This window comes from Gordionus sp. m RMFG-2023, chromosome 2, assembly GCF_954871325.1.
Source record: "Gordionus sp. m RMFG-2023 chromosome 2, tfGorSpeb1-WG-v2, whole genome shotgun sequence".
In the NCBI taxonomy this organism is placed as follows: domain Eukaryota; kingdom Metazoa; phylum Nematomorpha; class Gordioida; order Chordodea; family Parachordodidae; genus Gordionus; species Gordionus sp. m RMFG-2023.
Window position 1 is genome coordinate 63,528,887 of NC_088776.1, and position 60,158 is coordinate 63,589,044.

General features: G+C 27.4%; 3 protein-coding genes across 6 annotated transcripts; all 3 read left to right on the forward strand.

Annotated features, from left to right (window-relative positions):
* The first annotated feature begins 9,283 nt into the window (after nucleotides 1-9,283).
* LOC135924559 (anamorsin homolog) lies at nucleotides 9,284-21,721 on the forward strand. The gene is made up of 7 exons (XM_065459626.1): nucleotides 9,284-9,410; nucleotides 9,461-9,595; nucleotides 9,638-9,711; nucleotides 9,755-9,872; nucleotides 13,022-13,153; nucleotides 20,909-21,060; nucleotides 21,328-21,721. The coding sequence occupies exons 1-7, from the start codon at nucleotides 9,299-9,301 to the stop codon at nucleotides 21,433-21,435; spliced, it is 831 nt and encodes a 276-aa protein (XP_065315698.1). The 5' UTR covers nucleotides 9,284-9,298; the 3' UTR covers nucleotides 21,436-21,721.
* A 6,461-nt stretch (nucleotides 21,722-28,182) lies between these two features.
* On the forward strand, nucleotides 28,183-43,794 carry LOC135924591 (uncharacterized). Of its 4 annotated transcripts, none has more exons than XM_065459667.1 (4): nucleotides 28,183-28,315; nucleotides 29,759-29,829; nucleotides 43,168-43,410; nucleotides 43,513-43,794. In XM_065459667.1, the coding sequence occupies exons 2-4, from the start codon at nucleotides 29,820-29,822 to the stop codon at nucleotides 43,659-43,661; spliced, it is 402 nt and encodes a 133-aa protein (XP_065315739.1). In that variant the 5' UTR covers nucleotides 28,183-28,315; nucleotides 29,759-29,819; the 3' UTR covers nucleotides 43,662-43,794. The 4 variants fall into 4 exon arrangements, with proteins under 4 accessions (XP_065315739.1, XP_065315740.1, XP_065315742.1 ...); XM_065459668.1 differs by lacking the exon at nucleotides 28,183-28,315 and adding an exon at nucleotides 28,691-28,756; XM_065459670.1 differs by lacking the exons at nucleotides 28,183-28,315; nucleotides 29,759-29,829 and adding an exon at nucleotides 42,685-42,794.
* An 8,171-nt stretch (nucleotides 43,795-51,965) lies between these two features.
* Nucleotides 51,966-53,423, forward strand: LOC135924542 (uncharacterized). The gene is made up of 3 exons (XM_065459604.1): nucleotides 51,966-52,015; nucleotides 52,149-53,326; nucleotides 53,406-53,423. Exons 2-3 carry the CDS (start codon nucleotides 52,154-52,156, stop codon nucleotides 53,421-53,423), a joined length of 1,191 nt encoding a protein of 396 aa, XP_065315676.1. The 5' UTR covers nucleotides 51,966-52,015; nucleotides 52,149-52,153.
* Nucleotides 53,424-60,158: the final 6,735 nt, after the last annotated feature.

Consider the following 60,158-nt stretch of genomic DNA (forward strand, 5'->3'; position numbering starts at 1 on the left):
TGAATGAGCATATAATCCGTTGTCTCTTCCTTTATCGAATGCACGTCTGGGGTGCCAGTAAAATAATTGGAGCTCTAAGAACGTTGGATGTTCCATCACCAGATAGGGGGGGATCGACGGTGTTCGATGGTCCGGGATGCTCGAAGAGTGGGACTGGTGGACCGGGCTGAGTGGGCATTTAGTCATCGTTTCCAATTCCCTTCGCGGGTAGCAACAACATTTTATTAAAAGCACGTTGGTTATAGATAAAATGCGAATTTTATTTAGGTTAAAGAAAAAGTGGTCAGGCGTAAACGAAAAAGAAAAACAAACAAAAGATTTATTCCATATAATAATTAAATTCGAATTTTCACGAAATTAAATATCAAAATAATAAATTTAAAAAAAAAAAAAAAAATAATTGCTTAATGATCCCGACTATATATTTTCTTTGGTTCTTGAAATGCTAAAAACCCTAACCCTACTTTAACCCTAACAACCCTAACCCTAAGCTAACCATAACCCTAAGCTAACCCTAACCCTAAGCTAACCCTAACCCTAAGCTAACCCTAACCCTAAGCTAACCCTAACCCTAAGCTAACCCTAACCCTAAGCTAACCCTAACCCTAATTTTGTTTACAAAAATAAAACCATCGGCGTCTTTTTTATCAAGATTTAATCATTTATTGGCCATCCTTAGAATTGGCTAGAACCAGTGTGAATAAAATATAAAAAAACAGGCTTTGTCTATAATTTTACTAATCTGAGTGGGAAAAAAAAACAATTATATATAATAACAATCTTCCTATATTTTTTTTTAATTAACGAAATAAAGATTTATAATGGATAAAAAGGGAGAACAAAAATGTGGGGAAAGAGGCCTTGTGGAAAGTAAGTATTATAAAGAGATTTATAAGTGACGAATACTTTTCATAAACAAGATTGTGTCATTGAACACAACACTCCTTTCCCGCTTAAATACTGCCAATACCGCCGCGCGGCACCGACTGATCAGGGCGGATTTAATTCATTAAACAACCAATAAGAAAGAAGGTCATATACCGCACCGCCGAATTAGGGTGGATTTAATTCCTACCTTAACTGTCAAAAAAAATAATAATAGGCGAAGGGCCTTCGCAGTACAGCTGGGTTAGAGCGGAGTTTAGTCCTAAAGTTAATTTATTTATACGCACGGAACATCGAACAAAAATTTTTTTTAAAAAAAACTGCATACGCCGCACCCAGGGTTCAGTACGGACAGCTGGAGCACGCCATTAAAATCGAAGTTTTCAAATTATAATATAAAATAAATTTATAGGAGAAACCCAATGACATATATAATACCTAGACTGACGATTCATTCATTGAAATGCATCTTTAAGCGTCGGTTAGAAGCAAATCAGCTGGACTCGCCATTTTTATAACTTGCTTCCTTGTTATCTCGATGATCAGGCAATTTTTTAATAAAGTTTGCATCGGATTTAGGAAATAAAATGGCCTTCTTCGTTTAAAATTTTGATCATGATTAGTGTAACCAAGATGGCGTCTCCAGCTGATTCGCATTGATGTAACACACTTTTAATGAATGAACAGTCAGTCTAGGTATTATTCTATGTCATTAGGTCAACCAAACTCATCGATATATCATTCACGTTTTAACAAAACTATCTATAATTTTAATTTAAAAAAACTACAAAATAATACAAATATTATAAAAGAATGATGAATATATATGTCGTATTTGCTATATGGAATCTCTCAATTATATGTTATTTATTTTAAGGAAGATTATCAAATACGGAATATTTGATTTGGCCGTATATATATTTCCAAGCCTACCTTATAAGTTTCAGATAATTTTCGCCATCAAATTTTTGTGTATTATCAATTTTTTTTATATAAAAAAAATCTATATAAAAATGAATACGAGTTAAGTTCATTCACAGTTCATTCTTTCTTTCTTTCTTTCTTTCTTTCTTTCTTTCTTTCTTTCTTTCTTTCTTTCTTTCTTTCTTTTCTTTTCTTTCTTTCTGGGTTACTCCATGCGTGATGGAATTAGATCTCCGGTCAAACCAGATTTTTTTTTAAAAAAATCACCTTTAGTTTCTGAATAAAAATGTCATAAGAATTATAAGGACTTAAAATAGAAAACAAAAAAAGATAAAACAATTGACTTTGTGACGATATTTCTATTTGATTTTTTAATAATAAATTCTGGGCATTAATTTTAAGAAATTGCTTTTATGTCGCACATATATATATATGTCCTGTAGTCGACTCAATTATATAATTCTTATTCGCGACTCAAATTAGAAGTTTCTAAAGTAAATAAAAAAAAAATTTTTAAGTACAGAACAAACATCTTAATAATAAATCTGACATATTCATCCTCTAGTCGACTCAAATTCATATAAATATTCGTCCTCTAGGACTAGACTCTGTCGATTAACAACGCTAGATATTCTATTTGAGGAAAAAAATTTTATTTAAATTAATTCATTAGTAATTTCCGAATTTATCTTTTCGATGTATATTAATGTAAGCAATCAAAATTTTATTATATAAATTTTTTTTATTTATCAAGCAATTTGTAATTCTATTTTTACTTAAGGCTGTGTCCTAAATATCAAAAAATTGCATAAAAATTGCACCATGCAATTCGCGTTCACGAATCTAGCGTGAAAAAAAAATATAAGCCATTTTTAATGGAAAATTAAATTGTTGGCCTAAATGATTTTTTCGATTTTGCGCAAATTCGTAAAACTTTGTTTCTTTTTTATCATTCTACTTTTGCAAGCGTGAACAACGAACGAATTTCAATTGATGGAAAATATAAGACCTTATAGATATTTGTGGAGTGACCTCGAATATAGAGATACAGCTGCAAGTAATGTCAAAAAGAAAAAATTTGTTTCAATTGAAGCTAAATTCTACAAATATTATGCTATGTCTAAGAAATCAGGTTTTATATTAATAGTATATTTTAATGCTATTTTATATTTTAGGTACAGGTGCTGCTATGATGAACATCGAGCACTTAAATTTGTTGAAGATTTTTACTGGCTAAAAGAAAATGTGGAGGATAGTAAGCATTCTGAAGCAAGTTTCAGTTTGAAACAATCTAAGGATGCTATTGATATACAAGTATCTCCACATGTATTATAACATGAAATTAGAACTATATAATAATCTATATTTTAGGATTATGAGCCAGAGCCAAATACCCAAGATATGTTAAATGTACAAATATCATCACAAGTATTATAACATTAAATTAGAACTATATTAGAGCCAAACACACAAGATATGTTAAATGATATAGTCAATCCTGTTCATTCTATAGAAATAGATATTTCTGAGAATGAAATTTTAGATGGTAAATATTTTATTTATTATATAAATATTATATTATTAATTTTATAATTATTAGAAAATTCTATAAAAAAACAATTTTTATCTTCATATTAATAATTTTGTATATTATCTTCATATTTATAATTTTTATATATTTTTATAATAAAATTTTTTATGTTTGATTTTTTTATAAAATTTGAATTAAGTCATTTTAGCAGTCTTTTTAAATTAAATACAAATCTCCTTATAAAATATAATCAAAACAACACTTTTTATTGAATATTTATAAATAAATGCTATAACTTTGACAAATTTAAATATTCATAAGAAATATAAGGAATGGTAATTAAAAAATAAATGTATATAAAAAATTTTGGAATAAGGGAATTCTTCATAATTAATTTGTGTACATTGATTACCCTCAATATCAATAATAATATTGTGTAATAAGCAGTCAGTCTTAATTATATGTATATTATTAGTTATATTAGTCTCTGAAGATTTATATAAGTGTTTAAATTTGGCACTCATGATTATCTACAAATAATATAAATTATAGAATTAATAAATCATTCACATAAATTTAGCTATTGCAATTATATTGTCTGCCAAAAACATTAAATATAATTTTAAAAAATAATTATCAAAAATGAGAAGAAAAAATAGATAAATGCTCAAAAAAATAAAGATTAAAAATGACGAGATTGAAAAGGTTAAAAATGTATGTAAAAGATTAAAATGAATAAATCATAAAAAGAATATTGTATCTCTATGTATGATGAAAAAAAACGTAAATTGTTAAAAGACCTAAATTTATTAGTGTGGTTAAACGGCTTGTTTTGAGCCGATTTTTAAAAACGGCTAATTCTATATTTCATGCAGAAAAATATTACGCAAGTCTGAAGATTTTGCTCATAGAAGGAACATAGGTCTTGGCATATTTTATCGAAATCTTGAGGCTTAGACAATAATTTTCTAGCTAAAATATTGAGTTAGCCGTTTTAAAAAAATCAATTCAAAATGAGCCGTTTATCAACATTAAAATTTATAAATTGAAGAAAAATAAATTGAAAGAAGATAAAGTAAGAAAAATAAAAGTAAAGAAAATCGCAAAAAGTTAGAAATAAATTAAAAAGGAATAACTAAAATAAATAAAAGTTTAAGAAAAATTGATAAAAAATTACGATTTTCTTTTTTTGAACGGGAAACCCTGTATCTAGAGTACATCTTCACTAAAATTTTATTTAAACATGTTAGCTATGCTTATTTTAGACCATTTAGGTCAAAAAAATTCGAAAAACTTTAAAAACAACGATTATGACAATTGTCACTTATCTGTGGTACATCTTCACTAAAATTTTATTTAAACATGTTAGCTATGCTTATTTTAGACCATTTAGGTCAAAAAAATTCGAAAAACTTTAAAAACAACGATTATGACAATTGTCACTTATCTGTGGTACATCTTCACTAAAATTTTATTTAAACATGTTAGCTATGCTTATTTTAGACCATTTAGGTCAAAAAAATTCGAAAAACTTTAAAAACAACGATTATGACAATTGTCACTTATCTGTGGTACATCTTCACTAAAATTTTATTTAAACATGTTAGCAATGCTTATTTTAGCCCATTTACGTCAAAAAAATTCGAAAAACTTTAAAATCAACGATTATGACAATTGTTACTTTTCTAGGGTACATCTTCAGTGAAGTTTTATTTAAACATGTGTTAGCAGTACTTATTTTAGCCTATTTACGTCAAAAAAATTTAAAAAACTTTAAAAATAACTATTATGACAATTGTCATTTATCTAGGGTACATCTACATTAAATTTTACCTGTTAAAGAAACATATTTTTGCCCATTAGCGTCACAAAAAAATCTCATATGTTCAAAAATATCTACCTATTATGATAATTATCATTTTTCCAGGGAACATCTTCATAGAATTTATAATATAATATCTTTACAATATAAATTATATTATAACCCTTTTGTGTCCAAAAATTTCAAAAATCTTAAAAAATAACGCATATGACAATTGTCGCATTAAAAAAAAGTTTGACATAAATATTAATAAAAAAATAATTTAGAAAAACCACTTCTTTTAATATACTTAAAATATAGATATATTTAGAAAAAAAATGATTTTACAAAAAGAAAAACCAGCTCTTTTATATATTCTTAAAATATAGATATATTTATAAAAAAATTATTTAGAAAAACCACCTCTTATAATAAAATAAACTTAAAATATAGATATATTTATAAAAATAATATAAAAAAAACTATAGAAGATTTCACCTAAAAGATTATTTATTTATGATAAAATTAACAAAAGTATTTCTTAAAAAAGATTTAAAAATTTATAAAAAAAAACAATCAACAAAATGTGTTTCAAAAATATTTTTGTATTTCAAAAATTATTTTTTGCTTAAAATTTTTTGCTCGAAAATATGAATTTTTTTTTATTTAAAAAAAATCAAATAAATAAATCCATTTTTATTATAAGATCAAAACATATTTGAAATAAAATTAAAAAAAATTTTTTGTTTGATAATAATAAAATATTAACATTAAATATAAATAAAATAAATTATTTCACTAAAAATAAATAAATAAAATTCTACATTATTATTAAAAATATCTCAATAACATAAAAATAAATTTTGGCTCTAAATTTAAATTAAACTCAAGCTAACCTCTGAGTCGACTAAGTGAGTCGACTAAGCGAGCCGACTAAGCGAGCCGACTAAGCAAGTCGACTCGAGTCTGAGCCGTTTTATCGACTAGAAACTAGGCTCGAGTCGTAGCTAAGTCGGCTTAGCCGTTTAACAACACTAATTACAACTCAAATTTTATATTTAGAATATAAAATTTAGCAATTATATATCCATAAGATGGCGTATGGACTAGTAGTCAGCTGTTGAATCGCGATCGCAATCCCGCCACTATGAATTCAAGGTAATATTACATCGACAAACATATTTTCATTATGTTTTTCAAGATAACACAACAATGGTGGTCATTTCAGAAAAGAAAATATTATCATTTCAAATTTTATTTTATGAGGCAAAATTATGTTGTAAGGAAAAAAAAAATTAACATATTTCAGTATTCTTTTCTATAAAAAAAAATCCTAACTTTCTTTCTTATTCAAAAGTATAAAATTTATCAATTTTCTTTTTATATATCAAAATTAAAAATTGGAAAATTATTTCGATTATTTTTATAATATATTTTTTACGCGAACAAAATTATTTTTAAGAAAAATACATTATTTAAAAAATTTTAAAAATAATTAAATAGATATTCTGCTGATTTTACAGGATGTTCGAATTGAAACAGGGATGTCACTAGCCTTTAAAATCTTGAGGGGTTCAAAATATATTTTTTTAATTATTTTCAAAATTACCCCTTTTTTGTGGCTGACATTATTCAAAATTACCTCTTTTTTTAGTTAATTTTCATAATTACTATAAAAAAAATTTAAAAATTTTAAGAGGGTCATTTAAATTTTTCATAGGGCTCGAAATCCTGCTCACCCCCTCACCCCATTTGAGTGACGCTACTAAATTGAATGGAAAAAAATATATAAAATACATTTTTTACGTATTTTGTGATCTCATAATGTGAGCTTCTGCTAAAAAAACGGCAAACTTGTAATATTTATATTTTTTTAAATGCAATTTTATTTATGAATTTTATCACTATGATTTTATCTGAATAATAATAATCAAAAATATGATTTGAAAAATGATAATCAAGGGAGCTTTATCATCGTCCCTCATTCGAGAAATTTTGGATGCAAGAAGTCTATATTAGATATACTTCTTTTTCCTAAATTTTATTTCCTATCCACTTAAGAGCTTACCCCTTAAAAGATATATGGAAATAAATGTTTTCTACCTTTCCCTCACATTTATCTAGACACAAATAATGTACCCGAGCAACCTTTTTTAAATATAAAATTTGGAGCGGAAGAGCAAAAGCTAGTTTTGTTTGAAGAAGAGATCTAAACTTATGCTATTATGCAGGTATTTCACTTCTTTAATTATTTTTAATAAATATCTAGTTATTAGTTACAGAAATCTTTAATATAGGAGAATATGATATAGTTGCTTTAATACAATTTAATTTGTTGCACATTATAAGTGACAGCTGTCATTATTTATTTTTATTTGCAGTATGACGAATAACTGCTAAGTGTGGTTAAAAATAAAATAAAATGAATAAATAATTTTCATTATTAAGAAATGATTTTAAATTCCTAAACGAAAGTTCCCCTACACTCTACTCTACATGGAAAGATTTTTTTTTACTCTTAGACTGTTGTTAACTAACCAGTAATATCAGTTTTACGAACGTTCCCTTACACTTTTATAGTTATTTATCTCTAATTGTTGATAATTTCTTGTTTTAGTGTTTTATTTTAATAGTTCAAATTCTAGTTCCACTTGTAAGAAATTAAGGTATTATAGATCGTTTAGATAACTATTAATGATTAAAATATTGAAAAACATAAAATAGAGGAAACAAATGGATTATGGAATATTATCTCATTACAATGCAAAATTAAATATAAGTATGATATCCTATTTTATGTCATTGTAGTCTTTTCCTAATAAAATCAAATCAAATTTTTCACACCATACAATTAAACAAGAAATAAATTATAACTCCTTATTAATAAATCATTTAATACTTGTACCTAATAGAATTTCAGCATCATAAATTTGAATGAGATAAATAATAATACAAAAACCCCTAATAATTAAAAGTTTTTCTTAAAGCTTACAAAATTAAATAAATAAAATTAATTAAAGACATTTGTATTTGGAATAAAGAGTATTTTCTAACATTTTACCTTCTTGCTTCTCTCTATTTACCCTTTACTAAATCAAACTATTTACAAAATCAGAATTGTTAAGTTCCACTCATTTTGTTAAATTTCAACTGGGTATATGGTTTGCTAGTATCATGAGAAAAAAATCGGCATTATTTTATGAAGGGTAGGCCTACATATAAATCAAAATAGTTTGGGAGATAGGTGCTTATTTTGGATATTCTGCTGTGATATTATCAAGCCCCGGAGCTTTTTTTTTCTTTAGTTTTTGACTGCATTTGATACTTCATTCATGGAAAATCCAGACGAAAGAACGAGGTTTGTATTTATGTTTGTTGGTATTGCTTTCCGTGAGTCGAATACCGACTTTTAACAATCAAGCCTTAATGCTATTTGTTCATCCCGGTCAATATTTACATTTCCATTTCCTAAAACTATAGAGGGCAGTTTCCTAAATCTACAAAGTTTACAGAAATATTCCATTTTTATGTAGGCCTCATAGATCCTGTTCTCTTTCATATCCTTATCAATTGCAAAGACTTTTTTGCTATAACCTTAAAAAAATTCTTGTGCTACAGGATAAGTGGGATTGCGGCTGGGTAGTCCATAATTTATCGCGGACTAGATTTTATCCATTCACTAAAATTTTTACGCTCTACTTCAAAATTTGCAGTAAACTGAATAGGTTATTTATTTTATGAGTATAATACGAAATTCAATTGATATGAACATATTCTCAATTATTGATAGTAACCATTTAGGCTTACTTACAATAAAGATGTTAAACTTAAAATCAGCCACCACCCACCTTTTAAGTAATTAAATTATTTTTGCAGTTCTCGGGTTTAGGCTTTTGTTTTGCCCAACTCCTTTTGCTATTAGCCTTTAAACATTTAAACAACAGTTCTCGGAGTGCATACAAGTAAGTGCAGCTTGCCCACAAACGTGTGCTCCTCCCTTTTCTTCCCCTAATTAAGTAACCAGATTGATGGATTTTTTTGAGGAAAACTGTTGTACCTACTATCAGAGGGCGAAAACGCTTTTATCACGTATCACATTCGCTCACCTCGGGAAGGTCTATGACCAACGTGCTAGATAAGATAAGAAATAAATAGAGATGGAAAATCAAACTTCTTTAACTGTTATTGATGATCAATTAACTTATCCTGACAAATTATTAGAAAAAATTGGTATACTTAATTCAAATATAATTAAACTTCAATCATCAGGTTAATTAACTTTCTAATTTACATATATTTTTATTTTTTTTATAAAATAGATTTACAAATAGAAATTCCAAAATTTGCTTCTATCAATTTTATATTTTGTCAAAATGATTTTGTAACTGAGATAAATAAATTTTACAATTTATTAAATCCAGGAGCTCTAATAAAATTTTACATAATCATACAAAGTTATATATATATTTGATGCCAAATTAATATAAATGCATTAGATATTCCATCTGAAGAAAGTTATAATAAATATATATCTTTAATAAAATCTCTTGGTTTTATTAATATATCAAAGGTATTTACAAACAATGTCTTTTAGAAATAATGTTTTAACATAGCTCAGAAGTTATCAAAATGCTGATGACCATTTTATTGGATTAGCTTGTGAAAAAACTTCCTTTGCTCTAGGTTCTGGAATGAAATTAAATATGAAAAAGAAAGAGCCAGCTAAAATAGGTAATATTTTAGTATATTTTAAATGAATGAAGATAAGAACAAAATATATAGTATGAATTATTTTATATTGGACACAATTTTTAGAATATTAACTTAAAATGATTTTAAAATAATCAAACCCAGTGAATGTCTATATATCAGTTTTTGGGACTTAACCATGGTTTTGATTTTTATAATTAATTTTATGAGATGTTTTTAACTTTACAATGTCTTTGGTTTGGTCTTACATCACTTCCTTGTGAATACTGTTTGCAACGGTCCAGTCCTATTTTTTTAAGATGAAACCTAGACCAATGGACTGTTAAGTCAAGTGAGACCAAACCTTCAGATCATCAGTCCAGTCTGGTCAGTCCGGTCCCATCTAAAAAATGTTTTTTTTAATTAAGCTATAAGAGTTTTATTCTGCATTAAATTATTAAATATGAAAAGTGCTAAATTACCAATATTTTAATTATATCATTAAATAGTGCTGTAAACATTTCTAAAAAAATCGAACGCGTTCAACGTTCATTGACAAAAATCGAACACGTTCAAGTTCATGTTCAAAAAAAAGACCTTCATAAAACCGTTCAAAATTTTTAATTTTAATTTATAAAAACTTATATTTTTTAATACAATATATTTTAGCCATGTTAAAAAATAATATAGTTTTATTTTGATAATATAATATAGCGAATAAAAAGATAATTTTATTTATAAAAAATTTTTCTTATTAAATTTTAATGACAATTGTTTTCCAAATATTTATCTGATAGACAGGAACACTTGGCAGTTAATACGACATTAGCTAAACTAAAAACACGCTCTACAGGGGCAGATGAGAGGATTGTGGTATTATACTTAATAAACAGCTCTTTTAACGTGGAGAATTAATTAAAAACATTGTTTTATTATTTGCAAAAAATTGAGAAAAGTTATCCTCCTCCAATCCATTCTCTACTCACGACAAAAAAAGAATATCTCGAAATTAACAGTTCTCTAAGGTTTTCATGGCATTTTTTTCAATAACGCTAAAGTTTATTTTTAATAGGTTCGTTCTGTGGAAGTTTTATCCATGGCCATTGAAGTTTGAATGATGGATGTATAATTGCAGAAAGAACATATTGATCCTTATATATATGTTCAAATCTTTAAAAAAAATAAAAATATGTAATTAATTGAGAGTGATAGGTTTAATACCTTTTATTAATCCCATTTAATACAGCGTCTATCAATGGTTGACCATATTTGAGGCCACTAATTTTTTTAATTTTAAAATAACTATCATGTAGGGGTCAAATATCCCAAATGCATTATTTCTTCAAATTTAATGATTTAACTTAGTTATATCATATCATATAAAATCAAATAATTAATATTAAAATCAAATGTCATTTTGAATTGGAACCTGAAGATTTTGACAATATAATACTTTTTAGCCACTTGGTAAGCATTGGATTAGTTCCTTCAATATAGGATGTTATTATCATATTTGGCCATAGTAATGATAATTCATCTGATTTTGGATTTTCAGAATCAGATGATGAGGATTAAATAATAATATCCATGCTCATGCTAATCTATTAAGTTAAAATATAAACAATAATATTCAAATTAATAAACTATGTTTTAAAAAAAATTGAAATGTGAAAAGGAAATACACAGCTGATTAAAAAACTATAAATAATACTTTTTTTAAAAAAAAATTGGGAAATATTAAATTTTTCAAATAAATAAAAATAAAAATATTTTTAAAATTGAACGAACGTTAAATTCGAACGCGTTCGTCATAAAAAAGGAACGCGTTCACCTTCAAAGTTCGTCAAAAATAAAAGGAACGCCGTTCATCATTTTTTTCAATAAAACGAACTTCGTAAGTCCAGCCTCCTATATATCACCCGCCCCCCCCCGCAAGGACGGAACCACCCAGTTGGGTAAGAAAAAATAGTAAGTGTTGGGCATTAAATAATCACGTTTTATGTGTACATGTACATTAACAAAAAGCAAATCATAGTAAACTTTTATCTTCTTTAATCAGTCTTCAGTTGGACAGGACTGAACCTGACCATCAAACCATGTTGTTCAAATGGACTGTCCCATCAGATCCCAAGAGTCAGATGAGACAATAATGGACTGGTCAGTTGGTTCAACCAGATCACTGCAAACACTACTTGTGAACAATCTTTCAAGCAGATGTGTATAGAAATTAAAGCATTTTACTTGTGCATTAAAACAACATAAAATATGTGTCTTTATTTTTTTTTAATATTATTTTTAAAACTTAAAAAACTTCAATTTAAACAACAAAGTCTTATATGGAAAGACATAGGGCCACATCATTTTTTTGCCTATATTAAAATAACCTGGTTATAAATCTGTATATTTTCGAAATTGGCAAAAGATTGACAGATATTTTTTTAATATATAATCATCTTGGAATATTAAAATTACATTTAAAATGTATTGCCAAACAAAAATATTTCAAGGAGTGGTTTCTAGGAACAAATAAAATCATCCCACGAACAAATTTTAAAATAATCCAATTTTATATGCTTTTTTAAATAAATTTGGTTATATCAATATTTCAAGATGTTTATATACATGAAAAATTAGCTGCCAATTCATTCATTTATAATGGGATCGTTTCGATGTCGGAAGAGGAATTAAAGCATGATGCAAATCTATATCATGAATATTGGGTTTAGGTTATGAAAAATGCATCGTGAAGATAATATTTGACCTAATTGAAACTTATCTCATTTCAATATAAATATGCTTATTAGTACTAGAGGAGGCATCACAACCTTTTTTTTTACTTAGAGGTGCTTAGCGCCCATAAATGTGTTCCTTTTAGCAACTTTGTATTCACCTAAATCTTTAAAATAATTTTGAGATGGAGGTAGGGGGGGGGGGTACACATTTTACTACAGGGATTTTAAGTGCTCCATTTGCCCCTCATGCCAGTGTTAGGATTACTTTTATATTATATTTTATTTTTTCTAATATTTGTGAAGATATTGTGGTCCATTGTTTGGTTTGATCTTAAAAATCAGTTCAAGACGAGACCCTAACCTTGATATTCATTAAAACTAAACTATGTTAATTTAAAGATTCTAATCTATCTATATTTTAAATTTTTTCTAAAAAAAAATAAATAAATAATTCGGTAGATGATAAAGTATTTCAGGAAATTACTAAAATATGGTCCTTGTCCGCCAACGATACATATGATGACCTGATAGATCCCGACGATTTATTGAATCCGGATGATTTAATCAAACCACTAGAATTACCACCCAAAGGTTTTTACAATCTTAATTTATTTTCCTGGAAAAACTACATATTTATTATTGAAGTAAGGGGTCGATTAGCAGGGGAATCTATCTATTAACTCTTTCATTTTTTGATCATGAAGCAGGTTAGGGTAAATGTTATGGGCGGTAAACATAAAAGCCCATAATTTTACAAAAGTTTATATAATATCATAACTGTGTTTTGATTGTTAAATATTTGCCATGTGGTTTGTTTCAAAAAATACTGGTACACCATTTTAGACCTTAAAAAACAAAAGTTATCATCTTTATAAATTTGCGCCATTTTTAAATTAACCAATTAAAAAGAAAGAAAGAAAACTCCTACCGATTAGTAATATTATTTTTTTTTTATCACAGACCTGACAGGTGTCAAATTTTTTTAGACCTGTACAAAAATACGAATTGAGCCTAATATTTGTACTATTCGAATTTTCGAATCGAATACTTGTACTATTCGCATGTTCGAATCGAATATTTGTAATATTCATATTGATACGGATCGAATAATTCCTTAGTTGTACTCGGTAACGAATATGGATTTTACATGTTTAGTATGCATTTGCCGTTTATCATTGTCCTTAAAATTGCCTATTTTTATCTGCGAGCGAAATTATCGTTTATACGTGGAGTTGATTTAATCAAAATATAACTCACCCCTCCCCCCTATCTTGATAATAAATGTACTCCTTATCTTCCTGTCGAGCAAATCCCGTCAACAGTAATAGACACGTGTCCGTTATTCGTCGAATATTCTCGAAAGATTTCTTGCGCACGAAAGTTATAAAAGATTTTCCTTCACTTAAACAAGGTAGGAATTTTAGGTGAAAGTTGATCGGAAAACTTTCTTTCTCACTTTTTTTTGCTCAAAAGATTACTCTGGAAAAATTAGATTATTAAAATTTAAAAAAAAAAGGTGATTTATTGAAAGATGTAGAAATAAAGTGTAAAAAAATAAAAAATTCCTCGAGGAACGTGTTGAATATAATATAAATATTTGGAATAATGTGAAAATTGTTGTCAAAACTGCTTAACGACATTTTATCACGCGACAGTTGAACACGCGACACGCATGATAAAGTGACTTCAACTCTTCTTAAACAGCTCCATTTTTTTTTCTCTTGATTTTTTTAAAATGGCACCTAAATCAAAAATTTTAGCCTATCGAAATTTCATCGATATAAATCCGAAAAACCTTTTCTGCCATCTCGTGGCTCAAAGTTCAACGAGCTGGAATGATTTATTTTTGGCGCCAAAAATTTTAAAATTGAACGTTTTTTTTAAAAATTTTTTGGCGGGAATATGTCTTAAATCTTTTACTCGTTGCAGGTAATATAACATAAAATAATAGCGTACAATTTTTATCAATTATTTTGTTTTAAACATTACATTTCTACAAATAAATTGTTATCTTAGTTTTCCTTTCAATTTTCATTTAATTGAAATTATTTATAAAATAAATTAAAATGAAAAATTATGCAATTATGATATATACAATCATAAAATAACCGTATAACAAATTTAAAAAAACGGCCAACTCGATATTCCATCCGGAATAATATTAAGCAAGCCTGAAGATTTTGTCTGTAGAATAGGCCTATTCAAAAACGTATTCGAATCGAATAGTGCATTATTCGTATTCGATTCGTTTGAATTCGTACGAATAATAAAATCTACTATTTGTATTCGATTCGAATTATTCGAATAATTGAAATGAATTTTCTTGATAAAATAAATCATACTCAAATATATTGACAAATTTTTTTATAGCAAATTTGATTTCATACATAAAAAATTATAATAATCCGATGACAAATAAATATAATCAAGTTATAAACAAAATTAAAATATTACATTATTCATTTAATTTATAATTTTAAGCCAATTTTTAAGGCAAAGGGTTTTTCTTATATTTTCTTCTTTATACGACATGCGGTTTTTTGACAACAAATTAGTGCCAACTGAGAAAAGTCTTTCACACGCAGTTGATGTTCCTTGTGTAGATAAATAATCTCTTGCCATTTTTAAGAGTATGGGGATCCTATGTGCATTTGTCTTCCACCACATTAATGGATCAGTATCACTCTTTGATCTTGGTTCACTCAGGTAAAAATCGATTTCACATAGTTTAACATAATTTTGTTTAAAAACAATGTCAAGCCTGTTTTGTTGACTTTCATCCTTATTTTGGCAGTTGTAATTATCAGTAGCTTATAAAATAAAATGATATGTATTTAAATGGGGGTAAATTAATTACCTGTATATCTGCTGTAAATCTCTTTAAACTTGTCTGTTAACCTGGATATATCCATAATCAAGAGATGTTGATTTAAAATATTCTATTTTGAGCCTGGGATCCAATATTGTAGCTATTATTGCATCATCTGCAGTTAAATTGTAATAGCCCAACAATTTATCACATGCCACTTTGAAATCATTGTTAGAGGTTTTATGGAAACAAGGTTTCTCATTTTTTAAGTGTTCAAGAATTATAATATAATAGGGTATAACCACATTATAAGTAGGATAATTTTCCCCACAAACCATATTTGTAGTCTCATACAAAGGCAATAGGATAGATTTAATTTTTACAAGATCGTCCCATTCTTCCTGTATGTTATGTTAATAAGGTATTATTTACCTATTTATAAATTTTAGTCTACCTCTGATAATTGTTTTTCTTGAAGAATTATAATATTAGTTATAACTTCATTAACTAATTTTTTTTATAGCAGGCTTTAACAATAAGCCCCTTTCAATCATTTGATAGGTGCTATTCCACCTTATTTCACAATCCAATTTTGGTTTTAAAAAATTTAGGGGAGGATGTAGGGAACTACATATATTTTTTAATAAATTTAATTTTTGAGGGGAATTATGAATCATTCTAATAATGTTTCTTAGTTTTAGAATTGAAGGGTCTAAAATTTTTAAAATTTCTTTGGATATTAAATTAATTACATGGGCAAAGCATCAGATGTGCCCTATTTTTATTAAGGGATATTTTAAAGAAAATGTATCAATAAATGTTTTATTATTAGTTGCATTATCTAAAATTATATAAAAATTTTTATTCTCCAAATTATAATTTTTAATTATTTTAATAAAGGCTTAAAATATGTTTTAACCTGAATGTTTTTCATTTATTGGAGCGACATCCAAAATTATGTTATTTATCTTAAAATTATCATCAATAAAATGGGCTGTTAACCCTAAAAAAGGAACCTGAGTTGGGCTAGTCCAAATATCAGATGAAAAATTAATCTGACTTTTATTTTTGGATATTATATCCTTTACCAACTCCTCTTTTTCTGCAAATTTATTATACATATGCAATTTAAGAGTATTGGAGCATATTGATTTTATAGAAGAATCAAGATCATTTATAAAATTTTTCAAATCGGGTGAATTAACAATTTTAAAAGATAAATTATTATTAATTAATAATTTTTAGTAAGTTTTCTTTATAATTAATTTTTTTTAGATAAAGAAAAAGGTGATATAGGCTTTAAATGAGTGTCACTTTTATTACTGTTTTTAGAGAGATGTGAATGAAACCTATTAGAATGATTAATAAGAGGCGATGCTGTTTTGCCTTTGGATTTAATAATGCTCTTGCAATGATTGCAAGCAGCCTTTTCACCATTGAGTTGATATTGATCCCATATAATCGCTCTTTTTTGTGAAGAAATTTTGTCAACATCAACCATAACTATTTCATCAGAATCATTCTCCTCTAACATAATTAGGCTAGCTAACAATATTTTATTATAAAGTAACATACAGGAGGAATGGGACGATCTTGTAAAAATTAAATCTATCCGCCTTTGTATGAGACTACAAATATGGTTTGTGGGGAAAATTATCCTACTTATAATTTGGTTATACCCTATTATATTCTAATTCTTGAACACTTAAAAAAATGAGAAACCTTGTTTCCATAAAACCTCTAACAATGATTTCAAAGTGGCATGTGATAAATTGTTGGGCTATTACAATTTAACTGCAGATGATGCAATAATAGCTACAATATTGGATCCCAGGCTCAAAATAGAATATTATAGATCAATATCTCTTGATTATGATATTGATATATCCAGGTTAACAGACAAGTTTAAAGAGATTTACAGCAGATATACAGGTATTTAATTTACCCCCATTTAAATACATATCATTTTATTTTATAAGCTGCTGATAATTACAACTGCCAAAATAAGAATGAAAGTCAACAAAACAGGCTTGACATTGTTTTTAAACAAAATTATGTTCAACTATGTGAGATCGATTTTTACCTGAGTGAGCCAAGATCAAAGAGTGATAATGATCCATTAATGTGGTGGAAGACAAATGCACATAGGATCCCCATACTCTCAAAAATGGCAAGAGATTATTTATCTACACAAGGAACATCAACTGCGTGTGAAAGACTTTCATCAGTTGGCACTAATTTGTTGTCAAAAAACCGCATGTCGTATAAGGAAGAAATTATAAGAAAAACTTTTTGCCTTAAAAATTGGCCTAAAATTATAAATTGAATGAATAATATAATATCTTAATTTTGTTTATAACTTGAGATTATATTTATTTGTCATCGGGTTATTATAATTTTTTTCTGTTTGAAATCAAATTCGCAATAAAAAAATTTGTCAATATATTTGAGTACGATTTATTTTATCAAGAAAATTCATTTCAATTATTCGAAAATTATTCGAATCGAATACAAATAGTAGATTTTATTATTCGTACGAATTCAAACGAATCGAATACGAATAATGCACTATTCGATAGCGCGGATTTTATTTTTCAAAAAATTTTTCCGCCAGACCCGTCCACGTGATGTATTTTTTAAAAAAATTATATTTTATAAAATTCGTGATTTTTATAGCTAATAATGACGATTTCAAATATTCGGTTTTAAAATATACGGCCCGGCCCGGATATTTTTCGGAAAATTTCGGACCCGGTCCGGGTTCATTTAAGAAAATTAAAATGCCGGTCGGGTTAGGGCCGGGCCTGCCGGTCTTTGATATATATTGAGATAAAAGTGGGTCTTATTGCGATTTGATAAAAATATGCTCATTATTTAGTAAATCACGGCGATCGTTTTCCTTTCTTTCCGCTAGGGAATTCAAATCTCCCGGGGAACTCTCATTGGGTGGAAAAATTTATCCGGATTTTTGTGGGAAAAAAACGGGAAATTTTTTTTTTTTAAAAAAATAAATTATTTCTACAGTTCGATATCGATTTTATTTACATAAACCATATTTAAACAAGTAGGAATTATAATTCCAATTATACGATTTGTTACCTTCGTTTCTACGATGAAAACGATTTTATATCCCTTAAATCTTAGCGATTTGTCAATTCGTCTCGCGACACATCTAAATCTACGTTTTATTATCCAGAAAATGGGTTTGCAGCATCGAATCCTTTATTCAACTTCCGTTTTCTTTTATTAAAAAATTAGATCCGGCCAAAGTATCCCAGCACTACATAATGTAAGATTCCCGGAAATAGCAACGTTCGATCCCCATTGATCTGGTTCCTATAAGGGATCCATTTCCCGGCACCGCCTCCATTTTGTGTAGAAATTGACTATAAAATCGTATAGCCTTGCAAGATCGTTTTAAAAAAGAGAACTTCATTAATTAGCAAGAATATTAGGTCGCTTATCTCTATATAAAAATATCTAGTTATCAGAACTATACTGCCCAACACGTTGGCTGGACTTGGTAACTTCGTGAAAACAATCCTATTTTTTTTAACTTTAAGTAGTTGGTAACATGTATAAAAGAATGAAGATCTCTCTCTCTCTCTCTCTCTCTCTCTCTTAATATATAATTTTTAAATTTATTAGTTTTTGAATTAACAATTAAGTAAGAGTTGGTTTAACCTTTTATCCTTTGTTTAGTTATTAATTAAAGATTTTAAATATGTATTTCAGTCAATAGAAGAAAAAAATTTCCATACCTTTTAAACATATTACTAGGGCGGAATTCTCATTTTATTATCTAATAATGAACGTAACATGAACCTTGAGAAAAAAAAAGAAAAAAAATTTTTTTCTAGAAGTACGATATAAATGCTGATTAGATATAAAATAATTATCTAAGTTTTCCAGGGAAAATTTCCCAAATTTTTCTTCTATGTTAGATCCCATTAAATATTTTTCAGAAAATGTATCTTCTGATGTACATTGCTAGAGTTGAACTATCATTATATTATCTAATGATGAACTTACATACAAAAAGCAAACAAAATTGATGATATTTATGAACCTTGAGAAATTAAATAAATATTTTTCTAGAAGTATGATAAAAAATGCTGATTAGCAAAATTTCTAAGTTTCCCAGTAATTATATCCCTACTACACTATCCTTATCTCAAGTTATTATTGAAAAAATTTTTAAAATATATTTCTGTCAATAAAAAAAAAATTTGCCTCCGATAAACATGACTGGAGTTGAACTATTATTATATATTATCTGAGATGAACTTACATACACAAACAAAACAAAATTATGATATTATGAACTGAGAGAAAATTAAACAAATATTTTTCCTAAAGTGGGGAAACTATAGGGAAAATTTTCTTAGTTTTCAAGGGAAATTTCCCTTATGTTAGATCCCGACTCCCAGAAAATAAATTTCCTTCTGAAGGAACATCTCTAGAGCTGAGCATACTTAGAATAAAAACAAAACACAATTATAATGATATTAACCCGAAAGATAAAAAAAAAAATATTTTTCTTGGAAACTAGATGTTTGCACCTATAACCGTTATCCACTAAAATCAAAAAGAAACTATTTTATATCGAAATAGGTGAAATAATGGATCTTCTGAAATTTTTTTTATAACTTGATCATTAGAAACTTTTGAAACAGGGTTTTTAGGGGCACAATTTAGAAAAAATAATAGAACGATAATCGGTGTTCAAATATCATATTATAACTAGTGCTGTAAACGTTACTACAAAAAAGAAACGCGTTACCGTTACTCGTTACATCTGAAAAAAGAAACGATAGAAGGTAACGAATTACGTTCCTTTTCCTCAAAAAAAGTAACGACGTTACTTTTTTGACGTTACATTCACAGCACTAATTATAACTAAATGGAATATGCTTGATATATAATGAAGCAGAGGCGTACTTGCTACTCTACTGGCTTTTATTTTTATTGTCCCCCAACCTCTCAACCTCAAATTTATCATCATCGTGATCGGAATTAAAGAATATCTCAAAAAGAATTTTTAAAAAAATTCCCTAAAATTTTATTGACTAACGAGATCTTTTTTATATTTTCTTATTTGATTTTGAACAAAAATTAGCGATAAAATTATATTTTTTTTAAAAAAAAATTGTGGATAAATAAGATTTCAAAATTAAAATTTTTTTTTTTAAAATTTCCCTGGAACAAGCCCGTTTTTTCATCTTAAACATCTAATTCCTACCATATTCTTCCATTTTAGTAGTGTTGTTAAATGGCGCCTTTCGAGCCGATTTTTAGGAACGGCTTACTCAATTACGCTATCCAGAAAAACAATTACGTAAGCCCGAAGATTTTGTTCATATATGGGAACAAGGGTGGTCTAGACATAATATTAATCGAAATCTCGAGGCTTAGACAATATTTTTCCGGCTAAAATATCGAGTTTGCCGTTTTTAAAAAAACCGGCTCAAAACGTGCTGTTTAACAACACTACATGTCAGCTTGAAAATGTATTTTAACCAATTTTACTTTGTTAGATTGTAACCCGGACACTTTACAAACCGCCAAGAAAAAGAGGGCCTGCAAAAACTGTACCTGCGGTTTGGCCGAAGAGATTATCAAGGAAAAGAACGCGCAAACCGGGAAAATCGAGATCAAAAGTCAATCCAACTCCTCCAGTTGTGGCAGTGTAAGGGGGATAAAAATAAAAATAAAAACAATAAAATGATGGGGTCAGAAAACGAGAATTGGATGGAAAGAGAAGGAATATGTAGTGTTGCTTATTTGCTTGTGTGCTCAGGCCTGCTCTGCGGTTCGTGCTCGGGGTTGGTTTGGTCCTTTTTAGACCCAAATCCTGGGTCTGGGTTTTACACGACCAACCAATTAACGACACTAGGAATATGATGAGAACGGAACACTAATTATTTTTATACGAATTATTTATTTATTGTTAAAGTGCTATCTCGGAGACGCTTTCAGATGCTCAACGTGTCCCTATGCCGGCTTACCACCTTTCAAACCTGGCGAAAAGATTGTCATCTCGGAAAGCTACCTTCAAAATTGAATCTCGAAAAAAGAAAAATGTCGATTTTCAAAAAAATATATATTCTACCAATTACAACAACGCGTTTACTTTTTTTCCCTATTAAAATCAAATCCTAAATTTTTTTCCTTGGAAATATTGCCCCCCCCCCCTCCCTTCCTCTGGTCGATAAACCCTTAATTTTAAATTAATATATGATCACTAATGAAAATGTATTTACATTTAATAATTGTAAATTTTTTTGTATATGTATTATCAAAATTTTAACGATGATTATTATTTATCATTAATTATATATTTTATATAGAGAATCAAAAAAAAAATTTAAGTTTTATTATTAGAATACTGAGTTAGGCATTAAGCACAATTTGCATTTTTTTTCTTTCGTAATAGAAATGTATCTTTCAGAAAATTGTATCTGTACTTAGATCTATTATTTTTTGGCAGTGTGTAAGGTCTAGATCCATTAAAAAAAATATTCCTTACCCCTGGAAATATATATTTTAATTTAGACGAAGCGAATTTTTCAGTTTAATTTTTATTCAAGCCCTTTTAGCTATTTTTTTTTTCTTATACATTTTGATGAGGGGGAGCTAGATGGAATTTCGGTTTATAATTTAATAAGTTATACCATTTGTTTCCGTTAGAAGTTCTAAGTAACTTTTCAACCTTTTCACATATGGAAAAATGACCTCTGCAGTGAACGTCACTAGTTTTTGCAATATCAAGGGACTCCGCTTCAAATTTTTAAGGGGGGTGGAACCACCCCCTCACCCGTGGCGCAACTGACTGCACATTTGTACATGTGACGATTGGTACGGTCTCCAAAATCATAATTTTAAGGCTTAAAGGGCTATTCAGTTCAACGCCTCTGTAGGATTTTGAGGACAATTTGAAAGCTAAATTGAACTCTAATTATTGTACCATATCGGTTATCGATTACTTTTGATAGTTCATAACCAACTCTAATATTGTAAACATAGGGGGGAAAGCCAATCTCTTTTCTTTTACTGATTATGATAATATATCAGTTTTATTTTATCTGGTAATAAAAAAAAACATGAAAAATATTTTAATTTTATGAATGGCCAGTAAATTTTATGTCAATAATATACTACCTAAGGTATATATAATAGTGTGGTTTATTAGTTGGTTTTACACGACCCTGGTTATTTAGTTGAATAAAATGAACCAACCTAACCAAATGAGTCGACCTAATCCACAGACCCGAGCATATTTTTTTAATAATATTAAAACGTTGATTCTTGGGTTTAGGAATCAAAATATATATTTGTGTTTCAATTAATTACTATAACACATTCAAAAAATTATTAAAAAATTTTTTGCCTCGTTTTAAACGCTTTGAATTATGTCAAGATATAACGTATATTTTATAATGATAAAATTTGACCAGCTTTTAATCTATATATTTTTTAAAAAATATGTTTATATACATTAAATACGCATAGTGGAAATATTTCTAAATTAGGGGTGTCCTCAGACTCTACTTGACAGAATGTTCACTGGAAGCAAACCACTCAAAAACAATCTTTTCGCTCCCCTTGGCACGTTTTAAATTGTAATGGTAATTTCTTCATATATTTTAAAAAGAATTCACTTTAGTTATCAATAAACTATGACCCAACTAACAAAAAATTGTGAGTGTAAGAATTATTATTTAGGTCCGTGAAGTTGGCAGAACGACTAGGTGCAATTGACAAAATTTATGCCATTATTTAGAGTCTTAATTGCACTTCTATCCGGACATCAGCAAAATGAACCGTTCATGAGTTATGAGCAAAATAAGAAAGTGTTGGCACTTTGCCAAAACACGAAAATAAGAGAGATTCTTTTCTGAAACTTGTCATAAATGCAATATTTGATTTACTCTTTAATATTCTCAAACCCGGATATCCGTATCACTAACCGTAACCGAGCTATAGTCATTTAAAAAACGTGAAGTTAGCAGAACGACTTGAGGTGCAATTAACCATTATTTAGAGCCTTAATTGCACTTCTATCCGGACATCACAAAATCAACCGCTCATGAGTTATGAGCAAAATAAGAAAATGTTGGCACTTTGCCAAAACCGAAAATAAATAAACTTACTTTCCCACTCAAAACGGGATATCCGGTATCATTAACCGCAAGCGAGTAATATTTATTTATTTGTAAAGTAGGCAAAATTATTTATAAAAATTGAGGTACAGTTAGCGATACTTATGCCAATGTGTAGCTCTTTAATTGAACATCAAGAATCTTTAAACGGCATATCAGCAGAATTAACGGCTAGTGAGTTATGAGCAAAATAAGAAAGTATTGGCACTTTGCCAAAACCGAAAATAAATAAGAATAATTTTCGAAACTTGGCAATTATTTAGTATTCAATTTGTGCTTTAATATTCTCAAAACGGGATATCCGTATCATTAACCGCAAGCGAGTTATATTCATTTATTTGAGAAGCGTAAATAAGCGGAATTCTTTGTAAATGTGAGGCGCAATTAGCGATACATATGCCAATGTGTAGCCCTTTAATTGAACATCAAGTTATGTATTATATAGATTTGGTCGATATTTACTAATATTTGTATATTAAACAAGCCTATAATGAAAGCATTTGAAAAAAATTTACAGCGAAAGATTAGTCACTATACCCCCCCCCCCCACTCTGTCCCAAATGCTTACCCCATACTCCTCAAAAAAATTAATAGCAAACTGCACCGTCCGCGCCAACCACCGCCCACCGTTTATATGGACGTTGACCTGAATAGCACTTCGTCGAAACTTTAACCTATTTGTTATATTTTTAACACGAATAACTTTTATTTTCGATTTCCAAATAAGGAAAAGTATAATGAAAAAACACTAACAAACGTCTATTAAACTGTGACTGCCAATTTTAATCAAGCTGTCATTCGAATTAATATTGACGTTTATGAATGATGAATAAATTTTTAGAAAATAAACGATACTTAACAACATTTCCACCCCACCGAGTACCAAGCTACTCAGGTAGGCGAAACTGTCTCCAGAATTATTCTCTGAAAAGTTGATCGAACTTCAGGGGATCCACCCCACAAGTTCAAATATTCGCCTCTTCCCACTCCTCGTCTTACTCGCGTATCGGCCATCTCCCCACCCTGGATACGGGAAACGTAGACTGGCTTACCATGTTCCTGCCTTCCCAAGGCACCCTTGTTCTTGGCTACGATGATCAACTACACAGCCAGAAGTCTCTATTCAAAAAATCTATTTAGAACGACTTTTCCCTCACCCCCGTGGCAAAGAAATGCAATTTCTGCAACCAAAAAAAAATGGCGAAAATATAAGCCAAGGGCCTTCCCCGGCACACCAAAACTTTTCAATTTTTGAATTCTAAAAATTATCAAATCCTATACACATGCTCGAATATTTTAAAGATGATTCCTTGATAAAACTCCTCAACACGGGTCAGAGTAGTAAACTTGGCTACTTCAAAAGGTCCTCGGCAACTTTCCAACCTCAGAACCGGACGAGCTGCTCGCGTGGACGAAGACGTACTCACGCTATAAATTCGAATTCCACTAAAATGGCTCCGCTTAAAGAGAGATTTTCCCTTCCACTTAAGAGAGAAGAAATGAATCATTTTTTTTTTCAAAAAACAAAAATTCGTATTTTATCTTTTTTTTTGAAATATTTTATTGACTTTGCTAATGTAAGTTGATTGACGTTTGATGTTGGATAGGAATCGCGATGCGCATTGTGGACCTGTGCGTCGATAAAACTATCGGCTACCATTTTTAAAAAAAATCGAATGGCGGCAGCCGATTCGCGCCGAAAAAAAAATTGGCGCGTAGATAAAAACAATTTTATAACAATGGTGGTATGTATAAACAATGTAAATTTGTTTGTAAAATTTATTTACAAACAAAATTCTTTCTTTCTTTCTTTCTTTAAATCAAAAATGTAAAATACATCTTTTTATTACACGATAAACACAAAAAACATGAAATTAAATTTTTATAAAATAAACAAAAAAAAAGTAAACAAATTTTTAAAGCAATACGTGGCAAAGTAATTCAAAAAAAATTTTCACATTATTTTATAAAAAGGGAAATAATATAATGTATACTTAAATGCTATTTTTACAACGAATATAAATTTTAATACATATATATTATTGAATTTATAAATTTATAATTAGAAGGATATAATATTATTGTAGTTACCTTGTATAATAAAAATATAACCGTTATCAAAGTAATCTGGAGATAAGGAAAATCTTTTTTGAATTCAATATCAGGCCAAAGGAAATAAACTCGAAGCTGGGTCGGAGAAGTAATTGCTAAATTGGGTAGTTCTAACTGCGTTTCCAGCACGTCAATTCCAAATTGGACTTGCTGTCCTAAATAGGTCACTATAGATAACGCAAGAAATATAAATGAAACGATACTAAATCTATGTTTTAATATATTTATAAATAAATTTTAGAACAAATAGCTGTCCGATTTTTAAAAAAATGGCGTCTACCGCGCGCTAACTAAAATTGGCCCCGACGTGAAATGTCTAGGGCAGCGTACAGGCCTACGCATATGTGTAGCATAGTGTCCGCCATCATTTTATCCTTAACCCCGTTGTCGGAAGATCATATCGATTAACTACCTAATGTGTAATGCATAGAAGAGAATAAAAAATCATAAACTTCTTTTACAATTCTTTCCCTTTTTTTTTTCATTTGTTTTTTATTCTTTCCATTTCATTTATTTATTTTTTTAATTTCTTTTTCCATTTTTATTTTCTTTTTCTTTGGAAGATTTTTTTTAAAGATAAATAAATATTTTATTATTTTTCCAATATTTTGGCAAGTCACTTGAAACTCGGGGAAATTTTTAATATTATTTTTTTAAATATCTTTTTTTTAATGCGATCGCACCAGAGTTGTTAAAGGATCTAGATACAAGTATCTAGATCCTGTATCTAGATATAAAAATGTGGTATCTGTATCTAGATATTATTTTAGGCGATGTATCTGTATCTAGATTCATTTAAAAGGTATCTTTTAACAACTCTGGATCGCACTAATTCTTAAAATTTAATAATTTTTCCAAGTTATAACCCATCTTAATGGAAATGGATACGATCATTACTCTGTAAATCACAGCAGAAAATTTGTGGACCCTAATAATGATATATCGACCTATACTCAATGTACCATCATTATTTGTCGTAACATTTATAGTATTGTTAAACGGCACGTTTTTTAGGCGATTTTTTAAAAAAAAAGGCTAACTCAATATTTTAGCTAGAAAAAATATTGCCTAATAAGCCTCGATATTTCTACAATATATGTTTTAGACCTTCGTTCCTTCTATGAACAAAATTTTCAGGTTCGCGTAATATTTCTGGATGAACGAGTCGTTTAACAACAACCAATAAATAATATCAGAGTTGTTAAAAGAGACTTTTTTTAAAATGGATCTAGATACAGATACATCGTCTAAAATAATATCTAGATACAGCTATTTTAATCAAAAATCTATCTAGATACAGGTACAGATACAACATTTTTATATCTAGATACGGGATCTAGACACTTGTATCTAGATCCTTTAACAACTCTGAATAATGTACTCTATATTTTTTTCTTAATTTGTAAAAAATTTAAAAATGGTGAACAAAAAAAAAAATATAGATTAAATTTTTCTAAGAATACTTTCTTAGTAACTAAACTTTATTAATTATTATTGCATCGAAAAATTTCCAACCCCAAAAAACGCTCAAGGAGGGCTCATTTATTATTTTTAAAAATAAAATTTCCTAGAATTTCAGTGATTTACCCCTATACATTTTTATACTTAGTTTTTAAATTTTTTAAATCTAAATCTATACTAACTTCTTACAAAAAATTTACGAAATTTATTATTCATTTTTCTTTAAAACATGTACACAAAATATAAAAATTAAAAAATGAAAGTATATTTTAAAAATATCGATGGCTCTAAAAAGAGCTTATAGTAAAAATGTTCTGTTCCTAAAAAACAGGTGAAATTATGTTTAAAAATTTCTAATTGGAGTTTTTGTTTAAGAAAAATTGATTTCGCGTTTTTCGTTTGTAATGTTAAAAATTTTAGGTGCTAAAATTTTTTTAAAAAAAAAAAATATGTTGATTGTGAGAAATCGCCATTAGCTGAAATGACTATGGGTTGAAAAATAAAGTTATTTAGTATTGATTGAGTATTTATTAATTTTTTTATTTTCCCCGCTAGTAAGAGGGTTCGAATTAATTGATGAGGGAAAGGAAGAGACGCAGGTTGCATCCCAAATTAGGGATTTCCCATTGGACCATGGGGTGCAGGTTAAACCGTCAGGTCTGAGACCATCTTGTAAAGAGAGGTTTGTTAGGAATTTTAGCCTTATTAAGAGCGTCGTGGATGATTTTATTTATAGTTTTATGCCGGAGGTGGCGACCTTGGCTGCGGCAGCAGTTTAGGCCGTGTCTTGCGTTTGGTTGAACGGGTAGGTTGCATAGTATATACGTGTTTTGTTACCAAAAATTATATATATTTTTTTTTCCCAAAAATTTGCCGATCTGGTTTAAAAAAAAAAACAAAAAAATTTGTTTTTTATTTATATTTTAAATAATTTTTATTGTTTTTTTTTTAATTTAAAAATATCTTCTAATGTGAATTTGCCACGTGTAAATTAGTACATCACAATTGTAATCTATCATTTAATTTAATATCGAGATATCCTCATTTTTATCATTTCACAGAAAATAATTTCTATTCTAATTCTACTATTCTATTATTTTATTTTTATTATTTTTTGTTCATAACTTTACCAAAAAAAAAAAATCTTTACGCCTGAAAAAGGAATGATGAAGATAATCTTATCGATCTTAATTGCTCTTCAGATGATTGGTAAGCGCCATTTTTTTTTATCTTTTCAATATGATGCATTATATTATAACGGATACGAGGTGCGGATCGATCAGGGCCGATTCGGACCTCCCCACCTCCATAAACTTTAATAATAATAAAAAACGTAAGCGGTCCTCTGCTATCGATTTTCTTAGACCCTAGGTCTTCTATACAATAATTCTGAACCAGAAATCTGGCTTAGCTTCATTGTATACGTGTAGTGTCAAGAAAGGATGGGAAGGAAATGGGACTTTAATATTATTATAACATACTCTTTGTGCAAAGTTGGCATTTCGAATTGGATATTGTAGCATTTTTTTTCTACAAAAAAAATTTATTTTTCTTATATTTTAAAAATTCGAAAAATGAATTTTCACCGAATTTTTGTCAATGATAATTAAACGACTTTTTAATCATTTTCAAGTTGTCGCCCAGAACCAAGTAAAAAAAAAAATATGTTAATTTTTAAAAATCTTTTACATAATCATAAAAAAAACTTTATATTACCGGCCGTATTTTTATTCCATTATACATTGCTACCAAACTAATTTGTCTCGTCTTAAGTATATCTTTATAGGAGTTTTGAATGCTTAATTTGACTCTTGTCCATTTACGATTTTATGCAAGGAAATATTAAAAAATTGAGGTTTTTATATTGCAATACATCATTTTTTTAAAAAAAATGGTTTAACATTCTAAAACTATAAGGCGAAGACAAAATTAGTCTTGTAAAATTAACTAACTATGACCAATCTCTATTGTAGACTAGTCGAGCTTTTAGCCTAAAAAAAATGAATTAAGCCTCTAAGCAGAGTCTCAGCTTGAAGAGATTGATTGGAATATTTTTGGTTAATTGTCACTGTTTGCCATTGCTAATGTTTAAGGTGGTAAGTAGGACGAGGTATATTATGATAGTTCTAGACACCGTGTGGCGGAAAATTAAAAAATTGTCGCATTTCATTAAAATCCGCCATTTTAAAATGACTTTCTATAGGGGGGGGGCGTCTATCGCGGCCTATGAAATTGATTACAGCTGATTACGTAAATAGATTCCATGTTAAAAAAATATATTTCCTTAATTTAGCTTTTTAATCCAACAGAGACCTGCCGGTACAAAAAATTTATATTATTTGTTTTTATTTATATTTTACCTTTCTGATACAAAAAAAATATGGATTCAAATTGATTCACGTGATAATACATGCTGGATATTACTCATTCTCTCTCGAAAATAAATTGAGGGACAAACGTCTTATAAAATCAATCAATCATAAAAACTTTTATATCATTATTTCCTTCATTTCATTTTATTTTATTTACTTTCTTTTTTATTTTTATCCTTCCTTTCCTTTTTTTTAATTTTAATTTGTTTGCATTTCTTTAATTTTCATTTTTATATATCTGTCGTAATTTATTAATAATGTAAAATAATGTTTTTTTTAGAATATCAGAAAGCCAAGTAACGAATAAGGAATTGCCAACTATCTATCTTAATCAGGGTGTCATGGCACAAGGTAATAAACAATAAATTAAGCAATGATTATTAATATTTCCTTGTTGAGATGTTATTTTATATTTATATTAAAATTGTTTAAAGTTTTTATAAATTAGAAAAATCTAAAAAAAACGGAAATAGATGTATTGTAAAATTAGGAAAATGAGGGATTGATGGAAGGGGGGGGAGGGGGGGTGTTTTAAAAATATATATTAAACACTGGAAAATTTTATGTGTAATATCTTAAATATATAAATACTATTTTAACCTTATTTAGATCAGACTACCGATAGTAATATATATATATTTTTTATTCTTATCTATAATTACCCATACTAATTTCCCTGCAAAAAAATTGATTATTTCATTCATATTTAATTTTTTTTTTGAACATCAATTTTACAACCACATTTAAGGGATGTTTATCTTGATCTAAATGTTATAAAAAAAATTACATCAGTATACTATACATGTTTTTGGTTCCTTATAAAATTAAGATAGTTATTATATTAGGGCTTTAATAAAATGGGAACTTGATTTTGAACGGAATTTACCCTCAATGTATTAAAAAATTAACAGGAAGATTGTACCTACCTTTTGAATTTCAGTTTTCTTTCTTTCTTTCTTTCTTTCTTTCTTTCTTTCTTTCTTTCTTTCTTTCTTTCTTTCTTTCTTTTATCATTAATTTTTTACAAACTATTCCCCAAATTTATATTTTGCCTCTATTCTTCATGCGATAAATGATAGCTTTAAGCTTTTTTAAAGAAATTTTATACATGTCTAAATTAGCAATACGAGTAGTATGAAAAATAATAAAAGTTCAGATAATATTTTATTTTGAAGGTTATTAACAAAAATTAATGTTGTAGAGAGGTTTAGAAAAAAAATCAGGGATAAGTTTCATAGAGACCAGTTTTTAGCAAATTTATAAGAACTTCACTTATTTTATAGCTAGCATTTTTTATTAATTTAATAAGGACACCTAATTTTGCGAAAATCATATTTCACTGCATAGAGCAAGCACATACTCTGCAAATTTCAGAAAAATTTGTCATGAATTTTGCCGTAATTTTTAATTTATATGAAGAATAGGCAATATATATATATAAATTATCTAATGTAGTCCAAGTAATATTCTAGGGTTGCTTTCTTCTTTGCGAAATTCTTTTATAGATACCTTTGTAATGTCATTCATTATTTCTAAAATCAATAGATTTTTTTTTTAAATAAAATTTTCTCCAATAATTGACCCATTTCTTAACTGCGCCAATATTCTATATCAGTTCTATGTGGTCTATGATCTATGTATTCCAAGATTCTACAACCTAACAACATAATAAGATCCCTTTATAAATAATTATATTTTTATTCAATTTACAATGACCTTTATAATGAATTTACAATATATAAAATTAAACGCTTTAGCTCTATTTAACTAATATTATATCTATAACTTCAATATAATACTATAACCTTTAATATATGATTTCATCTATATATAACAATCATGTGTAATCATTTTTATTTAAATGCATTTCCTCAAGAGTTTTTGTCGTATATTTGTGCCTATAGAATGAATTGTATTTAATATGACATACCAAATTAAAGTTTTTAGTATTTACATTAGCATTATTTTTGAAAACTATGATAATCTGAATTCACATCTTACTTGATAAACATATTAGTTTAATGCAAAATATAGTTCACCTTAGTTAGTATTGAATATCGTATATGTACAATGTCTACCACAAGAAAGTCAGAAAAGAGGCGCCACCGTCATTATTTTCTCAGTTGAAGATGATAATCATTCAAAAATCTATCTAATAAATCAATTTCTCCCATATGTTAGGATGTAATCATATTTGGTTCATTACATCAATAAATACCTAATGTTTATAACTCCATCGCTTAACTTTATCTAGAGGATTTTCTTGCTACTTGCTCGCCACTGCTATTAGACTACCAAACTTTTTATCACTGAAGGTTACATAGATTCCTATTGGACTTTTTTTCATTAGTTTTTGATCTAACAGACATTTTCCGGTTTCAATTTTATGCAGATTGTTCCTATGCAAACCTTTCTCCTATCATTACTTTTAAGCTTGTGGAAGTAAAATAATCATATAAGAATAGTGTCATGTTTTTTGAACATTAGAAATAACACCTGTTAATTTTTTTCAGGACTCATTCACCAAGAGGACATTGCAATCCTTTTCGGTATAAATATCAAAAGTAAAAGGATATACATATGATGAATATAATGCCTAAACTTCTACACCAAATTACATTGACTTTTCTCACATAAAGATGCACATGATTCGGTTTCCATAATAATAGGGGATCAGTTGTTCATGCAGACTTAAATTTTTTTGAGTATCACTAATTATTTCAGATTTTGTCCAATAATATCTAATGGTATAACCATCGCTAATTGGTCAGTTTTATCGAAAATATTGGCCAAATGAAGATATCGTTTAAATTTTATTTAGACATTTTTTGGGGGGAAATAAAATATGAACCTAAATCTTTATCTTTGTTCTAATAATGCGTCTAAATGTTGTTTTTAAATGAAATAATTTCATTGATTGGCTATAAAAAAATTTTTATAAATAATTTTAAAAATTTTAAATTTTGATATCGTTAAAAAAAAATGGAACATTTAAATATTTTACCTTATATCCTTAGGGAAATGTATATCTCTGAGGTTAATATTTTAAAGAATTATTAGTTTAACAAATGAGTTATTGGAAATATACAATTTTTTTATGCTCTAAAAAAATCCCACCATTTACAAATTTTAAAAGCGTATATTTTTAACAAAAAACATGTTCAAAAAATTTTTGTTTGAATTCTTAGAAAGAATAGGATATGGCAAGACAGGCCACACTCTTTGCTAATTCATAAATCACTAATCTGATGCCAAAGTGGATGTTCCAAAAATCTAACATTTGTGATTAATGGGTTATAACGGTCTTAATTTTTTTTTTTTTTAATTAAGATTTTTTTAAAATAAAAACGAGTTTATTTCTTATTTTTAATTCTTCTATATTAATATAAAAAAATAAAATCATGTCCAAAACATAATTCTAGAAAATTCAAGAAATTTAGCAAACAACGAATCCATACCAGATATAATAATAGATATAATGGAAATATAATTAATGCGCAAATGATTATATGAGGAAGAAGAGGGGGGGGGGATTTTAAATAATTTAGGGAAGAAGAAGAAAATCTAGATTAATCGTTTTCCTCGGGGAATGAACCTATGAAGAATGTGAAATTAGATTTTGTAATCTGAATTCCTTACGCGTTGACGTAAGTAGACGCCTTCTTTCGGGTATCCTGATTTAGTTCTTAAGGCTCTGCCAATCTTTCTAATTGGGCTAAGAGCCTGACATCCAAAGGGTGTTAAGGTTGTCGTGACAGCTGGTACGAATTTATACTCATCTGGATTATCCACATATTTATATTTTTTTAAGTCTTCTGTGTATTTTAAAATGTCCTTATTGAGGATGGAGGGTGAGAGGGGGTCAAGAGAGGAGTAATCCCACGCTAGAAATCGGTCATTCTCCCAAGGAATTTGTGTAATTCCATCGGGTCGTCTCGCATTCGTAAATAGACCTGGGGGGTTCTATAGTTGCAGGAAAGCCTGCGAACTGTAAAGCTAGTTTTATGAGAGCATTGCATCTGGTATGCCGTTCAGTGTCCACTGCTAAAGATGCATTGGAGGCAATGACGACCAGTTTGACTTACTGGCTTTACTTGGCGCACTTATAAGAAACTGAGGCTGTTACATTTAATCGAATGGCTTCAGCAAAACTGAATTCTTGATATTGATTTGAATATTTTTTTTTATATTATCCAATAGAACATATATGTAAGTTTAATCTTTTATTGACTTTTTATATTTATAGTGAAGTATATAATAGGAAATTTTTTAAAAAATCAAATACCAAAATTATTTAACCCTAATTTGAAATAAAAGATCACTTTTCAGAAATCATATGGGCATAATATTAACTTAATATTACAAATTGTTATTTAATAGAGAATTTATGTAAGTTAGAGTGGATATTTATTGTGTATCAAATATCTTTGAATCATAATCATATATTTTTTTTCTATAAATTTATTTCGTATCAAAGTAGCTATCATAATATATCATAATTATCATTAATCACATTTCAAAAATATATATAACTATCTCTCAAAATTCAAAAACATATCTTTTCTATTATATATTTCAATCATTGAAGTTATACAATAATAAAATAAAATAAAATTTAAAAGATAATACAAATTGAATTTAAGTTAAGAGATAAAATAATTCAAAAAAATGCTAAATATAATTATAAATCGTATAATATTTTGGTTATTGCCTTAAGATATTAAAAATTTAAAAACAAATATCATTAAATATATAACTAAAGCTTATAAATAAATATATATATTAACAGTAAATCAAAATTGTTAATTTGTATCTTGTTTCTAATATTATTTTTATAACAATAAATATATAACATTATATTAATAAAAAAATTAAACTAATATTTTCTTTTAAATATTATATACATATATCAGATGGAATGGGTAAATCAATTTTATTTATTCAATTATAAATTTTCGAATTTAAGTTAGGGGGAATTTATATTCATTCCTTTCTCCTCTAATATTAACGTTCTCCACTACAATTCAAATAAATAATATCAGGCTTCTCTTTAAGGTTCTAATAGAATTAGTATTTTTATAAATGATTCTCTGTACTTTCTTGAATATTCTCAAGAAGGAAATTTTATATCAAAATAAAAAAAAAATTAATTTATAATATTCCAACTTAAAAAATAAAATAAAATAGGTGTCCAACAATGCGAAACTTTTTACGATTATAACAAATCTGTTGAAGTGGTATGTCCATTTCTGCCTTTCGCGAATGTAATTTAAATTCTGAAAAAAAAAAAATTTAAAAATTATCCATTAATATAATTCCCTTATTGACACAATTTATATATATATATATATATATATATATATTAATCTACCATTTCAAGAAACGAACAAATATTTAATACGATTTCTTAATGAAAAAAATAATAGATTAATGGTAGCCTGATTATGTTTAAGGTGGGCAATAATGATACATGCATTCTAAACAATCTTAAAAATTACGAGAGTTTCATGAACCCATACCCATATTTAATTCATCTCAGGATTCCCTTAACTATTACACCAACCGCTTAGAGAAAAAAAAGTTACTTAAGATAAATTATGGATTATTTTCAAAAAAAATTTGTGTTTATATCTATTATGACTTCTTCTTACATTTTTATACAAATGGTGGAATCAGGTGTTTTTATATTTTACCAAGGGGGTTTATCGTAATTTTTTTGTTAATCTTTTTATCAGAAATTTGTTTTTATATATAACTGATTGATTTCTAATATACTATATTTATAAATCATTGGATACAAAAGGGGGGGGGGAATAAAAATACCTTTCAAAAATAAATAAATACTAAGTTCGTAAACAAAATTTATTTTCTTTAAATTTTTTTTTGGGAAGATTACTAATAAATCTATGAAAATAATATTTAATTTTCGATAGTTTTTGTCCTTATCATCTACTTGGGAAATACTCCAAATTAGATCTTGAACCTCGAGAATTAAACAATTAGTCTATCTTATATCGATTTCCTAGTTATTTTTAAATCTCATTTCGAAATTTACAATTATACTTTACAAGTGGCCAATTTACTTGTTATTTCAGATTTTTATTTTTTTTGGAAATTTCAACGTGAATTATATAGGATAAATACGATTTAATAAAAGTTAAAACAATTAGAAAAATTTATCATATATAATAATATAAAGGCTCTCAAATTCCGTATAATAAACGAGAGAAAATTTAATTACTTTTATAAATTCGTAAAAGCAAATATTTAGTTTGTCTTCAAAAAAGTTAAATCATTTAAACTGGGAAAATCGAATATAATACTATTTTATCATAATTTAACCTAAAAATGCCAAATTAAATGTCCATCTTTTTGGTATATCGAAATAATTATTTTTCTGAATCTAACTAAAGCTTGATTCAAACTTTCAACGAAAATTTATTGTACATTTGGCCATATCAATCAAGATTATTCGCAAAAGAACATTAATTCCCTAGATATAGATCTAGATGATTACCTGTCATAATTTATTATAGGTGATTAGTTGTGCTAATTTTGGAAGATGTTTTGATTGATCTCCTTTTTCCCATTCCTCGGAGATGCTTCTGAGTAATATTATGCCCAGATAAAATTAAAAGTATGTAGAAAAGCATGATGTCAAAGGAATACATGATAATTAAATTAATGTTTGATTTCGAATTTGAATAACTTATCTGTATTATGTAGAATAACAAGGAAGACAAGGCTGGTTCCCAAAGAGTTGATATCGTTGCTTTTCTCTACAAACAGATATAAATGATTGTGATCCGTGGAAACTGGAGTAACTTCCATTAAACAAATGAAATAAATATACAGAAGAATAATCATAAGATTTCCTATCATTTTTATCATTTTTTTTTACAAATCTAAACTTTTTGTATCATCTTGCATAATTCTAGCCCTTTAATTTTAATTTATAATCATTGATTTTCTTTTTTTACAATCCCAAATATTTCTTATAATCACTGATTTAAACGATATTTAAATATTTTTGCTAAATTCTTTAAACATTTTTCCCTTGTTTCTTTGAGTATTGAGTTATATCTGTCGTTTTGTAATTGAAAAATATGGACGTTTTTCAATATATTTTTGAGAAGACATGATACTACAATGAATTGTGTTCGTTTTGTAAATCAGTGACATTATTATTATAGTGATATATTTATGAAATAAAAGAAATCGTGGAATTATTTTTTAGGAACCAAATTGTATAGTTTAACCATAATTTTTCCATGTTAGGGGCCTGAAAAATCTAAATATAGTCATGCCCATTCTCGTTCTCTTTTTATAAAATTTTTATAATTTTGACATATGCTACATTTCTTCTACAGTCAATATCATTATTTACTGTTGCCCACCATACAGGTTCTAAGGCAAGTATTTTCTTAGGTGCCGTTCCCGATGTTCCTTGGAGATTCTTGTAATACCCCTGATACGATTACTCGTAAACCTCATAGAAAGCATCCTTCCTCTTTGATAATTTCATTTTTTTTTCTAATAAAACTTTTGCATATTTTTCTCAATTTTCCTAGGCCAACCGTCAGTTACATATCTGGCTACTCTTGATAAAATTGGATCATTCGCGATTAATCATACCTCACACATTTTTGACGTCTGGTCACCGTCTACATGACAAGTGATTCACTAGATGCAAGCATCCTTCAAAAGCCGATACCCAACTCCCTTCTAAAATTATTAATGCTTTACTATCTACCAAAATTAGTTGTCGTTAAAAAGCGATTAGGATCGATTAAACGACCCGATTAAAAATAACCAAAATAATATTGTTCAAGCCAGTTGATTTTGCTTATAGATGGGCTAATATATAAAATTTAGCCAAGTGTATTGGCCTTGATGGCTTTTTGCACTTGTATGCTTTTTATTAATATTTTAAGTCGAAATATTTCGAGAGTAATTCGTGAAACTAAAGAATAAGAATATAATGTCTCTTAGTGTATATTATATATATATATATAAATATAATCAGAAAAAAAAGAAATAACCAAGAGATGTTATTATTATCGCTATATATATATATATTTATCGGGGTGATGAATTGTTCTTAAGATGTATACTGTTGTTGTTGTTGAAATTTCGGCTTGTATAGTCTTGTTTAGGCTACTTCGTTCGAGTTGATATATATTTGGTCTAGAATTGGAGTGCTTCACTTGCGCAAATGTTTAAAATGAGAAAATCAACATTAAAGTTTAAAATAAAATACAGGAAAAAGTTATTGATCAATTTTGACAATAACTTTGGCAAAAATTAATATTTTTTAACCTAGTTTTTATTTTTACATTTATTGAGCATAAATAAGTTATTACCCACTTCTAACTCAAAAATTTTGAAAATGTCGAGTGGAGCACTCTAATTCTAGACCGACAATATATTTGGTCTAGTTGCCAAATTGTCGTGGAAGGTATTGGCAATCCCGAGATTAACGATGGATTAAAAATTGCTTCGGATCCTATTAAGGACCATTCTTGGTCAACCCAATTTATGATTTCCTCGATTTGTCCTGTGCTTGTAATTGGGTCTTGTTCAAACAAAGTGATAGGGGCACCGTCACCAAAAGATCCTGGATGGTTCGTCAGCTGGGTTTTCGTTGGTGGGTACCTACTAAATGTTTGGCGATATAGCAGTAAAGTCAGGTAGACCTAAATTTTCCAGTATTTGTGTTATAACTATTTCGATGGGTGGAGACCTGGAGCCCCCCTATTTATACAAAATAGCAGGCCGTTGAATCAATGAAGATCATGGGTGGTATAACCTTGTCAATAGCTAATAAGGCTCCTACACCAGCGCAAGATCTTCTTTGGCATTGGTGTGACTAATGGCGTATGACGGAATGTTAAACAGCAGAAAAGCTTCCTGATATGAAACAAATAGATTATTAAAGCCCCAGAAAGATTATCCTATTTGGTTTTCGGAAGCATCGATGTATGGAGCGTTATTTGTGTGATATCTGAGGTGAATCAACAATTGAAGAGCAGAGGCGTCGCTGGCCTTTACAATCTCAGAGGGCTCAAGGCTTCGGTCCGCATTTATCCGGCCTTCAGCCGGGTTTTATATTAATATATTATACTTTTTTAAAAAATTTGCTAACTCTGAACATATATTCTGAATTTCATATTTTGTCATTTATTATATTTTGTCATTTATTATATTTTGTCATTTATTATATTATACATTCCAAATAAACATGAATTAAATAGTGAAAACAATACAAGACATTTCTAAAAATAATATTTTTTTAATTATAAATCTATTTATTACAGTATAAAATATATTCGATTGCTGATATAAAAAAAAATTGCGTCAAAGGTTAATTTATTCATTCATATGACTCAATTGATAATAGTTTATAATAACCACATAATGCAATATTATAATTCTTAGCAACTTACATTGACAAATATATAGAATGGACTAATAAATAAAATTTTATAGGTCTAACCAAATCAACAATTCTTGAAGAAGAGAATATAAACCACCAATCCAAATCATAAAACTATATGGTGGTTAGGGCTTCCTCTTAGATTACATGATGGAAGAGTTAGATAAGTAATTGAGAAATATCTTGTGAGATATTAAATTTCTAAAATATTATCTTCCATATATATAACGACTACACAGTTGACAATTATTGCTTTCTAAAATATGAAATCATATGCTCTCAGTAGCTAAAGTAATAATCTTAAATTATATAGTCACACAAATAATAGATGCTGGTTAATTTGCAGTCCTACCCATGACACTCACGATGTTAACTTATATCAAAATTTATTATGATAGGTAAGTTGATTAAACAAAAACACTTAAAATCTTTAGAAGAAATTATGCAATATATTGAAGCCTTAAGTTACATGCACAGCAAGGAGGCCATATTATAAATAAAACATTTTTTAACTATTTTAAGAACCAGAGTGATATGATGAAAGCATTTAAGATTTTATATATTATTGTCGCACCACCTCTAGTTGGTGTATTATATCTTAAAATAATAGTAGTTTGTAATAATATCAAAAATATCCGTATTAAAAATTTAACTCAAAACTGTTTTTCAAATAAGAAAAAAATAGGTTTCCCTAAAAACATATAAAAAAGAAAAGATCTAATTTATTACATCCACTGTGGGATGAATAATAAGATACGTGATACGTGATATATAGCGCTTTTGCCTTCTAACGTTGAAGATTCAACAGAGCTACGCTAGGTTTTCCTCATTTCCATCTAATTGGAACAATTTAATTTGGGTATAAAAATAAAAATATGAGGAGCCCTCCACACGTTTGTGGGCAAGCCGCACGTACTTGTAGGCACAACATTTCGAAAAATGTTGCTTAAACCTCTATAGGCTTTAATTTAGAAGGAGTGGGACAAAGAAAAAGCCTATACCCGAGAACTACAATATAATTTAATTACTTTAAAGGTGGGTGATGGCTGATTTTAAGCTTAATTTCTTTAATGTAAGTTATATCTGTAAATAAATATGATTAAAATAAAATAATATTTACCACCGGATGAACCGAACTTAAATCTTTAATAAAAGATGTTTAATTTTTAATAATATTTTTAAATAAATAGATGGAGTTAAAGAATTAAATCCAAATTGTACTTCTATTTATTATCAAAAACATTTATTAGTAAAATTTATTAAAATATTAACTGTAATATATTATATAACTGTCAAGTAAGTCTGTAAAACAAGGCATTTTACTAAATATTTTATAACCAATTATATATAATAGAAAATTATAAAATATATGTCTACTTAGATTTTATAAAGAAATCTCTTATATATAATATATCTGTTCTATACATACATAAATTTATGGATTACTTTTTCTTCCTTATACCATTTTATTTATTCAGATAATTTTTGATAAATTTGATTTATATAATAAAAAGACTATTTATATTTTTAAAATATTATTGAGCCATAAATAAATTTTATCTGTATATTCTCAGATTAACTATCCATTCTCAGTTTAATTCTCAGTTTAGTTACACCCAGTCACGATCAGCTTATGGATCGCTGCATCTGATATAACCGTTTTAAGTTTGGTATACCAAAAATTAATCATGCAACTTTTAAATATGATTTGATATCCTTTCTATTTTTTTTAAGAGAACATTATTAATGGAATTCTTCAGGGGGTTCAGTTTTTCGGTATGATGGAGGATTATCTTCAAAGTTGGACATAAAGCTCTAGTATTAATAATAAGTGATTGTACTGTATTTGTACTATTAGGTGTGAATTGGTTCAAATAAACAAAATAATGGCTCTGATTATTATCGAATGGGGATTACAAAAATTTTAGCAACTGTATATGAACCACATCAGGTTTGAATAAGAAAAAATTTATAAATATTTTGTGTAAGATATTCTCAAAACAAGCATTATCAAATGAATCTGTTATCATTAATTACCAAATCAGTTGTGCTTCTTTTAGTTATAATACAAAATCTAAAAAAGTAAATCAAATCAAAGTCATTTTTGAGATTACTCAAATATTGCAAAAAATTATTGGAATATGTTATAATTGTTTATATTCTGCCAAAAACTCAAATAGATATTTAGAAGTATCATAGGCGTAGCCAAGATTTTCATAAGGGGGGGGGGGGAAATAAAAAATTTCGGCGGGCTTCGTCCTCAGTCCCCATTTTAGGCGGGCCTTTAGCCCGCTTTTGCCCGGCCGTCGGCCGGGTTTCCTAAGTCTATATGTAGTCATAAAATATTTTTACAGGATAAGAGGTTAATTTTAATTAAAAAAATAAGCCTGGAATAAATATGAAATATATTTTTATTAGTTTATATAAAATATAATAAATTACTTGTATATACATTAATATAAAAGCATGGTAATAATTTATTCCATACAAGTATAAGATTATTTATAAAAAGTAAGTAGACATATAGTTGATATTCCTCTATTATATAGAATTAGTTACAAAATACTAGCTAAAATTCCACTTTTACAGACACATTTGACAGTTAGATAATATATAACTGTTAATATTTTAACAAATTTTACTAATCAATGCTCTTAATAATAAATATAGCAACAATTTGCATTCAATTATTTAACGCCATCTATATAAATATAAATAAAATTGAAAATTAATCTTCATATTATTCATCCCACAATGTTTTTAAAAGATATTTTCTGATGTCCTTATCAATATTTTATAGTTTTCTGTAAAATATATAATTCGCTAAATTGGTAAAAATTATTTGATTGTCATATAATTGATAAAATTAGATATACTGTAAATCTACGACACATAATATTCCACTGTTTGTATGCCGAACGATATTTAGTAATAAATGATTTATTATGAGCGATAAAAAGACCCACCGCTTGAAAAGCATATGATGCAAAAAAAAATTCCCCCCTTACTACATGATACACATCTAATTTTTAATAAGGGTGTGAAAGAGTTACTAAAATTGTCCTCTTATACTCACCATCCATAATTGTTGATTGGCATGTAGAGAATGTGGTGATTATTAGTATTAGTGTATCTAATTCTTAAAATAAGGGTATAAAAGAGTTACTAAAAATATCCTCATATACTCACCATCCATAATTGTTGATTGGCATGTAGAGAATGTGGTGATTATTAGTATTAGTGCATCTAATTTTTAAAATAAGGGTGTGTAAGAGTTACTAAAAATGTCCTCTTATACTCACCATCTATAATTTGATTGGCATGTAGAGGATATCGTAGCTATTGGTATTAGAGTTACCGATTGACAAAATTATCTTATTAACATAATAGCTTAATTAAAAAATTAATTTAAGAACTGGAGTCTATATCTTCTTCTAGTTCTATAGCATTATCCTTCAAAAAGTTTTATATTTTCGGTTTAAACTTTCGTAAATTGGGATTTAAACGGAAGTTATTAATTTTTTTTGTTTAACTCTGTCACAAATTTAGTATTTTGTTAGAGATGATTAATTAAAATAAAATTAAAATTAATTAAAATTAAATATTAATTAAAATTAAATATTAATTAAAATAATTATGATATTCGAACGACCTTGTATAAAATACTAACTTATTTCATTTTATTTTATAAACTATATAAACTTTAAAATTTAGATATGTTCAATAAAAATGTTAATTTAATTTTTTATAAATAAATCTTTGCATTTTCATCTTGACCTGCCACCGTTGTCTTTTTAAGTGTATTTAAATTAAATAAATGTAGATTTATATTTTAAAATTCAAGTTACTTTTTTTTTAAAATTCGTATTCTCCTGAAATCGTGAGTAAATGCAAAAATACTTTTGTATTTTTTTTAGAATTTAAGATCCTAAATACAAAAAAAAAAGAGTATTTGTATTTGATACTTTGAAGTTTTCGTCTTATTGCCCAACCCTGTGAGGTGATAATGTACAAATATTGTAGTAGTGTCCATGATAAAACGAAGTGTTTCTTGTTTTGTCTTTTAACTGTACTATAAGTACAGTTACTTTCTTTTTGCATAGTAAATATAGATATTATTTTTTTTATAAGAATGTTATCTCGGATTGGTTTTGCTTATATCGGGAAATATTGAATCGGGTGGATGAAAAATTTGTAAATTGGCACAACTCCAGCTTTATATCTTTTCTTTAACAATTTAAATTATTATTCAGATTTTACAAATGGATGGAAGTGTCAAGCTGGTATCCTCATGTTCCATCTGTTAGTCTCTTGTACTCTGGGAATTTCCTGTGCTTCCAATATTTCAACGAGCCAACAAAAGTTCCAGTGTTCTAAAGAAATCTCGGAAAACTATACAGAAAACATGGAGGGGAACATATTTCTGATAGATCTGAATGGTTCTGAAGATTATGGCATGGTAAGCGGTAATGATAAGAACAACAATGACCTGCCAGGTATGTAATAAAAATAATTATTTCTTTAACTAATTATCATAAAAACGCATTTCATTTCCAATCAAATAAAATTATATATATATATTATTCCAATATTCTTAGGTTTGTGTTTGATAGCTAAGGTCAGGCAAAGTTCAGAAACAAACTTTACCAATTCCCTTAGTTGCGAATTAGTCGCCTTAGAAATTTACCCCAGAATTCCTTTCCACGTGATAGAACCTGCTCAAGAATCCGCTAACATAGCTTGCTAAATGATTTATATACCTTACTAAACGGAAGTTGTAAATACAATTACATGGTTAATTTACGAAAAATTTGCGACTTAATTTTGTATCATTACCAATAATAATAATAATAATAATAATAATAAAAATGTTAATGTAACGTTGTTTCCAGTAATTTTTGGAAGGAAGCATTTATCAGTTTTTTAGCAATTTCTAAACTGTTTCGATTTTCAAAATTGATACATAAAAATAAACAAATTAAAGCAATGCGTGGCAAGATTATTATAAAAAATTTAACATTATTTATTAAAAAAAAGTGAATAATAAATACAATGAATACATAAATGCAATTTTACACGTATATAAATTTTAAATATACAAAATTGAATTTATAAATTTATATTAGAAGGATATCTATATATATATCATTGTAGATACCATGTATAAAATATAACCCTTATCGGAGTAATCTGGAGATAAAGAAAATCTTTTTTTGAATTCAATATCAAGGCAGAGGAAATGTACTTAAACTCGGAACTCTAGCTGAGTCGAAAGTACCTAGCAAGTTTTGCTAAATTTGGTAATTCTAACTGTGTTTTCAGCATGTCAGTTCTCAACTTGGACTTGAATAGATTAAAACTTATATTAGTATCATATCCATTAGGACATATATTTTTATACGAGTAACTGCCCGATTAAAAAGTGGCGTCGATGACCAGCCATTTAAAATTGGCGCTGATATATAATGTCTAAAGGGTCGGCGGCGCACAGGCCTACGCAGGTGTTTAGCATGGTACCCGCGATTTTGTCCTGGAGCCCGTTGTCGGGAGACAGGTGTTAATCAATCAACAATTTTACAGTCCTTGTTTAGATGGGGAAAAAAAATTATAAACTTCTTTACAATCTTTTACTTCTTTTCATTTATTTTTTTTTATCCTTTCCATTTTATTTATTTTTCTTCTAAATCTATATTTTTTTTTACAAAATTATACATTTTTATTACAAAATTATACATTTTTGTTACAAAATTAGATAATTTTTTTTTTAAATTTGTCAATCTGGTAGAAAATATTTTTTTGTTATTGTTTTTAAAATTTAAAATAAACCCCTTACCCACATATCTTTGTATGATAAATTGCCACGTATAATTGTATCATTTACCTAGTATCGAGATATCCATTTTTCAATCGTAAAAAAATTTTTTTTTTTTTGTATAACCTTTAAAAATCAAATTTTTTCGCCTGAAAAAGAATGATGAAGATGACCCTATCAATCTTAGTTGCGCTGCAGATGATTGGTAAGCATCATTTTATTTATGTTGTTTTTATGATAATCTTTTAATATATAATATGATGCATTATATTATAATGGACCCTAAGCGCGGATCATTCAGAACCGATTCAGACAGCCTCAATTTAGTTTTTAAAATTAAAAAAAAATTAAAAAGCGGTCAGCTGCATTCGCATTGATTTTTCTTAGACTGCAGATTTTATCCGCCCAAAATGAGGTCTTCTATACAATACTTCTCTATACACGTGAAGTCTAAGAAGTGGGACTTAATATAATTGTAACATACCTTGACAAAGTTGGCATTTCGAATTGGATATTGTAGCATTTTTTTTTACTACAAAATAATTTATTTTTCTATATATAAAAATTCCCAAAGTGAATTTTCACCGAATTTTTGTCAATGATAATTAAACAACTTTAAATCGATTCTTAACAAGTTTAGTTATATATTAATCATTTTCAAGTTGTTACGCAGAACCAAGTAAAAATAAAAATATTAATTTTTTTAAAAAATGATCCTTCACATACATATATATAACTTTACGATAGAATTTTTTATTCTATTTTACATTTTTAACCAAACTAATTTGTCTAGTCTTGAGTATTTCTACTATAGGAGTTTTGAATGCTTAATTAGACTGTCCATTTACAATTTTATGCAAGGAAATATATATACCTTTAATATTAAAAAAATCGAGGTTTTTATAAGTCTTTTGCAATACATATTGCCTTATCTTAAGTATATCTATATAAGAGTTTTGGATGCTTAATTTTTTAAACAAGGAAATATATATTGTACTCTAATATCCAAAAGTAAGGTAGTACAATACATATTGTCTCGTCTTGAGTATTTCTAATATAGGAGTTTTGAATGCTTAATTAGACTCTTGTCCATTTACAATTTTATGCAAGGAAATATATATACCTTTAATATTAAAAAAATCGAGGTTTTTATAAGTCTTTTGCTATACATATTGCCTTATCTTAAGTATATCTATATAAGAGTTTTGGATGCTTAATTTTTTAAACAAGGAAATATATATTGTACTCTAATATTAAAAAGTAAGGTTTTTATAAGTCTTTTGCAATACATATTGCCTCATCTTAAGTATATATCTATATAAGACTTTTGGATGCTTAATTTGACTCTTGTCCATTTATAATTTTATATAAGGAAATATATTATATATACTTTATATTAAAAATTAAGGTTTTTTATAAGTCTTTTGCAAATACATTATTTTTTTTTAAAAAAAATGGTTTATCATTCAAAAACTATTTAGGCGAAGACAAAATAAGTGTTGTTAAAATACCTAACTATGACCAATCTCTATTGTGGATTATTCAAGCTTTTAGCCTAAAAAAAATGAATTAAGTCTCTAAGCAGAGTCTCAGCTCGAAGAGATTGATTGGAATATTTTTGGTTAAAAACATGGCTACACTGTTTTATGGTTGACTAAAGTTAGGTAGTTTAGCGAATATTAGACAAAATAATTGTCACTGTTAATTTTTTTTTCTTCTGCCATTGCTAATGTTTTAAAAAGGTGGCTATAAATAATGGTAAGTAGGACGAGGTATATTATGATAGTTTTAGACACCGTGTGGCGGAAAATTAAAAAATTGTATCATTTCATTAAAATCCGCCATTTTAAAATGACTTTCTATAGGGGGCGTCTATTGCAGCCTATGAAATTGATTACAGCTGATTACGTAAATAGATTCCATGTTAAAAAATATATATCATTATTTTAGCTTATTAATACAACAGAGGCCTGCCAGTACAAAAAATTTATATTATTTGTTTTTATTTATATTTTACGTTTCTGATATATAAAAAAAATATGGATTCAAATTGATTCACGCGATAATACAATGAATAATAATTATTTCGTAACACTGGTAGATATTACTCATTCTCTCTCGAAAAATATATTGAGGGACAAACGTCTAATAAAATCAATCAATCATAAAAACTTTTATATCATTTGTTTAAAGTTTTTTTAAATTAGAAAAATCTATAAAAAAAACGGAAATAGATGTATTGTAAAATTAGGAAAATGAGGGAATGATGGAAGGGGGGGGGGGGTGTTTTAAAAATATATATTAAACACTGGAAAATTTTATGTATAATATCTTAAATATATAAATACTATTTTAACCTTATTTAGTGCAAGCTACCAATAGTATTATATATATTTTTTTTTATTCTTATCCATAATTACCCATACTAATTTCCCTGCAAAAAAATTGATTATTTCTTTCATATTTCATTTTTTTTTGGAACATCAATTTTACAACCACATTTAAGGGATGTTTATCTTGATCTAAATGTTATAAAAAAAATTACATCAGTATACTATATATGTTTTTGGTTCCTTATAAAATTAAGATAGTTATTATATTAGGACTTTAATAAAATGGGAACTTGATTTTGAACGAAATTTACCCTCAATGTATTAAAAAACTAACAGGAAGAGTGTACCTACCTTTTGAATTTCAGCTTTCTTTCTTTCTTTCTTTCTTTCTTTCTTTCTTTTATCATTAATTTTTTACAAACTATTCCCCAAATTTATATTTTGCCTCTATTCTTCATGCGATAAATGATTGCTTTAAGCTTTTTCAAAAAAATTTTTATACATGCCTAAATTAGCAATACGAGTAGTATTGCTAATAATAAAAGGTACGAGATAATATTTTATTTTGAAGGTTATTAACAAAAATTAGGTATGTTGTAGAGAGGTTTAGAAAAAAAATTCAGGGATAAGTTTCATAGATCCCAATATTTTTTTAGCAAATTCATAAGAACTTCACTTATTTTATAGCTAGCATTTTTTATTAATTTAATAAGGACACCTAATTTTGCTAAAATTATATTTCAGCCTGTATGGAGGAAGCACATACTCCGCAAATTTCAGAAAGATTTGTCATTAATTTTGACGTAAATTTTAATTTACATGAAGAATATGCAATATGTATATATATATAAATTATCTAATGTAGTCCAAGTAATATTCTAGGGTTGCTTTTTTCTTTGCGAAATTCGTTTATAGATGTCTTTGTAATGTCATTCATTATTTCTCTAAAATCAATGGATTTTTTTAAAATATAATATGTTCTCTAATAATTGACCCTTTCTAAACTGCTCCATTATTCTATATCAGTTCTATTAGTGTCTATGTTCTAAGATTCTGCAACCTAACAACATAATTATATCCCTTTATATAAATAAACGATTATATTTAAGTTATTCAATTTACAAGGACTTCTATATAATGAATTTACTATATACAAGATTAAACGCTTTTATAATTAAATAATATTACATCTATACCCTCAATATAATGCAATAAACCTTTAATATATAATATAATCTATATATAACATTCATGAGTAATCATTTTTAATTGAACAAATCAATTTTCACAGGAGTTTTTATCGTAGATTTGTGCCTATAGAATGAATTGTATTTAATATGACATACCAAATTATAGCTTTTGGTATGAATTTACATTAGCGTTATTCTTGAAAACTATGATAATCTAAATTCACATCTTACTTGATATATATATATTAGTTTAATGCATCGTTAGTTCACCTTAGTTAGTATGGAATATATTGAATCCCCTAGATAAGTTATCATTAAGTATCACACACACACTCTTATAAAGCTAATTGGGGAAAAAAAATTAGAACATTTCTAACTATCTTTTATATATAAAAAAAAACATAAAGCTATTTAATTGCCAGCAAATAAAAGGTTCTATATTGGATATTGAGGAATCGTTTACTATGCCAAGAATGATAATGATAGGGCAAGCGGAGTTAAGTTAGAAATAAGTTTTTATAACTCCGTTTTTCCTTCCTTGTATCAGTTTCACATAGTTGCCCACAGTTTTATAACATCTGGCTGGTTCTGAACTTATATTTTATAGAATTTTAGAAAAATAGAGATTTTGACAGTTTTTTTTTCTTCTTAATTCCCTGACTTTATCACACAAAGCGCTATTTATTAGCAAAGTGATTTCGCTCAATTTGTCGCAAATTTAACCCGTTTAATAACAAGATATCAAAATACATTTCTAAAAAAAATTTAAACAAATTAATTTTTTCTTTATTAATACATTAACATAGACATATTTCTGTATAAAAATTTTTATTTAAAAATAATCATTCATCATACGATTTTTTTGAATGTTCCCAAAATAAAACATTGGGAGGTAAACGAGTTCATTGAGCATTTTATATGCAGAAATTAGTACACATCACACTTATATGTCGTTATTTATCTTTTAACATTTGCAACAACTTTGACAATTTGACCTATAACTTTTCCCTACTTATCGGATTGATGGGCATCTTATCATCCTTGATATCTGGGCCAAAACAGTCGAAGACTTCGTACAATGTCTACCTCGAGAAAGTCAGAAAATGGGCACCACCTTCATTATTTTCTCCGCAGTTGAAGAGGATAATCATTCAAAAATCTATCTAATAAATCAATTGCTCCCATATGTTAGAATGTGATAATATTTATAAATACCTTATGTTTAGAACTCCATTGCTTAACTTTATTTAGAGGATTTCCTTGCTACTTGTTTAAGACTGCTATTGGACTACCAATCTTTTATCACTGAAGGTTTCATAAGTTCCTATGTGACTTTTTTTCATTGGTTTTTGTATCTAACAGACATTTTTCGGTTCGATTTATGCAGACTGTTACTGTGCAACCTAAACCTCTTCTCCTAGTATTACGTAAAGTAAAATAATTATCTAAGAATAGTGTCATGTCATGTTTTTGAACATTAGAAATAACACTTGTTAATTTTTCTCGGGACTCATTCAGCAAGAGAACGTTGCTAACCTTCTCGGTATAAATATCAAAATTAAAAGGATATACACAAGATGAAGATAAAGCACAAACTTTACCTCCAAATTACATTGACTTTTCTCACATAAAGATGTATATTGGTTTAGCTTCCATAATAGGGGATCATTTGTTCGTGCAGACTTCTATCACAAATTATTGCAAATTTTTTTTGATCAATAATATCTAAAAATGGTATAATCATCGCTAATTTATCAGTTTTATCGAAAATTGTTAGCCAGATGAAAATATCACTTAATTTGTATAAAATATGAACCTACATCCATATCTTGTCTAATAATACGTCTACAGTTGTTTTTAAATAAAATAATTTCATGATGGCTATAAAAAATTTTACATATAAATATTATACCGTATATCTTTGGGGAAATCTATATCTCTGAGGTCAATATTTTAAAGAATTATTAGTTTAACAAATGAGTTATATTATAAAATATATAATTATTTTTTTAAATTAAAAAAATATATCTGAAATCATACCATTTACAAATTTTAAAAAAAACGTATAAATTTAACAAAAACATGTTCAAAAATTTTTGTTTGATTCTTAGAAAGAGAAGAATATGGCAAGACAGGCTTTTAATTCATAAATCGCAAAGCAAAAGAATTATCTAATGCCAGATGTTCCAAAAATCAAACATTTGTGATAAATGGGCTATAATAAATTTTTTTTTTTAATAATAAAATTAAAAAAATTTGAGTTTATTGATTTTAATATTTTTATTTTTTCTTCCAATAGAATATATATGTAAGTTTAATCTTTTATTTACTTATTTTATTTATAGTGAAATATATAATAGGAATACAATTAAAATCAAATATCAAAATTATTTAACCCTAATTTAAAATTTATGATCACTTTCCACGAATCATATGAGCCTAATATTAACTTAATAATTTAGGTATGTTAGAGTAGATATTTATTGTGTATCAAATATCTTTGAATCATAATCATATATTTTTTTTCTATAACTTTATTTCGTATCAAAGTAGCTATCATATTATATCATAAATCCCATTTCCAAAATATATATAACTATCTCTCAAAAATCAAAAACATATCTTTTCTATTATATATATTTCAATCATTGAAGTTAAACAATAATAAAATAAAATAAAATGTAATTTAAACGATGATATTATTAACTGAAATTTAAGTTTAGCAATAAAATAAACAAAATCAAAACTAAATATAAATCTTATAATATTTTTGGTTATTGCCTGCCGTAAGACATTATAAATTTAAAAACTAAATATCATTTAAAATAAAACTTAAAATTTAAAATAAATATATATATAAATTAACAGTAAATCAAAATTGTTAACTGTGCATCTGTTTGTAAATATTATTTTTATATCATTAAAATGCATAACATTTTATTTAAAAAAATTAAACTAATATTTTTAATATATATATTTATATCAGATGGAAATGGTAAACCAATTTTATTTATTCAATTACAAATGTTTATATTAAAGTTGGGAGGAATGGATTAAGCTAATTTTAATATTCCATTTCTTTTTTCTACAACCAATCCTTCTGTACCCCGCCAAAAACACTTGAACAATTTTCGATTTATCATAAGAATTGGTTTTAATATTATTTAGAAAATACGTTTCATCTAAATATTAACGTTCTCTCCTTACAATCCAAATATTTAACGAATCTTATAAAAATTTAGTAATTTTCGTAAATGAGAATCTCTGTAGTTTTAGGCAGGGTTGGCATGTCGGTCAATTGACCGGTCAAATTCGGTCAATTGACCGGAGGAGTATTTGACTGGTCAAATACGGTCAAATACTCTAAAATATTAATGGCGAATAAATATTTTGATATAATTAAATAGTATGCATTAAAAGCATGTTTATCAATCTTATTATTTTTTTATTAAAATATAAATATGTAATTTTTCTAAATATAGTAATATTTTTAGTTATTTTTTTGCCTAATCATTGCCGTTTCTCGCCTTCTTTATTTTTTTCAATTCATTTTTCTTAAAAAAAATAAAAATACCCGATTTATCATAATCATAATATAATTTTTTCATTCTTATTTTTTAATAAATTTAAATTTTATTTAATATTTAGCCGAGTATAAATTATATTAATTCTCATTTGTTTTACTTACACTTGCTATATTTGGTTTTTAAAATTAATTTTCATTTTAATTGTTCTGGTCAGATTTACGGAATATTATTCAATTCTGGTAAAAAGTTTATTATATTATATTTATAATATTAAGAAATTATTGGAATAATTGGTCGATAATTATAAAATAGTTAAGATTGATTAACTTTACAATAATCAAAATCATTTTTTGTTAAATTTATATATATTAGGGATTATGGTCAAACCAAAGCATCATGTTTGGAAACATTTTCAAGAAGTACGCGATGGTAAATCAGTTAAAGCGGTGTGCAAGTTTTGCAAGATGTCCTATATCACCCACGTTGATAGAATGGTCAAACATTTATTAAGCAGCTGTACTATGTGCCCTGTTATAATTAAGGAAAAATTTTATTCAAATTCCAAAATATCAACCTCTACAAAAAATATCACAAATGTAATTTGTAATACTTCTAAGTCTAACTCTAATGAAGAATTGGGTGAAATTAGTGAGAATGATTATCAAATGAACAATATTTTGTCTTGTGACTCAGGAGAATTTGATTCCCTTATTTCTAATCAATCTACAAGCAAGGCGATTAAATATAAATCTCAATCTTGTATAACCGGTTTCATAGATAGAATTAATCCCAAAGAAAAAAATGAGCTGGATCAATTGTTTGCAAAGGCTGTATATGCGAGCAATTTACCTTTCCACATCACTGAAAATCCCTACATCCAAGAATTTTTTAAAAAAATACGTCCTATTTACACATTACCCAGGAGAAGGCAGCTGGCTGGATATCTTCTAGACAAAGCGTCAGGTGATATGGAGGTGAGAGTTGCAGATATAATAGATAAAGCTCCTTACTTATCAATTGTATCAGATGGCTGGAGCAACATTAGAAACGAGAGTATTTTTAATTTTATGGTGATGACGCCTGTTCCAGTGTTCTACAAATTTCTAAATACTGAGGAAAATCGCCATACGGCAGATTATATTGCCCAGGAATTTAAAAATGTAATTCATGAATTGAATCCGATAAAAATATATTCTTTAGTTACTGATAATGCCGCTAACATGAAAGCAGCCTGGAGAATTCTAAAATCTGAATCTATTTATAATCATATACAATGTTATGGTTGTGCAGCGCATACATTGCAGTTATTCTTTCACGATTTTGAACGTTTGGACGCCTTCAGTGACCATATTTCAATAATTAAAAAAATTGAGAAATTTTTTAAGAATAAACACATACCAGCTGCAGTATCTTCCCGTAATAAGAATCTTCATGGCATACCATCTACATTAAGTACAATTAGCCAAACAAGATGGGCATCGTCAATAAAATGTATGGAGCAAATTCAAATATGCAAGAAAGCTCTAAAAGCATCAGTTGTTGAAGAAGCTGTTTGTGATAATTGTCCCATAGAAATTACCAATAATATATTAAACAAAGAATTTTGGACGAAAAATTTAAAATTTTTAGCTATACTCCAACCTTTAGCTACCTCATTGTTGAAAATGCAAGGGGATACATGTACTTTGGCCCAAGTAAAAAACGAGATGCTTAATTTGGAAAAACACATAATACAATCATGCCCTGATTCTATATTTTCTCCATCTCAAGAAAAAAAAATTAAGGTTATGTTTGAAAAGAGAAAAACTGATATAAATACATGTGCTCACAATGCTGCTTATTTATTGGACCCCCAATATCAAGGGGAGCATCTTACTAATACTGAATTTGATGAAGCATGTAATATAATACAAGAATTGGGTATTTTACAAGGTGGTGATAATCAAAATATTTTGAGTAATATAGTAAATTTCAGAAGCAAAAGCGGTATATTTAATAGCCATAATATGTGGAAAGTTGTAACTTCCATAAGAAACAATCAAATTTCGGCCTCAAGTTGGTGGAATGCATTTTGCCCACCTTGCCCATTAAGAGAAGTCGCTAATATTTTACTAACATTTCCTAGTTCGACTTCTTCTTCTGAAAGAAATTGGTCGGTTTGGGGCAATATTCACACGAAAAACAGAAATAGATTAAAGGCTTCTACAGCAGGAAAATTAGTAAGAGTGTATCATAATTTAAGATTGATTAAAAATATTAAAGAAAATAATGATATTGAATATGAATCGGAACAAGACTCTTCCACGGAGGGTGAAACATTGACTATAGAATGAATTAAAAAATATTATGATATTTATTATTATACATAGATTTATTATAATATTATATAAATGCAAAATAAAGTTAATATTGGTGTAAAAAACATTTATTTGAATTTGACCATATTTGACCGGTCAATTGACCGAATTGTATTTGACCGGTCAAATGCACAACCCTGGTTTTAGGGGAATATGTTCAAGAGGAAATTTTATTTTTTTTTTTAAATAATAAATGCGAATATAATATTCCAGCTATAAAAAAACAAAAAACAAAATAGGTATCCAACAATGTGAACATGTTTATATAGACAAGAAAGGCCGAATGGCAATTGTTTGTTCAATGCCACCCTTTTCCAGTGTAATATTAATAAACCTAAATATTGATTTATTTATAAATATTTTAAGATTATCCATTTAATAATAATTCCATTATTATCAAATTTAACTTTCAAAAAAAAAAATTAATACGATTTCTTTCAGGGTTAGGTACAGGAATGGATTGCTTTGTTAGTTATATATGTATGTCGTATGGGGATTCGGAATCCGTTGGGATTAGAAATCCGTTGGGATTCAGAATTCGTTTTTTAATATCCGGTCTAACCGGAAATGCATTCTAGTATGTGTGTAGAGTATTTCCCCTATAAATTTCAGCCAATTTCGGCCATAGACATTTTAGTATTTTTCTAATTTATATCGAAAAATCCATATATAAATATTAGTATAAATTAGAAGTAGTTTCTAAAGTTTCCTGGCAAAGTTGGCTGAAATTTATAGGGCTAAATACTCTACACATACCAGAATACCGGATAATTCCCACGATTTATATTTTTTAAAAAAAAAATCAAGCACACTAAATTTTGAATTAAAAAAAAACGAACAAACAGATTAATGGTCACGTGATTATGTATGTGGGAGATAATACATGCTTACTTGAAGATCTTAGCAAATTCTCGAATCTTATGAACTCTTACCCATATTCAATATACGTCACTATTTTCTTACCCCCAATAGGTGTTATGAGCATCGCTTATGAACACAAAAAAAAAACTGCCAAGAATAAATTATGGATCATTTTTCCAAAAAAATTTGTGGTGTTTTATATCTATTCTATTATAACTTTTTCTCTCAATTTTAAAAAATGGTGGAATCAGGTGTTTTTATTTTACCAAAATGGTGGGGGGGGGAGGGGTTATCTTAAATTTTTTTAAAAAAAAATCTTTTTATCAGAATATTTGTTTATATTTAATATATATGATTTGATTTTCAATATAATTATATTTATTAATCATTTGGATACAAAAAGAAGAGGGGTGGGTGGATAAAAATACCTTTTAAAAAATAAATAAATATAAATTTTGCGATTAAATATTTTGATAGTCGCCATTTACAATATATAATGAAATAACGTTCTTTCTTTCTTCTCTTCTCTTCTCTTCTCTTCTCTTCTCTTCTCTTCTCTTCTCTTCTCTTCTCTTCTCTTCTCTTCTCTTCTCTTCTCTTCTCTTCTCTTCTTCTTCTCTTCTCTTCTCTTCTCTTCTCTTCTCTTCTCTTCTCTTCTCTTCTCTTCTCTTCTCTTCTCTTCTCTTCTCTTCTCTTCTCTTTTCTTCTCTTATTTAATCGGAAAATTAATATGCTTTATGCATTCGAAAACCTGCATTCAACAAAAAAGAAAACTTAAAAAGTAAAAACCACATTTCCCGAGAAACTAAAATATGAGGAAATTTCAGAGGAAAACAATGAAATTGGACATTTCATTTTATTTTTTTAAAAAAAACATACAACCAATATTGAATTTTTTTCTTTTAGACTTCTTCATGTATAATGAGGAATTCAACGTAAATAGGATTGATATTCATTACAGTTAGAACAATTAGAAAAAAATTCATCATCGATTATATATTTAAGGCTTTCTAAAATTCCAAATAATAATTAATAAACAAGAGAAAATTAAATTACTTATTGTTTAAAATAACACAGCCATTAATTATGAACAAGAAATAGAAGATGCAAAATTTAATTTATTAATATATATGTAATTAAATTCAAAATAATTCTAAAATTAACATAAATAAAACTAAAAAAACGTATAAGAATATTAAATCAAACTAAGAATGGAAGTTTCCCTTTTCATTTTTCTTTCTTCTATCGCTAAATTTAGTGTTGATAAAATGGCTCGTTTTAGGCCGATTTTTTAAAAACAACTCAACATTATAGCTAGGAAAATATTGCCTGAGAGTCGAGATTTTGTCATGTGATGTTCAATCCTATGTGCCATCTGTGAGCTTAATCTTTTAGGCTAGCATAATATTGTTTTACGAATAAAAATATTGAGTTAGCCCAACAACGCTTATTACATTTTGGATTTGAGTATTAGATATCATCAATAATTATTTTATATAATTGTCATTTAATTTTGCTTTACAATTTAAAACATTTCAATCATCTTTTTACAAATATTTTATATATTTTAAAATTAAATGTTTCTTTAAAAATCAATAATTAAATTTTTATTTTTTTTTGCAATACACGTATTCGACACTTATAGAAATTGGTAAAAAGCAAATATTTAATTTGTTTCTCAAAAAAAGGTTTAAAAAAAATATATTTAATATTTAATTTGAGAAAACTGGGAAATAATTTATAAAAATATTAATAAACTAAAAAGAGATTTTGAAAATTTTTTTGAGCAAATACTTAAGGAAGGAAAATATTTTTTCATAATTTAACCTAAAAATGCCAAATTAAATGACCATCTCGTCGTGTATATCAAAATTAATTATATAACTTTCACAAAGGAATTTATTATACATTTGGCAAAATCAATCAAGGTTCTTCGCTAAAAGAACAATAACCCCCGAGATATAAGATGATTTCCTATCATATTTATTCATAATTAATTATAGGTATTTACGAATATAAGTGCAACATATTTTTTTAAGTTGTGCCTAATTGGTAAATATTTTGGGAAGATGTTTTGATTGAGGTATATTATGTAGAATAACAAGAAAGTCAAAGCTAACGCTTAAACTAGGAGTTGGTTTAATTGCTTTTCTCTACAACATATATAAATGATTGTGATACTATAAATGAGCGTGACTTCCATTAAACAAATAATTGAAAAACAGAAAGAAAAAAACAATATTTTTTTTTTGATTTTGGTCGATTTTTTAGCAATATCATTGTTTTATGATAGGTTTATAATAAAAGTATTAATTTATACAGCAATACATTTTGTCCAATTTCAGTTTAATAGATAACCCTAGCAATATCATTGTATTATAATAGTTCTAGGATAAAAGTAATCATTTTTACAACAATGCATTTTGTCCATTCAATTTAATCGATGACCCCCCTAATTTATCCTGGTCGTCGCCTACCACCCTTAAATGCTACCCATCTATATTTAAATTTATTGTAAAAATAAAATTAAAAAGAGTATCAATAAATTATTCAACCCTCACCCCCCCCCCCCTTATAAATTTATACTAACCACAGTCTACCCCCCTAAATGTATGATGGCAAATTGTTCCTATCCAACCCACCCCCTCCTGCTCATATGGCAATTTTTCATATTCACTTAATTGTTCATTAGATAGAATTTATTAAAATAACCATTAAAATATATTAAATTTATATCACCGTCGTATTTTGGTATTCACCAAAATTAATATTAGTTTCTCATTTATCTTTTGTATAAATTTTAATCAAAACAAGACTTACTCACCAAGAGAAATTTATTCATAAGTTTGTTTAAAATAATTTATAGATGAAAATGCAGATCGAGATTAGACAGTTATTTGAGGGGGCAGAGGAAGAAACTACTAGGAATACTATTCTAGCAATGATCCACAGATGATTTCAGCTCAGCTGATCCTATACCAATCTGGCATAGAATGATTTGTTAAAAGGAGCGTTGTACTCATTTTGAAAACCAATTTGATAAACCATATCTAGATTCGAATCCCAATAATTATTTGGAAGAGAGAAATTCTGAAAAATTTTTACTAATTTCAAATGATAAATCAGTTATAATTCATGATATTTATCTGAATTTGAAAATATCTTTATAGAATATAATACACTTTTGTCATCAAGTATTCCTGTGGAGCGCTATTTTCCAAAGCAAATACATTCTAACTAAATATTTTAGATGTCATAATATTATTTACAAAAAAAATTAGCAATATAGAATAATATTATCTAATATAAAATTATATTAAATTATAAAAAAATTAGTCTACAAGAAATAATAAAACCTTACTTGAAATCCACTAACTGAATAATTTTAACTACGAGAAAAATAAACCTTACCTGAAATCCACTAACTGACTCAAATTACAATTTAAGGGAACTATAACTCAAAACAGTTATTTTATAACAACACGATATTTTAATTCGAATATTTTATTCAAGAAAAATTACATCAGTTTCTTTTAAAAAAAATAATAATAATCATATAATCATCTTCCTTTTTATAAAGAAAATATATATATTTTAAAAGCCAATTTTAAATGATTGACATATATAAAAAAACAATCTATAACATTTACGACATGTTACCCCTTTATGGGCCAATGGCATGTATACAAAAAAAAATGTATATGTATATATATTTTTGTTAAAAAAAATGATCGATATATGTTGCATGATCAATTAATTTGTGACCGTATTTTAAAAGGTTCTGTAAAAATCCGATTATTCATTTTTAATATCATTGAAAATTGAGCATTTTATTTTTTACCATATTGCTATAACAGAAGTAAAATTTTATAAAGTCCTTCGATTTTATTTGATTAATTCAATAATATCATGATTACCTTAAATATTTCAAAAAAATAGCTAATTTCAATGTGAATGATCCATTGTAATTGATAGTGGGTATAACTATGGGGAAACCAATGACATATAATAATACCTAGACTGACGATTCATTCATTAAAATGCATTTTTAAGCGTCGTTAAAAGCAAATCAGCTGGACCCGCCATTTTGGTAACCTTTATAATAATTATTTTCATGTTAAAAACTAATAGTAAAATGATAACTTACTTTCTTATTATCTCGATGATCAGGCAATTCTTTAATAAAGTTTGCATCAGATATAATATAAAATTAGGCTCTCGTTTAAAATTTTAATATTTATTACAGTAACCAAGATGGCGTCTCCAGCTGATTTGCATTGATGTACACTTTTAATGAATGAATCGTCAGTCTAGGTATTATTATATGTCATTGGGGGAAACATCAAACCCGAAAGGAACAATAGATATTTCCTAAAGCATCCAATTTCAGAATCGTCATTAATATTATTTTAAACATTAACATTAAGTTGTTTTTTCTGTGATAATACAATGACATATAATAATACCTAGACTGACGATTCATTCATTAAAGTGTACATCAATGCAAATCAACTGGAGACGCCATCTTGGTTACTGTAATAAATATTAAAATTTTAAACGGAGCCTAATTTTATATTATATCTGTGAATGAATCGTCAGTCTAGGTATTATTATATGTCATTGGATAATAATATCTTTGTCCAATCATCTTCTTGTTTTCCATTTCGATTTTTTGGCGATATCCACTCGTAATAAAGAATTTTCATTGACTAATCATTGATGGTACTGTGGTATTCCTTCGTGGAGTTCTGGAATAATGATTGACGTTATTATTATGAGGCGAATGTTTCAAAAAGCCTGTTCTGGCAAGATGTGAAAAACGGCGACGCAGAGAAATGTAGCCCCACTGAATAACATGGCCATAGTGTAAAGGGATTTGATCTCTATTTGTTTACATATACGTCCTATGTATGTCATTATGGATCATCAGGGGTATCGATGGTCATTGGAGATTGTGGCTTGTTAATTTGGATACTTGAAACTACGCGAAAAATTATTATTTTTTCCCCGTGATTGGAAAAGGAATAAATTCAATACAAGCAAAATCTTTTTCGTGTTGGAGACGGAATAAATTCAGTACAAATTTTTTCATATAATTTTCAAATTAGAATTTTGGGGAATTTAAATAAAAATTAAACTTTTATTAGCTGAATAATTTTAACTA

Coding starts and splice junctions, on each gene's coding strand:
- LOC135924559 (XM_065459626.1), top strand. CDS start 9,299: ATGGAAAATCAAACTTCTTTAACTGTTATTGATGATCAATTAACTTAT. Junction 9,411..9,460: donor AATTAAACTTCAATCATCAG/GTTAATTAACTT, acceptor TTTATAAAATAG/ATTTACAAATAGAAATTCCA. Junction 9,596..9,637: donor ATTTTACATAATCATACAAA/GTTATATATATA, acceptor TAAATGCATTAG/ATATTCCATCTGAAGAAAGT.
- LOC135924591 (XM_065459667.1), top strand. Junction 43,411..43,512: donor GAACAACAATGACCTGCCAG/GTATGTAATAAA, acceptor CAATATTCTTAG/GTTTGTGTTTGATAGCTAAG.
- LOC135924542 (XM_065459604.1), top strand. CDS start 52,154: ATGGTCAAACCAAAGCATCATGTTTGGAAACATTTTCAAGAAGTACGC.